The sequence below is a fragment of the Microcaecilia unicolor genome, chromosome 1 (assembly GCF_901765095.1).
Source record: "Microcaecilia unicolor chromosome 1, aMicUni1.1, whole genome shotgun sequence".
NCBI classification, from domain to species: domain Eukaryota; kingdom Metazoa; phylum Chordata; class Amphibia; order Gymnophiona; family Siphonopidae; genus Microcaecilia; species Microcaecilia unicolor.
The window spans coordinates 612,275,334-612,347,422 of record NC_044031.1 but is presented as its reverse complement, the minus strand read 5'-3'; the positions used below and the strand labels follow the sequence as shown (position 1 = coordinate 612,347,422).

Here is a 72,089-nt window from a genome sequence, read left to right as displayed (position 1 = left end):
TTCTGATGTGGGTCTCGGGTGAGTGTGACACCTTTTCTGTTAAGGGCACTGCAGAGTCACATCAGCAATGCATTGTGGTGGGTGTAGGGTATTGGGCTCCGTGATTCCACTAGCTTGTGTTAAATGCTCATGATGTTGGTAGTTGATAGGCTCTACTCCCATGGTGCTTTTCCCTCTGCTTACTGGGTCAGAGTGTGCCCGGTTTTGTTTCCAGTAGTCCATGAGGTAGTGGCCATTTGTGTAAGACACTTTTAGATCCCTTTCATGTGTTAGCCACGTTACAGCACTTAGTTCTTACCTTGAATGTTGCTGAAAGAGGGCATTGTACACCATTCTGCCAGCTCGGACCTACTGCTAATCTCAGTACCAGCGAGACTCGTTGCCAGTGGGGCACAACCTCTGATCTGCAGTTAACTGTGAGTAAACGTGCTTATTCAAATAAAGGGCGTTTTCAGCGAGATTAGTCTTCAGGTATGAACTGCTGTGCCAAGGTTATACACCAGCAACAAGTCCTGTCCCTGGAGCACTTTTAGTGGGTACTGCAGTGCACTTCAGGCAGGCAGACCCAGCCCCCCCCCCCCCCCCACCTGTAACACTTGTGGTGGTAAATGGGAGGCCTCTAAAACCCACTGTAGCCACATGTAGTTGACCCCTTCACCCCTAAGAGCTATGGTAGTGTTGTACATTTGTCCCTTCCACGACCAAAAGGCTTGGATTAGGACGTTTCTGAGCTGGGCGTTTTTAGTTTCCATTATCGCTAAAAAAAAACAAAAACGCCCATCTCAGAAAGGACCAAATCCATGGCATTTGGTCCGTCCAAACTGTATTTTTGGAACGAAAGATGGACACCCATCTTTTTCGAAAATACGGTCTGTCCCGCCTCTTCACATACCCATTTTCAGACATAGACACCCATGGAGATGGGCGTTCGCGTTCGATTATGCCCCTCCACGGGATTCTCTGTGGGTGGCTAGCAGGGACTCTAACCTTTATTTTTCAAAAGATAGTTTTAGTGACATTTTAAAAAATATGTTGAATACATAGGTGTAGGGTCTTCCTTCCTTTTCATTTACTAAAGGCAGGCAGTAGGCACCCTCAGCATAGAAGGAGCCGGTGGTGAGTCAGCTCCAACATAAAGAAAGAAAAAGGCAGAAGAAAGTAAAGAAAGACTGGTGAGACAAACCTGGGGCAGAGAAGACAGATAAATAACACATAAAAAAGGAAAAGAGAGGGACAGATAAAAAGACAGAGAGACAAAAAGGAAACAGTTTTAATTATCTGAGGTCCTGTTTCTGGAAGGGTTATTACACTTGTTGAGAAAGAAGTGAACACGAGGGGTGTGTTTTCAAAACGCTTAGACTTATAAAAAGTTCCATAGGTTACCACGGAACTTTGGAATTCTAAGTTCATTAAACATTAGCCCCAAAGTGTCGATCCTTTGTAGAGATACATTGTTGCTAACTTTAGGTAAGTAGTAATAGAAAATTAAACTTAAGGATACTTATCTAATATTTGTCTTGCACTGTTATAGTTTGTAAATTGAATCCAGTATACGTCACTTGGAAAAAATTATAAAAGCATTTGCTACATTTTTGTTTTGCTGTGTGTTATTTGAAAATTTGTTCTGATTGCAAAAATTTGATGTTTGCCTCATTTCCAGGTGTCTGGATAAGACTGGTGGTGCATCAAGCCCAGTATCCTGTTTTCTCCAATTTGTTTTAAATTTACTACTTTGTAACTTCATTGCATGCCCCCTAGTCCTAGCATTGTTAGAAAGAGTAAACAAGTGATTCACGTCTACCCGTTCCACTCCACTTATTTTATATACCTCCATCGTATTTCCCCTCATCCGCCTTTTCTCCAAGCTGAAGAGCCCTAGCCACTTTAACCTTTCCTCACAGGAAACTCGTTCCTTCCCCTTTATCATTTTTGTCACCCTTCTATGTACCTTTTATAATTCCAAACCAAACGAACACAGCGAGGGTGACGAAAGAAAGAGCATCAGTCAATGGTCAAACCAGTCTTCTTTATTTAAATATCCAAGACACAACACAAATCGTGTTTCAGCCTAAAAGGCTTTCCTCAGGAGTCTACGAACATACATGTACAAATAAAATCAATGACATATATAAATGAAATGTAATAAAACACATAAAAATATGTATGCAAAAATTGGCACAGTATTAAATATATGATATAAATGTATAAATACAGTGAAATAATGAACCATGGTCATAAAATACATTATGAACTAATAAATGTGTAAACCAACATTCTGTTTCTGCAGCATCAGGCAGCTGAATATTGACAGTCATGAGCCAGCTGTAGTCCCCTTTGGCTACTGTCTGCAGATAAGCAGAGTCCTTCTGGTAGGGAGCTGACCTGAGACCTGTTGTGCCCTATGTATCTGCTAACAAAGGATTTCTTGCTTTTTGCAGGACCTGGCTACAGGACAGGATAGACCCGAGTGGAGAGGATGCCCTGGGAATAGGTCAGTACACAATGTTCTCCACAGGTTCATGGGATCCACATCTGGTGGCTTTTCTCCAGCTTTGTGTTTCATGTCTCTCTTCAGTTTGCTCCTATTGTTTAGTGGCAGTCCTTCACATTTCCATTTGTGTGGTAAGCCCCCCCCCCCCCCCCCCCCCCCCGGTTCAACTTTGACCATGTGCCCACCCATTCCCAAGGTTGAGGGGGAACCATTTTATGTATTGATTGTTATTTCCTAAATAGTGACCTCACCCCTATAAGCCTCTGAATTCCAGCATATGTTAAATTTATCCCTCTCCTGCCTCTCATGTTCAGTAGGCCGAGAGGTATGGCCCCTCACCTTCTACAGGGTCATCTGTATATTCCACTGGGGGGGGGGGGGGGAGGGGAACTCCTCCAGTAACAGTTCCCGCTCTTCCTCCCCTGCAGGTGACTACATAATTCCCCTGCCCTCTGGTCTGATGAACACACATTAAAGTCTAGTCTCTCCTATGGGCAAGCTCACCTGCTGGTTACTACCTGACTGGTTGTTATTGTGAAAAAACAGGCATGTATATAACAGTTCCTTTCCCTCCTCAAATATATATCCCCCAAAGTTGTATATAGTTGATTTCCCTTTCCTTTCCTCCAATGTCCACCGTTACTGTAAATATGTAAATGTGTATAGGAAGCAGCTGTCTATGCATCTTCCCAAGCCCTCAGACATGTTGGTTGTGAGTAAGGAAGCATGCAAAACAGAGAGTAAACTATAGTCTAGGCACTGCCTATGCACACCTGCTGGCTCATACCAGACAGGTGGCTAGTGTGAGACAACATACCTGTACTTTGAGCAGCTCTGTGCAGTGTGTCAAAAGGGTATGGAGCTGCAAGGTGAAGGGGGATTATGGAGCTGGTCTCCTGCTGCAAGCTGTCAGCAACAGACAGGGAAGTGCTTAGAATAGACAAATTGTGGCTCACATTGGTATATGTGGCCCCCTATCTGTGGCCAGCAGTGCAACCATATACCTAGAATCTTTGGCAAGGGACATTTGATGGGACCCAGGTTCCAGCCTCCAGGATGGAGATGGACTGGGAGACCAGCATGCCAGCTGTCCACCAATGTTTATGTCACAGACCATGCAGCCCCATCAAACCCAGCTTTCCCTCAGACCAGATATCTGGCAGTAGCATTGGTATAAAAGAATAGCCAGATATTTCACCCCCAGGGGACAGATGGCTACAAAGTTTTAAAGTGATAGATGGGCAGTCTGCCCCATTCTGTGACCCACATTGCTATTTCTGTGACCTATTTGTATTCTTATTTCCAGGTAACTGTAGCTACATTAGGGGGTAATCTCCTTTACTCCTTGTACCTTCAAAATGTTTCCCTAATACCTGGAGGAACACCAGCTCAGCTCATGGCTGTAGGGTATCTGGAGGTAAAGCCCTTCCCGAGTCAAGAGGCCATATAGCCATATATTGGCTTGCCAAGTCCTGGAAGCTGGGTGAGGAGCTGGCCCAGGAATCTATCTGAGACATGTGTGTGTGCACCAGCAACACTCCCTGCACATGTCTCTCATACAGTTGTCTTGATCATTTCCTTACCGACTGAGGGTCTGCCTGCCCCCAGGACCACTCTGGAAGACCCCATTCCAAGATGCCGTACAGTCAAGACCTGGGACAAAGGAGTGGTAAGGTAGACTGCAGGCCTGTGGTTGCCCCCCCCCCCCCCCCATAGACCTGACATCTGTGTCAAGTGCTGTGGTGGGCAACCTTAGTTCAACTGGTATTGCAGGCTGTGGTAGGCCCTAAGATATTTGCCATCATCTAATTTTTAACTACTGGAGGCACAACATGATGGTTTGGGGGGGGGGGGCTGGGATAATGGGGGTGGAGGGCATGTGAGTGTCACAGGCCCTTCTGCTACAGGACCCATTAGATCCCTCTTCTTCAGCACAGCCCTATGGTAGAGCACTTGACATTCAGGGGGAGCTGCTCTGATTGTGGAAACGGAGGGCCCTTTGGACACTTCTCTCCCTGTCTGGAACCCCCCCCCCCCACCCCCACACACACAGTTCTTCAGTCTCTCTTTCCCAGGGCTTGGCTATTAGTGTTTAAACCACAACACCTGTCAGCCATGCATATCAGGATATCAACATATTCTGTAGAAAAAGGAGACATAAACCTTTATATGCAAAACTATTTCAACCTTGTATTTCAAAACATTTAAAAATTGGGGGATAAACAGTGGGGAAAGTCCATTGCCCTCATTAAGGGTCATGCCACTCCTCATGGAACTTCAGGAGCAGGGAAACAATCTGCAGCAGGATCTGCTTTATGCCCCCATCTCCTGCACCAGTAATTGTCTCTGTGTCACCTGCTCCTGCAGCAAGTCTCTGTGCATGGATGAAACTTGCTGCAGGAGCTGGAGATGGTGGAATGCTGCCCTCAGCAGCTGTGCCTTCCAGTGTGTGAGGGGAGGACTGGTCTTCCCCCTCCAATGGGGGCATGTCGTTCCACTGGTCCCTCCCCCTCTTCAGCCTCCAGCTGTGAGGGAGGGACTGGCATCTTCCAGAGCTCTGGGTCCAGGACTACTTACTCCAACAGTGCCTCCTGGGCAGGCTGCTGTGGAGCGTATTGTAGGTTGCCCTCATCTGGTCCTGGGTAATCTACTGTGGCTGCTGTGTGGCCTGGTGTGGGTGGTGTGGGTGGGACCAGGCTGGTCTTGGGCTGGGTGTTGAGCAGCTGGATGGTGCCCTGTGTGTGTAAAAGGTTTGCCAATGAGATCAACACAACCTACATGGCTTGCATAGTGGTGCAGCTGACTGTCAAGAACTGGGACAACTGTGGGCAGTTGTTCTTACCTGGGGGACATATCTAAGGTATATTAGCAATGAGATGACATAGCAGGGAACTGCAAAGGTAATGATATCAGTGTTGTTTTTCCCCTGAGAGGGCTGTCTGACTATGGGAAGTAGAATGGGTTCTGGCACTACTGGAAGGCCCTGGGAGAGCAGGCAGTGGCTGGGAGGTAGTATGGCACTGTGCTGCTGAACGGATGAAGCATTTGTTACAGTTGTTGTCATGGATGTAGGTGTGTGTGTGCGCATCCCCATTCCTATGTGTTTTACAGCTGGATAAGAGATGGCTGGAGAACCTGTGGGAGCTGCCTATACTTCTGGCCATCTCTGCAGGGACCCCCAGGATAACAGCAGTTCCTAGACGTTTAGGTGGGAAAGCTAGGTTTGGGAGCATCTATCTTATGCTAGCAATTTTAGGGCCATGACTGATGGCAGTGCATACAAATCACCATATACAGTGGTGGAAATAAGTATTTGATCCCTTGCTGAATTTGTAAGTTTGCCCACTGACAAAGACATGAGCAGCCCATAATTGAAGGGTAGGTTATTGGTAACAGTGAGAGATAGCACATCACAAATTAAATCCGGAAAATCACATTGTGGAAAGTATATGAATTTATTTGCATTCTGCAGAGGGAAATAAGTATTTGATCCCCCACCAACCAGTAAGAGATCTGGCCCCTACAGACCAGGTAGATGCTCCAAATCAACTCGTTACCTGCATGACAGACAGCTGTTGGCAATGGTCACCTGTATGAAAGACACCTGTCCACAGACTCAGTGAATCAGTCAGACTCTAACCTCTACAAAATGGCCAAGAGCAAGGAGCTGTCTAAGGATGTCAGGGACAAGATCATACACCTGCACAAGGCTGGAATGGGCTACAAAACCATCAGTAAGACGCTGGGCGAGAAGGAGACAACTGTTGGTGCCATAGTAAGAAAATGGAAGAAGTACAAAATGACTGTCAATCGACAAAGATCTGGGGCTCCACGCAAAATCTCACCTCGTGGGGTATCCTTGATCATGAGGAAGGTTAGAAATCAGCCTACAACTACAAGGGGGGAACTTGTCAATGATCTCAAGGCAGCTGGGACCACTGTCACCACGAAAACCATTGGTAACACATTACGACATAACGGATTGCAATCCTGCAGTGCCCGCAAGGTCCCCCTGCTCCGGAAGGCACATGTGACGGCCCGTCTGAAGTTTGCCAGTGAACACCTGGATGATGCCGAGAGTGATTGGGAGAAGGTGCTGTGGTCAGATGAGACAAAAATTGAGCTCTTTGGCATGAACTCAACTCGCCGTGTTTGGAGGAAGAGAAATGCTGCCTATGACCCAAAGAACACCGTCCCCACTGTCAAGCATGGAGGTGGAAATGTTATGTTTTGAGGGTGTTTCTCTGCTAAGGGCACAGGACTACTTCACCGCATCAATGGGAGAATGGATGGGGCCATGTACCGTACAATTCTGAGTGACAACCTCCTTCCCTCCGCCAGGGCCTTAAAAATGGGTCGTGGCTGGGTCTTCCAGCACGACAATGACCCAAAACATACAGCCAAGGCAACAAAGGAGTGGCTCAGGAAGAAGCACATTAGGGTCATGGAGTGGCCTAGCCAGTCACCAGACCTTAATCCCATTGAAAACTTATGGAGGGAGCTGAAGCTGCGAGTTGCCAAGCGACAGCCCAGAACTCTTAATGATTTAGAGATGATCTGCAAAGAGGAGTGGACCAAAATTCCTCCTGACATGTGTGCAAACCTCATCATCAACTACAGAAGACGTCTGACCGCTGTGCTTGCCAACAAGGGTTTTGCCACCAAGTATTAGGTCTTGTTTGCCAGAGGGATTAAATACTTATTTCCCTCTGCAGAATGCAAATAAATTCATATACTTTCCACAATGTGATTTTCCGGATTTAATTTGTGATGTGCTATCTCTCACTGTTACCAATAACCTACCCTTCAATTATGGGCTGCTCATGTCTTTGTCAGTGGGCAAACTTACAAAATCAGCAAGGGATCAAATACTTATTTCCACCACTGTAACACATAGCTATAATTTGGGTGGTACCCTGGGGGAGGAGGGGAAGTGTACATATAGGTGAGAGTTTCTATAAGGGGTGGTTAGGGGCCCGCTCTAATATGGAGATTTAACCCTTCCGATTCATATGTTTCTCAGTTCCTCACTCTTACCTCCTCCTTCAACCTCCAACTGAGCCCCACCACCCCTACTCACAAATCTGGCCACTGTCTTGATCTCGTCCTCTCTTCTACTTGCTCACCCTCCACTTTCTGCGTTTCACCTCTTCCTCTCTCCGACCACCACCTTATCACATTCACACTTCAGCACCCTCCCCCTCAATCTCGCCCAACACTAACTACTACGTCCAGAAATCTCCAGGCTGTTGACCCCTCCACCTTATCCTCTACTATCTCTGTTCTCCTCCCTTCCATCTTGTCCTCCAAATCTGTTGACAAAGCTGTCTCCACTTACAATGCCACTCTCTCCTCTGCTCTAGACACCCTTGCACCGTCCACCTCCCGGCCCACAAGGCGTACCAATCCCCAGCCCTGACTGACCCCTTGCACCCGTTACCTTCACTCCTGCGCCCGTTCGGCTGAACGCCTCTGGAGGAAATCTCGCACCCTTACTGACTTCATTCACTTCAAATTCATGCTATCCTCCTTCCAATCCTCCCTATTCCTCGCTAAGCAGGACTATTACATCCAATTGACTAATTCCCTCAGCTCTAACCCTCGTCGTCTCTTAGCCACCCTCAACTCCCTCCTCAAAGTGCCCTCTGCTCCCACCCCCCCTTCACTCTCTCCTCAATCTCTGGCCCACTACTTCCGTGACAAGGTCCAGAAGATCAACCTCGAATTCACCACTAATCCTTCTCCTCCTCTTCAGCCTATATCCCACTCTCTCATCCAACCTACCCAGGCCTTCTCCTCCTTTCCTGCTATCACCAAAGAGGAAACCGCCCATCTCCTCTCCTCCTCGAAAGCCACCACCTGTTCCTCTGACCCCATCCCCACTAACCTACTTAACACCATCACTCCTACCATCACCCCCACCATCTGTCATATCCTCAACCTCTCTCTCTCCACTACAACTGTTCCGGACACCTTCAAGCATGCTGTGGTCACTCCACTCCTCAAAAAACCATCACTTGACCCTACCTGTCCCTCCAACTACCGCCCCATTTCCCTCCTACCCTTCCTCTCCAAGATACTTGAACGCGCCATTCACAGCCGCTGCATTGATTTTCTCTCCTCTCATGCCATCCTTGATCCGCTTCAATCCGGCTTTCGCCCCCTACACTCGACAGAAACGGCACTATCTAAAGTCTGCAATGACCTATTCCTCGCCAAATCCAAAGGTCACTACTCCATCCTCATCCTCCTCGACCTCTCCGCCGCTTTTGACACTGTCAATCACAACCTACTTCTTGACACACTGGCCTCCCTTGGGTTCCAGGGCTCTGTCCTCTCCTGGTTCTCCTCTTATCTCTCCCATCGTACCTTCAGAGTACACTCTCATGGTTCGTCCTCCTCCCCTATCCCGCTCTCTGTTGGAGTTCCTCAGGGATCTGTCCTTGGGCCCCTTCTTTTTTCAATCTACACCTCTTCCTTAGGCTCCCTGATCTCTTCTCATGGTTTCCACTATCATCTTTATGCTGACGACACCCAGCTTTATCTCTCCACACCAGAAATCACTGCGGATACCCAGGCCAAAGTCTCGGCCTGCTTATCCGACATTGCTGCCTGGATGTCCAACCGCCACCTGAAACTGAATATGTCTAAGACTGAACTTATTGTTTTCCCACCCAAACCCACTTCCCCTCTCCCTTCACTCTCTATCTCAGTTGATAACACCCTCATCGTCCCCGTCTCATCTGCCCGCAACCTCGGTGTCATCTTCGACTCCTCCCTCTCCTTCTCTGCGCATATCCAGCAGATAGCCAAGACCTGTCGCTTCTTCCTCTATAACATTAGCAAAATTCGCCCCTTCCTCTCCGAGCACACCACCCGAACTCTCATCCACTCTCTCATTACCTCTCGCCTTGACTACTGCAACCTACTCCTGACCGGCCTCCCACGTAGCCATCTATCCCCCCTTCAGTCCATCCAGAACTCTGCCGCACGTCTTATCTTCCACCTTAACCGATATACTCATATCACCCCTCTCCTCAAGTCACTCCACTGGCTCCCAATCAGATACCGCATACAGTTCAAGCTTCTCTTACTCACCTACAAATGCACTCGATCTGCGGCCCCTCCTTACCTCTCTACCCTCATCTCCCCTTACGTCCCTACCCGTAACCTCCGCTCTCAAGACAGATCCCTCCTTTCAGTACCCTTCTCCACCACCTCCAACTCCAGGCTCCGCCCTTTCTGTCTCACTTCACCCCATGCCTGGAACAAACTCCCTGAGCCCATACGCCGTGCCCCCTCCCTACCCATCTTCAAATCAATGCTCAAAGCCCACCTCTTCAATGTCGCCTTCGGCACCTAATCACTACACCTCTTCTCAGGAAATCTTAACTACCCCAACTTGACATTTCGTCCTTTAGATTGTAAGCTCTTCTGAGCAGGGACCATCCTTAATTGTTAATTTGTACAGCGCTGCGTAACCCTAGTAGCGCTCTAGAAATGTTAAGTAGTAGTAGTAGTAGATTTCAGGGACCCCCAGCTTGGCCCTTGAGGGATGTCTCACAGGACAGCATACCAACCTTTGGAGCTGACAATGGTCTATATAATGAGTATGGGTTAAGGGGCATGATAGACCATCCACTGGGGGAAACAACTGATGCTGTGAGGGCCCTCTAAGGTCAGTGTATTCTCCTCACACAATTCTTTGTGATTTATGTGTTTGGTGTAGGGGTTAGGTCTGTGTGCTCTGCATGTATAGGATGTGGGTTTGATTCCTACTGTGAGTGCTTGAGGTTGCTGTTTTATTTCCCCTGCCAAAGCAGTTGAAATGTGCTAGGTAGGTGTGTGTGAAATGCTGGACATTTTTGTCTTGGCCGCTAGAGGATGCTTTCCAAAGGGCTTTCCCCCCCCCCCCCCCCCCCCCCACACACTTTGTTTCCCTGTCATGTCATAGGTTGGGGGTTAGCTGCAACATAGATTTGGGGGTTGTGGGCACAGTGTAAGAAGAGTAGCTGCATACTCAGGCCTTGATTGAGGACAGAGGGAAATGGGACTGATATACCACCTTTCTGTGGTAGTTTGCAACTACATTCAAAGCGGTTTACATATATACAGGTACTTATTTTGTACCTGGGGCAATGGAAGGTTAAGTGACTTGCCCACAGTCACAAGGAGCTGCAGTGGAAATCGAACCCAGTTCCCCAGGATTAAAGTCCGCTGCACTAACCACTAGGCAGTCTGTGGTATTTATGTCTTAAGCACTGATTTGAACTTTGTGCACTGACATTACACTCATTGTATACCATTGATAAGTCTTAAGCACTGAGATGAGTCTTATGTACTGACCTTACACTCACTGTATATTACTTTTTTTAGCATATTTATTTTACTGTGTATTGATTCTTATATATTGAATTGTTGAGCATTGATTTTATGTCATTTTTATACATACCATAATAATAAACTTTTAATTCCATTGTTCCTGGGTTTTATTCAGCCCTCCTTTGTTCCTACTTCCCTGCCAGACATGCCAGTACCAGCGCTGGAATGACTCGAGGTCCCGGTGAACTCCAAACGGTCTACAAAACACAAGTTGGTGGAGACAAGATTCAGGTGATGGGCCTGCCTGTCGTCATATTCATTATTATTCTTTACAACATATTGTGCAATGCTCCTCACATAGCCAGTGACAAATGGCAATAGGCAGATTCGGGGGAGAGGCTGAGGAGATGGGTATGCATTAAACAGGCACAGGTGCTATGTGAGCTGAGATGGCCATAGGGACAGAAGGTGGCATAGTGGCCTTTCTGTGGAGCATGTGCACTATTGCTGGGAGGTGGGGATGGGCAGAGGGGTAAAGTAGGTGTGCCTTTGGGCATCTCACTGTACTTTAATGAGCTGCTGCCAACATTCCCATGTAGGCATGGGCCAGGAGGGGGAGGGGAATCAGATATGTGCTGCAGCCTCTCATTTTAGCATTGCATGGTTAATAGAGGGGGGGCTCATAATTAGTTGTCATTGGATATTCTGTACATTGTGATTTCAGCAATTCATTTTTCCCTTTCTTTTGACAAATCAATGACATGCATTGGAACAACAAAGGGATCTGAGTGCATGTGACCCTGCTACATATGGTGCTTGCACTTGAGTGGTGCTGTGCTACTGGGGGCAATGCTGCACACTTACCTTGGCAGGGTCTTCTTATTGTTCTCCATGCCCTCATTGAAATGATGTGGAAGGGGGGGAGCAGGTGGTGGTGGTACTTTAAAATTTGTCTTCTGTGCCTCAGGCACAGAAGAACTAGGAGCTCAGTCTCTGTAATAGAGAAATTAGGCTCCCTTCTCAATGACATATCTGTTGGCACTGAGGAATGTTCCTCTATTTGCAGAGGTATGTATGCACGTTTTGCATGTGGAGGGAATGTCCTGCCGTTGCCACGGATGTTTTTGGGATGCGGGGAACATTGGACGTTTTACTTAGGGTATTTTTGATTGGTGGAAATGTTTATCTCAAAATGTCTGGGAAATTTTTGGGATGTCTTCTTTCAAAATGTTGTTTTGGGAGTATTTTCAAATATCAGAAAATGTTTAGTTTTTTTCTTCCATTATAGACTTTGTTTTTTAAATGTTTTCTGATAAACGTTTATTTCTCTCTTTGGATGTCATATCGAAAATGCCCCTCCACATACCCTTCAGGCTACATTTCAGTCCATAGGTTTTATTTTTAGTTCATGCTGCACTAAGCCTTGTGATTCCAGTTCATCATGGTTGCATAACTTGAGAGATATCTGTTGTTTTTCTAGACTCTTTTCTAGCCCTGCGTCCCTAATTTGGGACCTAAATTCCCTTTTCTACTGTTAGAATTTTGCGTTGCCTAACCTATTAATCATAACACAGTCCATTTTTTGCCCTTTGACAATATTGCTATTTCATCACCAGCGGAGCACATGACCTCAGTGAACCTGACCAGGGCTGCCGAGAAACTGGGCCGGGCCCGGGGCAAGGCCGCCCCTGCCCCCCCCCCCCCCCGAGGTTGTTGTCGTCACCGCCCCCCTCCGTCCACCACCGGGCCCGGCCCCCCTGAATTCAAATCATAGTGCCTCACCTCAACCTCGCTCCATGTGAAAGAAGCGCAGCAGCTGCAGTCTGCAGATCACCTCCCTTCAGGCCTTCCCTCCCTGTGCCCCACCCTCTCGCAAGTTACGTCAGATGAGGGCGGGACACAAGGAGGGAAGGCCCAAAGGGAGGCAATCTGCAGAATGCCACTGCTGCACTTCTTTCACACGGAGCGAGGTCGAGGTGAGACGCTATGATTTGAATTCAGGGGGGTCCGGCCCGGTGGTGGACGGAGGGGGAGGGCGGGTGGAGGAGACTGTGGCGCCGGGCCCCCCTTGGAGGCCCGGGCCCGGGGAATTTTGTCCCCCCTGCCCCCCCCCCCCCCCTCGGTGGCCCTGAACCTGATTCACTGGCAAGTAATATCTCACTCTGGCAGGCCTTTTCTAACCCGATAGCAGAATCAGCCTGTTGTAAACTCCCACTGTTCCTCTTTGTTCTGGTGGCATGAAAGCAAAGATATGCAAGAAATGTTTATTTTTCTGTGAAAATTTTGTTTGACAGCTCTAAGGAGGGAAGTTCTCAACCTGGGCTACTGTTAAGTAAAGTTATTTTACCACAAGTTGAGTTATTTTAGCAAAGGTTCTATTTGCATCAAATGATAGTATATATAAAACTAATCCAATTGGAGAAATTGCCCCCTCTCCCAATAGAAAATTTATGACTAATTCAGAATTAGTGTGTGAAATAGTAACTGAACATCTAGTTTCCTGTAGCCTGAGGAATTCAGCAGTGAGGAGAGTTTGTGTGAATTTTCAGTGTTTCTACTTTAGTCTACCAATAGAATAAAACCATCTGGCTGACCTCATTTGTGGGCAGGCAGATTGATGATTTACAGATGAGTTTTTTTTTTAATTCTTTCCAGAAAAAGCTAGAAATTACAGGAAAGTGGAAGAACAAGAGGAGTGTCCTTTATAATCAAAGGGAGGCTCTGATAGCGACAGAAACTTCCCCTGACTATAAAACAGAGACCCCCACACAGGAACAGTATCTTAAGTTTTACACCTCCAGGCTTTGACCTACCATATGGAAGAGGAGTAGCCTAATGGTTTGTGCAGCAGGCTTTGCTCCTAGTGACCTGAGTTTGATTCCCACTGCAGCTCCTTGTGACCTCGGGCAAGTCACTTAACCCTCCGTTGCCCCAGGTACAAAAACTTAGAATATGAGTTCTCTAGGGAAAAAGAAAGTACCTGTATATAATGTATACAGTGCTGCATATGTCTAGCAGTGCTATAGAAATGGTTAGTAATACATGCTAGTGAGAATTTTCAGGCTAAGCTTTTATCAATGTAGGTCTCAGAAATATTCGGCCTTTACTGTGTCACCCACACCAGTACTCAAATAGGCATAACAAGTGTGTAAGATACTGAAGTGCAAGAACTAGAACCAATAAACTTGCTAACCTGTATGATTGCATGAGGGAGTGACCCCTCTTCAGTCTTTCTAATCACAGGAGAAGAAGAAACTGAGCTACAGTTGTGGATAACAATGAGGCACCCTGGCCACGACCTTGAGTACTGTGTTCAGTTCTGGTTGCCGTATCTCAAAAAAGATATAGCTGAATTAGAAAAGGTTCAAAGAAGAGCAACCAAAATGATAAAGGGGGTAGAACTCCTCTCATACAAGAACAGGCTAAAGAGGTTAGGGCTCTTCAGCTTGGAAAAAAAGACAGCTCAGGGGAAATATGATTGAGCTCTACAAAATCCTGAGTGGTGTAGAACGAGTAGAAGTGAATCGACTTTTCACTCTTTCAAAAAGTACAAAGACCAGGAGACACTCAATGAAGTTACATGGAAATATTTTTATAACAAAAGAGGACCTATTTTTTCACTCAATGAACAGTTAAGCTCTGGAACTCATTGCCAGAGGATGTGGTAGCAGTGGTTACTATATCTTTGTTAAAAAGGTTTGGACAAGTTCCTGGACAAAAAATCCATAGTCTGCTATTGAGACAACTAGGAAGCCACTGCTTGCCCTGGGATTGATAGCATAGAATGTTGCTACTATTTGGGTTTCTGCCAGGTACTTGTGACCTGGATTGGCCACTTTTGGAAACAGGATAGGATACTGGGCTAGATGGACCTTTGGTCTGACCCAGTATAGCTATTCTTATGTTCTATATTCTTATGACTCGTGCTTCAGGAACATCTAAAGGCTGAAGGATAACGTCATCCCTTATTATCTCAGCAGGTGTTCTAAATGGTCATGGTACATCTAATAGGATCTATATCAAGGAGACGCCTTCTGAGTTCAGAGCCCCTGGGTCCCACAACTAATGCCTGGAAACAGTGAGTGGTAACAGCCTGAAAGGAACTGATAACACTTTCTGCACTTGGCAATAGAAGCAAGGACTAGGAGAACTGTGTCTGACCCTGCCGCCCTCAGTGGTAGGAAGTAGGAGAAAAAGGCATACTGTACTGATGAGAAATAAGAATGAAATTCTGGAGAGACATTATAAATACTCTTTCTACAGTTACTGTACAGTAAAGACGGCTGAGGGGGAGATATGATAGAGGTCTATAAATTAATGAGTGGAATGGAACGGGTAGACGTGAAGCGTCTGTTTACGCTTTCCAAAAACACTAGGACTAGGGGGCATGCGATGAAGCTACAAAGTAGTAAATTTAAAACAAATCAGAGAAACATTTTCTTCACTCAACATGTAATTCAACTCTGGAATTCGTTGCCAGAAAATGTGGTAAAGGAGGTTAGCTAAGCAGAGTTTTAAAAAGGTTTGGATGGCTTCCTAAAGGAAAGTCCATAGACCATTATTAAATTGGACTTAGGGAAAATCCACTATTTCTGGGATAAGCAGCATAAAATGTTTTGTACATTTTTGGGATCTTACCAGGTATTTGTGACCTAGATTGGCCACTGTTGGAAACAGGATGTTGAGCTTGATGGGCCTTGATGGGCCTTTGGTTTGATGGGCCTTTGGTTTGTCCCAGTATGGCAATACTTATGTACTTATGTTCTGTTTTGTCACATTTTGCCTTTGCCACTGTTGAACTTATAACTGACTTTAAGATACATTAATAAAACTCTTGGTTCAGAAAATTATATCTGTTTTTCGAGGTGGAGATGCATCATTAAACTATCCTTTGCCGCCACTTTTTTAGGCAGATTGGCCTAAAGAAATATGTGAATTAAAATTCTCCAAACCTTGCTCCACCTTAAGCAATCTGGCATCGTGTTCAGTCACTTTGTCCACTACTTCCTCTGAAAATTTGTTAAACTGTAAAGATTATCATTTAAGTTTTCATCCATCTTCATTATAGCATCATAAACCTCTTTTAAGGATATATCTCCAACTACACAGTTAGGTAAAGATGTATAAGTACACTCGAAAGTACCTTTCCTAGGTCAGTTCCTGCAGAAACTAGAGAAGAAGCAATGTGAGCTGACTTATTTTCAAGAGCAGGAGTCAACCACCGAGGTGGAGGAACAAGGTCCACTATGAACGTAACAGGTCAGACAGAGGGCCCAGCATTGAATATCTGGGTTAAATCCAGTAGAGGACAGCAAATGTGCTACCAGAGCTTGGTTTTGGAGGGAACTCACACCAAGAGAAGAAAACCCCATGCTCAGTTCAAAATCATTATTTTGGCTCCTTGCTTCTCTAGCTGATGATCAGCATATGAGGTGAGAGCCCTTCCAGCACAAAAGCCCTAGCCATCTAAGCCTAAGCAGTGATTGTCACGTCTGTGGCTGTGACCACCCTCAGACTTACCTTATTTCTGGGGGTGAGCTTCTAAGCTGGCTTCTGCCTATCCTTTCTGGAGTAGTTTTCCTTCTGTGTGCTGGCTCTAATTACTCCACTCTACTGCACCTGGGGGTGCTGCCTGAGTTAGCTCTACCTCTGTCTCCAGCCTGGCTCTGTTTGCTCCTCTGTGCTGCACCTAGGTATTCTAAGTCTCTCTATGTTCTGTGTGCGCTCTACCTGCTCCTTGGTTTGTGCTCCTCTCACCCCGCTGGTGGCTAGAGCCAGTGGCTGCCATATTTTGTCTTGCTGTTCCTACCTGTTCCAGACTTTAGTCCGGTCCAGTTCTTCCAGGCTGCTGGACTTGTCTCTCTTGTTTGTGCCTGGACAGCCTCCGGAGTTGCTTACTGATGGCTGCAGCTGCTCCTCAGGTGTTGAAGGGCTTTATTAATCACTTAGAGACTGCAGCCTTTGCTTCGTCTAAGGTCCCTGGTATGTTTATTAGCTTTGTGTTTAGCTTCCCTGCCTTCCCTTGTAACTCCCCTGCTTTTCTTTTTGGTGCTGTGAGAAGCACTCCTGTTAGGTCAGTGCCTAGGGGCACTCCTGTTAGTATAGGGTTTCAGAAGTCCTTTTGTTAGGTTACTCTTAGGAACACTTCTGTTGGTTTAGGGCTTGGGAGCAATTAGGTCAGTTTAGGATTTAGGAGTACTTCTGTTTCCAGTCCCGGTCCCTGTGTCATCCGGTGTCATCCAGTAAGTCCTGCTGGCCACTCAAACCTAGGGGCTCAATCCTTGGGGAGCAGTGGCTAAGTGCAGGTGAAGCTGTACGGACCAGTCTGGTGTGTTCCAATCTGGGGGATTCCAGTCCAGTGTTCCAGTCCTGTGTCCTCCAGTCCGGGGGGTTCCAGTCTTGTGTCCTCCAATCCAGGGGATTGCAGTCCGTGTGTTCCGGCTCGCTGGGCAGTGCCTGCAGTCCCTGCCGGTGCCGGTGTTATTGCCCAGTGTTGGTTGGTGGGTTTTGCCTGCTGCTGTCGCTCCTCGTCAGCAGCCCAAGGGCTCATGTTTGCTCCAGAGCCCGGCCCCGCGGGCTCTGAACCTGAGAACCTGACAATAGCTTTCTTGCTAGCTTGTATACAGCTTTACTAGTTTTCTTGTGTTTAGCTTTTTGGTTTTCCTGTGTGTGTTTTCCTTTGCTTCTGGAGCTTCAGCCCTAGTCCTGTCCGCTGCCAGTACTCCTTGCTACTGGAGCTCCAGCCATAGTCTTACTACTTGACCTGACCATTGCCTGAATCTGACTACTCTCTGCCTGAACCCCGATACTTGCTGCCTGCTGCCTGACCCGACTACTGCCTGAACCCAGATTCTTGCTGCCTGTCTGCCTTGCTTTCACCTAGGTGCCTGGGGGCACTTCTGTATCCTGATTCCTGTTGTTCCTGCTTGCTAGTTCCAGTTCCGGTTTTCCTGTAAGCCCTGCTGGCTGCCCGAACCTGAGGGCTCAACCCTCAGGGAACGGTGGCTAAGCGTAGGTGAAGCCTAGGCCCAGTGTGTTCCTGTCTAGCGGGTTCCGGTCCCGTGTGTTCCAGTCCAGTGGGCTCCACTCCAGTGTGTACCAGTCCAGTGCGCACCCGTCCGGTGCGTTCCAGTCCTGTGTATACCAGTGCAGAACTCCAGTCCGGGGTTCCAGTCCAGCCTTGCCTCGTCTCTGCTTTGAAGGTGACCTTGCCTGCCACTGCCGCTCCATGGTAGTGGTCCAAGGGCTCACAAACCCAGTGCTTCCAGGGAAGAAGCCTGACAGTGATAGAAGAGAGACACCTGGTTACCCTCATCAGGACAATCTGTACGAAATCCAGGAGGATTTGGCGCTTTAGAAATGATATATAGTAGTAGTAGTAGGATTTACAGTGATAGTAGCCGCTTAAGCTCAGTGCTGTGATGGAGAACCTGCTGCACCCACTCCTGGGACCAAGGAGTAAAGAAGAATTTGGGAATAGTTTATTTCAGCAGTGTAACCAGGACCAAAAATCATTTGATCTAGATCCTGGAACAGCTCCAGAGACAGAAGAATGCACAAATGACTTATAGCAACAAGTATGCTTGGAACCACTGTGAAATGCTGGACCACTTAGCTATGTCCTCACTACACAAATCCCATCAGGACCAAGTCACCTAAGCAGTGCACAAGAGCCTCAGAATCCCTGAGGGGGTCTTTTGCTAAAGCTTAATTTGAGTTATCTACAGCAGAGCCCATAGGAATAAAGTGAAATGTTCAGGGGTAAAACGAAGTGGTGTAAATGCACAAGCCTAAATGTGACATCCTGCATGTACAACTGACGGTATTCTGTAAGTTGCATGTGTTGCCCACCCATGTCCCTCTCACTTGAATGTTCCTTGCAGTTACATGCTAGAACACTTAGGCACCAAGTTACAGAATAGCTCCTGAGTTAATTTACGTGTGCACCTGCTGTTTCACGCACCCCCATTTTGGCATCTAACTGCCTTTGTAGTATGAAAGTTATACACCGAATTTGCACACTATATAGAATGAGCGGTAAGTGAAAATCTTCTTTGAAACATTCTTATACTTTCTGCTACACTGTTATTAAGGAGAACTACAGAGAGGATATTCACATTGAAAAGCATTTTTGAAAGGACATCCGACTCAGAATAAGGTAGTGGCATACCTAGCTTGCTTACCACCTGGGGCAAGTTGCTGCTGTGCCCCCCCCCCCAGGTGCATCACCCCCGAGGCACGACACCCCCCCCCCACCCCACCAAGGTGCATCACCCAAACCACCCTTCCTCCTAGCAAGGGGGTGCATGGAGTAGTCATACAGCTCTCGGCTCCGCTGGTCCCCTGCCCCAGAACAGGAAATAATGTCAGAGGGGGGCAGGGGACCGGAAAAGCCGATAGCCACAAGGCTGCTCCGTGGCACCCCCTTGCTGCCTGGACTGCCCACACTGCCCTGCCCTTGGTACGTACTGGTTGGTCCATCGCTGATGGTACTAGTATTTTAGAACAGGATCCACCAACCTACAGCCTTTTGGATGTCCATGTGCTGGTGATGTCCAGCATGAAGGTCCATTTGACAAACTGAAATGTTCAGGGGTAAAACAAAGGACATGGATGTCATTGTGACAGTATGGAATATCCATGTTTTAAAATGAACTTCACCAAAATGGCAAAAATATTCCGTGGAAATAATTAACTATCACAGAAATCAAAACTCTCCACAGACTATATGTAAATCTGTTGGTCTCAGCAGTGTTACTTGCAAGCATCTATTGATTTTATACTGCAAGATTTACAAGACCCACCTTCTCACTGACAGACGAGTATTTAATTTAAATTTTTTTTTAAATCTAACATATTTAATATGAAACATTTATTGAACATTAAAAAATAAAGAGGATTTTGAAATTGATTTGATAAGTGAATTTATCTGCTGGTCAATGAGGAGGTGTAAATCTTGCAGTATAAAATCAATAAATGCATGTAACACCGCTGAGAGCAACAGATTTACATGTTATAAAACATCCATGTGGAGTGAAGGAGTAGCCTAATGGTTAGAGAAGTGGTCTGAAAACCTGTGAACCCAGTTTAAATCCCACTGTAATGCTTTGTGATTTATTTTTTAATTGTGAGCCCTCCAGGGACAGAAAAATACCTACTGCATTTGAATGTACACCATTTTGATAGCCTTTGTTAGTGAGGGTCTCAGAGATAAACATAGATACATTTATTGAAACATCAACTGTAGAAAACTCAAAATTCTGTTACATTATCCAAGGCCTCATAACAATACCCAAAGACTCAACATGAGTCGTGTTTCTCCATAAGCACTCCTGCTTCAGAAGTCATATGATCTACATAAAATCAAATGACATATAAAAAATAATAATAAATTAAATGGCCAATCCAAGATGGCGCTGTAGAGGAAAGGCAAACCTTCAGATGCTCTGTGCTTGCCGGCTTCCTTGACCTTTTCTGAGGGGAAGTCCATAGTCTGCTATTGAGACAGTCTTGAGAAGCAACTGCTTGCCCTGGGATTTGTAGTATGGATTGTTGCCACGATTTGGGTTTCTGCCAGGTACTTGTGACCTGGCTTGGCCACTTTTGGAAAACAGGATACTGGGCTAGATGGACCACTGGTCTGATCCAGTATGGCTACCCATATGTTCTTATGGTTCTCAGCCTATGGCAGTCATGGGCAAGAGGAGAGGGAAGGTGAAGGAGTTTCAACTGACCTCTATCTCTGTTCCCCCGATGAGGCAAATAATGCTGCTTCAGTTCAGAGTTTCTACTAGAACACTGCTAACCTCCTCCCCTTCTCTGGATGTCGCCGTGTCAAACCCAGATCACACCCTCTTGCCATAACTACATACTGCAGTTTTTGATATCTGTATTCCAGCTTCATAAAATTAGGATTTGGACTTCCATGCAATATGAATGTCTACATGCTGGTTTTCAGACTTCCAAAACCTGAACAGCGCTTCTAAAATAAGCACCATAATATCAAAAGGAAGAAAAGTTGCAAGAGTGATGAGGAGACTTTGAGACCTTTTTACAAAGGTGCGCTGAAACATGGCCTGCGGTAGTGTAGACACATGTTTTGGGCGAGTGCAGAATCATTTTTCAGTGCACCTGTAAAAAATGCCTTTCTAAAATTTTTGCCAAAAATGGACGTGTGGCAAAATGAAAATTGCCACGCATCCATTTTGGGTCTGAGACCTTACTGCCAGCCATTGACCTAGCGGTAAAGCCTCATGTGGTAACCGGGTGGCAATGACCTACATGCGTCAAATGCCACTTGGCGCGCACCCAATGTGCGCGTCTGAAAATAAAAATAATTTTTCAGATGTGTGCCAAAAATGAAATTACCACAAGAGCCACATGGTAGGGCGGTAACTCAATTTTGGCACATGTTGAGCACGCATACACACTTACATGGCTTAGTAAAAGGGCCCCTTTGTAAATATTGTTTGCTTATTGTTGTGCCAATTATTTGCCTAAAGAGTCTTCAAATAAATTCATTGGTTCAGAACCTCAATACCCGAGTGGTCTGATTTATTGACTGTGTAGAGAGTGCAGCAGTGCTCAAAATCTTGCCATTTTAAGGATGATTCTGAGACTTTAATCTAGATAAATAAGAACTGTTGGATGTCACATGGGATTTCAATTGTAATTAGGAACAGTTCCTCCCTCACAATACAAGTGACCGCTGATGTTGGTAGCACACCAGAAATTCTGGTTTCTGGTTTATTAGGTTTGATACACCACCCTTCCTTAAGACAATAACAGAGCAATTCACAATTGAAAACAAGGAAAGGAACATCAATTTCAAACGGGAAAATAGAGAGAAGAAAAAAAAAGCACAGATGCATTAGCAGAGACGAAAATCACCATGGCTGCAGAGCTACCGAGCTGTAGATTAAAAGCTTTCTCAAGCTGATGGGTTTACTTGCTGCCATGTGACTCAAGAACAAATTAAATACATTATCTAAATAACAAGCTTCATAACTCCTATCCTCCTATACACCGAGACTCTCCAAAGTCACATGTGTAACATACATGCCTGCTCAACTGTGCAACATTCATCCCCATTGTATTCAGGGAGTTGCAGTTTGCAAAGGGAAAGCAATGGGGTAATCCAAACTGCAATTCTATGCGTGCAGTGGGGCAAACTAAGGCTGTTTCAGCTCATCTGATTGACTTGGCAAAGCTGGCGATCTTTGATCTGTCTGTCTCTCATTAGCTCTCTCTCCCAACTCCCCCCCCCCCCCCAACAACCCCCAACAACACAAGGAGGGTGAGTTTGAGACAGCCAACTTATGCAGGAGAAATGATTTTTATCAATGAAAATTGCTCTGAAATGTTCTCCCTCCCCCAAGTATAACAACACCGACTTTGCAAGTCACTTAACCCTCCATTGTCCCATGTAAGCCGCATTGAGCCTGCCATGAGTGGGAAAGCGCGGGGTACAAATGTAACAAACAAAATATGCATATTTTATTTATTTATTGGGATTTGTATTTATTTCATGTCTTTTCAGTAGTAGCTCAAGGCGAGTTACATTTAGGTACAGTAGGTATTTCCCTGTCCTGGAGAGCTTACAGTCTAAGCCTGTATCTGAGGCAGTGGAGAGTTTATTTATTTATTTGCTACATTTGTACCCCACATTTTCCCACCTATTTGCAGGCTCAATGTGGCTTACATTATATTACAAAAGATATAGTTATGAACAGAGTAAGAGGTTTGTTCTAAATTAACATATTACTATGTAAGAAATAAGGAAGATATGTCTGTAGAATAATTTACATAACACATAATAAAAAACAATAATATATAATGACCAATAATGATAAGTGACTTGCCTAAGGTCACAAGGAACAGTACTGGGATTTCTACCCTAGCTTCCATGTTTCTCAGCTCACTGCTCTAACCACTAGACATTTGTATTGATACCATGAAATCTTTGTCCTAAAGGTCTTCTCCATCTTTCTGTCTATGGAAGAATGATTAACAGATATGTAGTACTTGCACAGATGCAGTATTCTTTGACAAATTTATGATTGCTCATCCTCAGACATGTACTTTGCCTACAAGGATATTGTTCTGCAGTAATTTACACTTGAAATGAGATAATTCTACAATTACACTGAGGTTGGTAACGGAAGGTTTTACTGTAATTTAGTGATCTAAGGCTTCAATCAACAGCTTTGGCTTACTCATGGATCCCAAGGGATGCTTTCTGATCAGGATGTGCATCATAATGGGACACAAATGTTAGAGCTCTTTAAAAAAGATTAGCAGAGAGGATTTCAGTTACTGCAGAATAGCTCTGCATTGAGGCAGCATGCCCACAGAGCTGAAATGTGATTCTAGATGCAGTACAGCTCTGGCAAGGGCTCCAAAAATTTCCAACGGGCTATGATGTAAGAGACGAATAAATCAACCACATGATTTGAAATGTACACACCAGCCCTACAAAACATGCTGAAGGAAATGCCTTTTTTAACTCTGAAGCCTACTAGCTTTCACCGTAGGGATAGAATGAGGAAACATCTAGTCTTGAGATTGCCCATAGGAGGAAAGAGTGTAGTGAGGGATGTACTGGCCCATCTCCCTCAGGGTGCATCCTCTGCCATAAATCTGCACAGGTGGCTACAAGAGGACACCAGGAGGTGTCATTAATGAGGAAGCATGAGAGAAACATCAAGGCGCTGTGGCTCTCTAAGCTCCAGGAGAACGCATGGAAGGGCAGATTGCTCTTCTGCTGGGAGATGGTGTCATCCTCTCTAAAACCAGTTGGAATGAGGTTCAGGAGAAATTCTGAGAGCACTAACTAAGAGAGTTGATATTCCTAGGTCTCGTGGACAAAGGAACCCATCTTGGACTCAGGCATTTCTATTCTTGCTCAGTAGGAGAAGAGGACCTTTTAAATTCTAAGAGGGTTTGTATGGGAGAAAGAAATCCATTGAGAATAAGAAAAGGCCCAGATTCTTGCTCTATGCAAGAGACCCTGCACTATGAATTTTCTGTACTGGTTCAGACTTTATAAACTCTTTCTTGTTTTTGTACTACTGTATCTTCTGTAAATATTAGTTTGCTTTGGAACAGCATTGTTTATGTGTGGGCTTTTACCGAGGGACTCAGAGTGTGATCCATTTGGTGTTGCAGCTTATTCTGGCCCCAGGATACCTCCCCTCCCCCCATAGAAGAATGCTAAATCCAGGACTGCAGTGAGTTGATCGCTGTTCTGCATCACTTGAAGGTACCCCTTTTATTGTATGGGTAATCCTACACCTAAAATATATTCCTGAAAACTATTCACAAGAGCTCGTTTTCCTTTCAGGCTGTTAAGATATTAGACTTATACCATCATATTCTACTTTTTAGAAAGGTCTTTAAAACATTTTTATTTGAGTTATAATATATCTGAGAAATGTTTGAAATGATTTAGGGGCCCTTTTACTAAGCTGCATAGGCGCTTAGGCACGTCCTATGTGCATCAATTTTGAACTACTGCCCGGCTTCTGCATGGCTTATGTAGTAAAAAGGAGGAGTCGATGATTATAAAGATACACAGAAGCTAAGACTCACCGAGACGTGATGTGAAATCAGCTGTGTAGGTGTATGAGACTCCTCCTCCATTAGCAGTGTCCACACGATCGCACATTGTAGCAGCGGGCATTATTCTTAATAATGGGTTATGGACTTTTTCTTTAGGAAGCTATCCAAACTTTTTTTTAACTCTGCTAAGCTAACCGCCTTTACCATATTTTCTGGCAACGAATTCCAGAGTTGAATTACACGTTGAGTGAAGAAAAAGTTTCTCTAATTTGTTTTAAATTTACTACTTTGTAGCTTCATCGCATACCCCCTAGTCCTGGTATTTTTGGAAATCGTAAACAGACGCTTCACTGGGTAGACCTCTATCATATCTCCCCTCAGCCGTCTTTTCTCCAAGCTGAAGAGCTCCAGCCGCTTTAGCCTTTCCTCATAGGGAAGTCATCCCATCCCCTTTATCATTTTCATCACCATTCTCTGCACCTTTTCTAATTCCACTATATCTTTTTTGAGATAAGGCGACCAGAATTGAACACAATATTTGAGGCGCGGTCGCATCATGGAGCAATACAAAGGCATTATCTCACTCGCAAATGCGCAGTAGAGACTTCCCTCTCTGTCCCGCCCCCGCGTCAATACATGATGATGGGTGGCTGGGACAGAGAGGGAACCTGCACGAAGGGGAGGGAACTGCCGAGGTCGCCACCGCTCCCCCTCCCCCTGAGGTCGCCGCCACTGGTACCCCTCCCCCCCAGAGTCGCCGCTGCCACCACCCCTCCACCCGGCCCGTCTCTTCGCTATTCAACTTACATCTCTGCAGCAGGCAGATCAGCTGAGCTGCCGTTGGCCTTCCTTCCCTGCCTGTGTCCCGCCCTCACCAGCGGCGACCCACTAGCCCATTTTAACGGGCTCAATGGCTAGTAAGAACATAAGCACCGCCTGTAGAGATATGGTGCAGCCAAGGGCCACTACTGGAATGATGGGAGCCCAAGCCTGAAGGACCAGGCCTGATTAGAAACTTTGGCCAAGCTGAAAATCAAATGGCTTGTCTGTATCAGAGAAATTAGAAGCTTTTGACAGGCACACTGACAGTTTGATAAGTTGTACATAAGTACATAAGTAATGCCACACTGGGAAAAGACCAAGGGTCCATCGAGCCCAGCATCCTGTCCACGACAGTGGCAATCCAGGCCAAGGGCACCTGGCAAGCTTCCCAAACGTACAAACATTCTATATATATTATTCCTGGAATTGTGGATTTTTCCCAAGTCCATTTAATAGCGGTTTATGGACTTGTCCTTTAGGAAACCGTCTAACCCCTTTTTAAACTCTGCCAAGCTAACCGCCTTCACCACATTCTCCGGCAACGAATTCCAGAGTTTAATTACGCGTTGGGTGAAGAAACATTTCCTCCGATTTGTTTTAAATTTACTACACTGTAGTTTCATCGCATGCCCCCTGGTCCTAGTATTTTTGGAAAGCGTGAACAGACGCTTCACATCCACCTGTTCCACTCCACTCATTATTTTATATACCGCTATCATGTCTCCCCTCAGCCATCTCTTCTCCAAGCTGAAAAGCCCTAGCCTCCTTAGTCTTTCTTCATAGGGAAGTTGTCCCATCCCCGCTATCATTTTAGTTGCCCTTCGCTGCACCTTTTCCAATTCCACTATATCTTTCTTGAGATGCGGCGACCAGAATTGAACACAATACTCAAGGTGCGGTCACATCATGGAGCAATACAACGGCATTATAACATCCTCACACCTGTTTTCCATACCTTTCCTAATAATACCCAACATTCTATTTGCTTTCCGAGCCACAGCAGCACACTGAGCAGAAGGTTTCAGTGTATCAATGACGACACCCAGATCCCTTTCTTGGTCCTTAACTCCTAATGCGGAACCTTGCATGATGTAGCTATAATTCGGGTTCTTTTTTCCCACATGCATCACCTTGCACTTGCTCACATTAAATGTCATCTGCCATTTAGCCGCCCAGTCTCGTAAGGTCACAATCCTGTCGCGAGTTAATGACTTTGAATAACTTTGTGTCATCAGCAAATTTAATTACCTCGCTAGTTACTCCCATCTCTAAATCATTTATAAATATATTAAAAAGCAGTGGTCCTACCACAGACCCCTGAGGAACCCCACTAACTACCCTTCTCCATTGTGAATACTGCCCATTTAACCCCACTCTCTGTTTCCTATCCTTCAACCAGTTTTTAATCCACAATAGGACTTTTCCTCCTATCCCATGACCCTCCAATTTCGTCTGTAGCCTTTCATAAGGTACCTTGTCAAACGCCTTTTGAAAATCCAGATACACAATATCAACCGGCTCCCCTTTGTCCACATGTTTGTTTACTCCTTCAAAGAATTGAAGTAAATTGGTCAGGCAAGATTTCCCCACACAAAAGCTGTGCTGACTCGGTCTCAGTAATCCATGTCCTTGGATGTGATCTGTAATTTTGTTTTTAATAATAGCCTCTACCATTTTCCCCGGCACCGACATCAGACTCACCGGTCTATAATTTCCCGGATCTCCCCTGGAACCTTTTTTAAAAATGGGCGTTACATTGGCCACCCTCCAATCTTCCGGTACCACGCTCGATTTTAAGGATAAATTGCATATTACTAGCAGTAGCTCTGCAAGCTCATTTTTCAGTTCTATCAGTACTCTAAGATGAATACCATCTGGTCCAGGAGATTTGCTGCTCTTCAGTTTGCTGAACTGCCCCATTACGTCCTCCAGGTTTACCGTGAAGTCAGTAAGTTTCTCTGACTCGTCCGCTTGAAATATCATTTCCGACACTGGTATCCCACCCAAGTCTTCCTCGGTGAAGACCGAAGCAAAGAATTCATTCAATCTCTCCGCTATGTCTTTGTCTTCCTTGATCGCCCCTTTTACCCCTTGGTCACCCAGCGGTCCAACCGATTCTTTTGCAGGCTTCCTGCTTTTAATATACCGAAAAAAAGTTTTACTATGTTTTTTTGCCTCTAATGCTATCTTTTTTTTGTAATCCCTCTTGGCTTTCTTTATCTGCGCCTTGCATTTGCTTTGACACTCCTTATGCTGCTTCTTGTTATTTTCAGACGGTTCCTTCTTTCAGACGCCCATTTTCTTTTAGCCCTAATAGCTTCCTTCACCTCACTTTTCAACCAGGCCAGCTGTCTTTTGGAGTTCCCTAACTTAAGATAAAGAATTGGAAAGTACCCAAGATCACCAGGTGGTGAGGACAGAACAAGGAAGTCCAGAAATAAGTTATAGAACAGGGAAATTTGGAAAGGTTGCGGTTGGAGACAGTTTGGACCATCTGTCTGAAAGGGAGGGAGATCTTCCTGAGGAGCATCTGCGGTTAGGTGTGAAAAGGGGGGTCATCTGCGTAAACAAGGTTATCATAGGAGTGTATGGGAGCCTATTGATTTGAATGCAAGCAGAAGGGTATAAAAACTGACAGCAAATGTAAGCAAGGTGGAGAACTCCAAAGGCGTGTCATGCTGCCCATCGGACCTCCGCACCTGCTCGTGTATCTAATCATCTTGTATTATCTTGGTAAGCTGGCAAATAAAACTATATATCTTTACAACTAATCTTCCCTTTCTCCTTTATTGTATTCTATGTAACTATCCTTTTGGTAATTGAAATCAAACTTATAATGATAATCCTACAATTGTATGTCAGGTATTTGAAGGCGTGTCCAGCAAGTTTCAATGAAAAGTTAGTGGAGAAAAAAACACTTCAGTAAACCGGAGACACCTTTCTGAATAAAGAGAACATAAGAATATAAGCACCGCCTTACTGGGAAAAGACCAAGGGTCCATCAAGCCCAGCATCCTGTCTCCGACAGTGGCCAATCCAGGCTTCAAGAACCCGGCAAAACCCATTACATTTTTTTTAAAAAATAATGTTCAATGGAGTTTTCCCTCAGGAATCTGTCCAAACCCCCTTTAAACTCCGTAAGGCCAGCTGCTGTCACTACATTTTCTGGCAACGAGTTCCAGAGCCTTGTAGCGCTATAAAAATGCTAAATAGTAGTAGTAGTAGTAACTACACACTGAGTAAAGAAAACTTTCTCCTGTTTGTTTTAAATCTGCCATATTCTAGCTTCATCTTGTGTCCCCTGGTTCTATTGTTGTTTGAAAGTGTAAACAAATGCTTCACATCTGTCCACTCTATTCCGCTCATTATCTTGTAGACTTCTATCATATCACCCCTCAGCCGCCTTTTCTCCAAGCTAAAGAGCATTGTTTTCTGGATAAAATGGAGGACGTGGTGGACGGACCATACATTCCTTTTATTTTTTAAATTTATTTTCAACACTTGATATACCGCAAGTGATCCCTGAGGTGACTATGTGGTTTACAATTTCTATTATCCCTAAGGGGTTCACAATCTAAGTTATATATCATATCTGGAACAACAGAGGGCTAAGGGGTCCTTTTAGTAAGACGCATAGGTGCCTACGCGCATACAACATGCATCAAATTAGAACTACCGCCTGGCTACCGCATGCCCTGGGTGGCAATTCTAAATGGAATGCGCAGCAGAAAATAATTTCTATTTTCTACGGTGTGGCACTAACCGGGCGGTAATCGGCAGTGTACACACACTGACAATTACCATCCGGCTAACGTGTGAGACCTTACCGCTTAATCAATGGGTGGCAGTAAGATCTGAAGCCCAAAATGGATGCGCGCTGATTTTTATTTTGCCGCATGTCCATTTTTGTCAAAAAAGGCCTTTTTTGCAGGCACACTGAAAAATGAACCTGTGCATGTCCAAGACATGCACCTACAACAATGTAGGCCATTTGTTTGGCATGCCTTAATAAAAGGGCTCCTAAGTGACTTGCCCAGGATCACACGGAGCAGAAGAGGCAATTGAACCCGGTTCCCCAGGATCTCAACCCACTGCTGACCTGTGTAAAGCCGCTCTGGTTGCAAAGCAATGCATTTTACTACAGTGGATTAAAGTTACTCCACCAACTGTCATGCAATGGAGGAATCAGATGCATGAACTTTTGACTATGGAGAGATTAGCTGAGGGCACTAAGATATGGTGAAAAAACGATTTCTTAAGTTATGGACCCCTATCTAGATACTCTTCAAATGCAAGTTTGCTCCAGTCTTTTAAATAACCTGATCTTGTGTCGGTTTTATTGCTTATATTGCTAAGTATTGTTCGCTCCTATTCTGATGTATTTGTTTAGGGGCTTGAGAAGAAAGGGGGGAGGAACTATGTTATTGGGGGGATGGGGGAACCAGGGGATGGGAGAGGCTAGGGTGGGGAGTATCTGGGGGGGGGGGGGGAAGTAATTCTAGTTGGGTTTGAGGAAGAGGGGATGCTGTAAGCGCAATTTGCTTGTTTTTCATTGTTCTAGAAAAAAACATTATGTTTTTTGCATGTATTGCAAGACTTGTTTACCTGCTTTATGTCTATTTAATAAACTTATTTAAACATAATTCTGATGCTGTCAATCCACATTTTTTTTTATCTTGCCAAGTGCAGCAAGTCACAAGGGCAAGGAATCACACTGACAGCATTACTTGAATTGCAAATGGAAAATGCCTGAGCTGCTGTTCCTTCTTTGCAAAGGATATATAAACCTTTTCATCTGAATTGCTTGAGGGTAAATAGAAAGATTCCCAGGCTGGAAATACCCTCAGTGCTTGGTGTGCAGGATACACCAGAAGGAAGGCCAACAATAGCAACTTATCCCTTGGAAAGGCTATATCAAAATATTTCTCATTAAAACAAAAACTGTTTGTAATTTTCCCTCCTTTGTATTATTTACCTGGCTGTATTGCATATGACAAGTGTACTCTCGTTAAAAGTTTAAAATCAATAAATAAATAGATCATAAAACAAAAACCGTGATGATCTTTCCTTATCATTTTGGTGTTGCTGGCCATATAAACTATGGGCCTGATATTCAGACCATGGGAGTTAGCCAGGCTACCTATCGTGGTCGGTGCTGAGTCCAGATATTCAATGCCAGGCTGTTCCAGTGACTGACATTGAATATCCGGTTTATTTTTGGCCAGTTTAAACATAACCAGCCAATATTCAGTTAAATTTAAATCGGCCAAAAGATATACCTGCTATTTCAGTGGCCTAATTTGGCTACCAAACTTAGCCAGCGATGCACTGAATATTAGTGGATAGCCGGTTATATTGCACGATATAACCAGTTATCAGCTAACATAGTAACTATGTATGTTACTATCAAGCTCATTTTCAAAGCACTTAGCCTCCCAAAGTTCCATAGAAACCTATGGAACTTAGCCTCCCAAAGTGCTTTGAAAATATGCCTCTATGTTAGACAGAAAGAACAAAGGTGGATATTTACATTACAATCAGTAATTCCTAATGGACTAAATGTTTCCATAGAAAGCCTTTCTTTGAAAATTTACATAATTGGCACGGTTGTGCGTCATTAACATTGGGCGTCACATGCTGAGTATAAAACTGGTGCATTTGAAAAGAAGCGGATCGCCATTTTGTAAAAGTGCCAAGCAGAGACCGGTGTGGTGAAGAATATATCTTGGATGTATTTAATTGTAAATGAACTTCCCCTGAAGCAGCCTGTTGTAGGCGAAACAGGGTTCCCCCGTTGGGAGATTGGATCATTATTACTGTAAAAAAGACATCAGATAATGCATATATTTCATCATCCAAGATAAGTAACATTTGGTTATATACTCTTTCTATAAAAATCAAAGCATAAAAAATGAAGGAAGTATTTTCTCACAGAGAGAGTGGTGGATGCTTGGAATGCCCTCCCACGGGAGGTGGTGGAGAGGAAAACGGTAACGGAATTCAAACATGCGTAGGATAAACATAAAGGAATCATGTTCCAAGGAAATGGATCCTCAGAAGCTTAGCTGAGATTGGGTGGCATAGCCGGTGGTGGGAGGCGGGGCTGGTGGTTGGGAGGCAGGGATAGTGCTGGCCAGACTTATACGGTCTGTGCCCTGAAAATGACAGATACAAATCAAGGTAAGGTATACACGAAAAGTAGCACATATGAGTTTATCTTGTTGGGCAGACTGGATGGACCATGCAGGTCTTTTTCTGCCGTCATCTACTAGTTAAAGTGCTGTACTGTGTTCACGTGTGCTAATGTGTGTCAGTGAATAGTATTTACCGTATCCTATTTTATGTAAAGGAAGCTAATTACTGATAACATATTAATACTATTAGGATATGCTTACAGGGTAGTGCACATTGGTAAATCTAGCCTCTGATGTGGCAGCTCTAAAAAAAAATCCAATTTTCTGTAGCGTGTCAAGGTTAAAAAAGGGGCATCTTACGATATTCAAGACTTGTAAGGTATTCTACAAAAGGCTCACTGAACACTGAGCTTTTTGTAAAGACCACAGTAAATATATATGCATTTGGCGGCATGAATGGCACCAACATTTCAAAATGATTGAAGGTACCAAACACAATACAAACACAATACAAATTACCCCTCCCTGGACACAATGAAGGAATTTGCGCAATATTGTGGGTGCTCAGCACCTACTACTGACACTCAGAAAGCTGGATCCTATGGTGGTATGCATAGGCAACCCTAGGAAGTAACATCATTCTGACAAATAATCATTACCATAAAAATACCTCAGTTCATCAAAGTGCATGCAGATACAATCAAAAGAAATGAGTTTTTATTAGCTTATGAAAACAAAGATGATTTCGTGTTAACCTTAATTCTAAAGGCAATTCTAAATTGCTGAGGGATCCTCTAACTAAGGTGTGCTAATGATTACTGTGTGCTAAATGATAAGACACTCTTAGGAATATAATGGGCATCTTATCAATTTGTGTGTGCTAATCATTAGCGCGCCTTAGTAAAAGGACCCCTGAACATGATGCCAGCATATCAAAACAATGAAGATATATTTTTTGAACTGAAATGAGCCAGCACCATGGGAAATTTCTCTCATTATGCTCACTTTCACATTCACATTAATTACCAAGGGGAGCATGCAATTTCCCTCTCCCCCTTCCCTAGGCCTGACACACATTCTCTACGAGAGGTATTCATGGCTGCCAAGGGGGCCGATCCACTGAGCAGGAAATTTAGGATCTGCGCCCCACCCTGCCCATTGCTCCACCCAACTCCACCCACAACTCTGCCCATTTCTCCGCCCCCAGCGGCTACAGCAGTGGTCTCCCCGTCCAGCTGCACAGGACACTCCTTTTATCTCCTGCTGCTGTGGGATCAGCGGTAGCAGGAGATGGTGCTTTTTAATGGCACTTCCTGCTGTCGCTGGACGGGAGGCTACTCAGCAGGAGATCCCGATTTCTTAGCAGGAAATGACCTGCAAAAGTGGGAGACTTGGCAGGTCTGGGTATTACATCCTATTAAAATACCTCTTGTAATTTTTTCATTTTTAATTATAAAACCCTCAATGCAATTTTACCATTGTTTTTAACCCATTTATGTTTGCTTACTATCTCTCCAGAGCCACAGGCTGCAAACGATGTACTCTGCGGGCTCTTTTACAAACACATGCTAAAAGGTGGCCTACCCTACTTATAGTGTGTGATTTTCCTGCATGCTCAGGTCACCTCTTAGCACGTCTGCCAAAAAGTTGTGTTTCTATATATGGCAATAGTAGCCAGACGCTAAGTTCAAAATTAGTGCCTGGTCATTTACCGCATGAGCCTTTTCCGCCTCCTATTTACTTGGTGGTAAGGGATCACACGCTAACCCCACAGTAGTCGGGCAGCGTGCAACAATGTGACTGTGCTGCTGATTACCACCAGAAACGCCCCCCGTGGTTGAAAATAGAAAATGATTTTCTACCGCAGGAAATGGCATGTGCCAACTTCAGAACTACCTCCAGGTTCTTGCACTACCCCGGCAGTAGGGCCGATTTGGCATGCCCTACCATGCCTTTGTAAAAGGGCCCCACTATGGGCAGATACTCAGCCAGCAGCAATGAGGTTTGTTTGTTTTTTTTTAGCCTGCAGCAGCCTTATACCCCGATATTCAATGCCAGGCCATGTCCGGGCACTGGTATTGAATTTCCAGGCTTATGTGGCCAGAAATCTCTTAAGAAGTTAAAGGGTCCTTTTAACACAACAGTAAAAAGGCTGCAAAAATACGTGGCCATGCGGTAAGATTGCTCTTACTGCGAGGCCATGCTGGGGAGAGCACTTACCACCACCCATTCAGGTGGCGGTAAGGGCTCCTGTACTAACCAGGTGGTAACAAAGTAGCTTGTGACGCTGCCATGCACAAAAATTGGGCCCTATTTTCCCCAGCACGGGAAATGGCACGTGCTGGGGGCTGGAACTACTACCAGTGCCCACATTGGGCCAGCAATAGTTCCAAATTGGAGCAACGGAAGCCCACATTGGGCTTTCCGCCAAAGTGTTATGTTCAGGAAGTAACCGCCTAAGTGACACCGCATAAAGGGGACCTTTTACCAAGCCATGCAGAAAGTGGCCTGTGCTGTTGTCACTTCTAGTGCGGCAGTAAAATATCCACATTGCCATATTTTTCTATCATGGCCACATGCTGATTTCACAATTAGCACATGGCCATTACTGCAGGAGCCTTTACCAACACACAGGAGATTTAAGTAGCTGGGAGCCATTTCTGGCCAATTAAATCCCTTTAAATATCGACCCCCTCTATGTTTTAATGTGTGTTGTGGTGACATTCTAAGCAGCATGCTATATTGTAATTCACACAGTTTGAATGTTTTTTTTAGTGCCGTAATTGTTTATTACCTATGTTCAGTTTATTCTTGCTGCATACTGTCTTGGGGGAATTTCTCCAAAAAGGCAGTAAATAAATCCCAATAAATAAATTGTGACTCCAGTGTACTAGCTGTATTTACTGCATCTTTATTTCTAACCTAGAAACAAGTGCGGTAAAAACAACTTGTGGGAAGGGGACAGAGCTGCCCCTGTGGCATACATATAAAAATTGTGTGCTCTCTGGTACAGCAGTACCTTAATAACATAAGAACATAAGTATTGTCATACTGGGTCAGACCAAAGGTCCATCAAGCCCAGTATCCTGATTCCAAAAGTGACTAATCCAGGTCACAAGTACCTGTCAAGATCCTAAAATAGTAACATGGGTTTTATTTTACTTATCCTAGAAACATACAGTGGATTTTCCCAAGTTCATCTTAATAATGGCTTATAGACTCTTCTTTAGATAATTATCCAAACTTTTTTTAAAACCCTGCTAAGCTAACTTCTTTTACCACATTCTCTGGCAACCAATTCCAGAGTTAAATTGCATGTTGGAGCAATATAAAGGCATTATAACATTCTCATTTTTGTTTTCCATTAATTTCCTAATAATTCCTAACATTCTATGTGTTTTCTTAGCCGCTGCTGCACACTGAGCAGAGGGTTTCAATGTATCTTCGATAACACCTAGATCTTTTTCCTGGTTGATGATTCCTAATGTGGAATCTTGTGTCACATAGGTTCCTCTTTCCCACATGCATCTCTTTGCACTTGCTCACATTATTTATTTATTAAATGTCATTTGCCATTTGGATGCCCAGTCTCCCAATCTCGTACGGTCCTCTTGCAATTTTTCACAATCCTTTTGTGATTTAACAACTTTGAATAACTTTGTGTCATTAGCAGATTTAATTACCTCACTTGTTATTCCAATCTGTAGATCATTTATAAATATGTTAAAAAGCAGCGGTCCCAGCACAGACCCCCGGGGAACCCCACTGTCTACCCTTCTCCATTGAGAATACTGACCATTTAATCCTTCTCTCTGTTTTCTACCTTTTAACCAGTTTTTAATCCACAATACGATACTACCTCATATCCCATGACTTTCCAATTTCCTCTGGAGTCTTTCATGAGGTACTTTGTCAAATGCCTTTTGAAAATACAGATACACAGTACCAACTGGCTCACCTTTATCCATGTGCTTATTTACCCTTCAAAGAAATGTAGCAGATTGGTGAGGGAAGATTTCCCATCACTAAATCAATGTTGGCTTTGTTTCTTTAATCCATGCTTATGTATATGCTCTGTAATTTTGTTCTTCATAATAGTCTCTACCATTTTGCCTGGCACTGACGTCAGGCTCACCGGTCTATAATTTCCCAGATCACCTCTGGAACCCTTTTTAGAAATTGGAACAAAAATTTGTCTTCCCTGTTTCTAGTCCCCCTCCAAACACCATGAATTATGGTTAAACAAAATCCTTGCAGACATTAATAAACCATGTCATATGTCCACATGTACCTGTAGTTGTAAGACTCAAATGTGCCAAAGTGTTCAAATAGTTATCAGCTATGTAGGTGTGCCAGGAATTTCTTCCAATAAAGATGCTGAATTTAGTAAATTTGACTTGTATAGATAGATTGTGGCAGTGATGTGCTGGAGCAGGCTCTCACAGGCTCGCAAGAGCTGGTTGTTAAGTTTTTAAGAATTTTGGGAGCCGGTTGTTAAAGTAGGGCCCTCCATGGCTACTTTAACAACTGGCTCCCAAAATGTGGGCTTGGGCCCCCTGCTGAATTCTCTTTTACTTTGCTGGTGGGGATGCTGAGCCCTGCCAGCCAAGTAAATAGATTGCTGCTGCTCCCTGCTCCTTGTTTCCAGCTCTGAGCAGCAGGCTGGGACTTCTCCAGCATGTGAGAGAAGTTCCAGCATGCTGCTCAGAGCAAGACCTGGGAGCGGTGGCAGTCTATTTATTGGCTGCCAGCAAAGGTATGCCTAGCTGTGCCCGCACTAAGGGAGGGAGGAGAGAGAGGCAAGTGGTGCTCCCCAGCCACCCCTGGCCCTTCCAACTGCAGAGCTGGCTACCTCCAGAGAAAGAGCCTGTTGTTAATACCAGCACACCCCTGGATTGTGGGTTTCTCCACCTTGACAACAGAACCAATCCCTTTTGTGTCATGTGACACCCAGGGTGTGGCCTTTTCCTACTCCTTGAAAAGGTCCTTTAAAGGTACTCTAAGGAGAAACTGGTGTGTGTCTAACAGAAGAAGCCAAAACTACTAGAGATAGATTAAAAGCCTTAGCTGACATGAAACTGTTTCTGCTCTGCCTGCTGGCTGCAGCCCTTTCTGTGAAGACAGGTAAGTAAAGCAATGTTATTTTTCATTTTTATAATGCCAAAATATAACCTTAATAGGGCATTTCAGAGTGATGCCTTTGAGCAGCTATTGGTAATTCACCCACTGACTGTTGGTGCAACAAAATAGCTACTAAAAATGATCATTTTATTTTACTACAATTTGCACCTTACCATGGGGACCGACGGTGGAAAGGTTATAATTTCTGTTCTTAGAGATTCAAGCCAAGATCCTAATAAAACAGAGCTCTTTGTGCTCATTCTTTTAAGTAGATTGTGGCAGGGAGTCCACACCCTGCTCTGAAGGGATCTAAAAGTGAACAAGGTTTTCACGTCACACAATTTGTTTTTAAAACAAAGTGGAAGAAAGTGCAGGCTGGTTTGTAAACTGGTTTGTGGAAGTTTGAGGGATAGATCAGCCCCCCCCCCCCCCCCCCCCCCCATGACTAGGGCTTCTAAAACCAAGGAGGGTGATTAGTGCAGTGGGCTGAGATCCTGGGTAACTGGGTTCAATTCCCAATGCAGCTCCTTGTGACCTTGGGCAAATCACTTAACCCTCCATTGCCCTGGTACAAAAAATGCCTTAGTGAACCCACTAAGGACAGAGAAAGTACCTGCATATAGGGCCAAATTCTATAAGTGGTGCTGAAATAATAACATGCTAAGCACATCTGGCTATTGTAAACCACCTAGTTGTCTGTCAAGGATCTAATTTGCAGTATATCAAATGTACCCTTGGTGCTTGCCTTTGTTTGAACATACAAATAACAAAATAGAGCAAGCAAACTATCTCTGTTGTCCAGATAACCTTTTAATAGGTAGAGGAAAAGACTTCAGAAACTCTACAACATAGAGTTTCTACAACATAGCATAGCCACAGCTAAGTATTCTTTCTACTTATACACTGCACAGCATGTAGAAAAAATGTAAAAATGTAAAAATATATTACTGCTAGTGCTAGTGAGTTAGAGGATTTAGATTGATGAGGATTCTCGCCAGCGTGAGTTGAATAATTGGCCACGCAGAGCAGAGCAATTAGCGGTCCTGTTATAAGTTGGACCAGCTGTTGTAGAGTTTCTGAAGTCTTTTCCTCTACCTATTAAAAGGTTATCTGGACAACAGAGATAGTTTGCTTGCTCTATTTTGTTATTAGTATATCAAATGTACAAATAAATAAAATATTCTATAAATAGTGCTAGAAATTAGGCACCATTTATAGAACATGCTTACCCCCAGGATTCTACATATCATGCCGAAATTTCCATGCATTAACGTGTATTCCATAATATTGCACAGAATTTAACAAGCTAATCAACACTGTTAATTGGATGTTAACAAGCAATTATCAGCACTAATTGGCAATAATGAGAATTCACATATACTACCCACTAAGTGTATTCTAATACGTGCAGCCAAAAAGGGGATGTGGCTATAGGCATGGAATGGGTGGGTCAAGGTGATTATTATTATTTATTACATTTGTACCCCGCGCTTTCCCACACAATGCAGGCTCAATGCGGCTTACATAATAATTTGAAATTCAAAGTTAAGAATAGAATTTTCAATAAAACAGTAGTAACACAACGTAAAGTCGGGCTTAGTAGTGTATGAAAAGTTGAGCTAGATAATATATGACTAGGATAAAAGAGGGTAGACAGGATAGAACAGTGTAATTTGGGAGAAAAGGGTACGGAGGGATAAAATTAAGGAGAGATAGAAAGAGAAGGATGGGAGGTTGGTATTTAAGTCAGAACAGAATTGGGAGTGGAGGTTGGCGAGATTAGGTTGGGGCTGATCTGGAAAACTATGTGCAGGGTTATAAAAATTTAGGCTTATTGTATAAAGTATGCCAAAATGAAGGTGTACTTTATAGATTGTGCTTAGGCGAATTTCATTTCAGTGCCAAATTTTCAGGTGTGATATATAGAATCTAGCCCTTAGTGCCTAACTTTAGATATGAGGATTTATACCAAGTAAACTCTAGTGTAAATCCTTATGTCAAAATTATGCGTGGATCCCCCTAATTCCCCTCATTCTATACCGTGCATAAATTCTAGGAACACCCATTACCCACCCATAGCCACACCCCCTTTTTGGAACCACATGTAAAATTTATGTATGACTAAAAATGCACACGTAATTTTCAATTAAGGCCAATTATTATTATTATTATTATTATTTATAGCATTTGTATCCCACATTTTCCCACCAATTTGCAGGCTCAATGTGGCTTACATTTGCCGTAATGGCGATTGCCATTTCCGGTTAACAGAATTACAAATGGTATTGCATTAAGGTGCGTACATAAATGGTAAAGTAGAATACGTTATGGTATTCATATAAGTTCCTGAGTAATAGATTGGATTGTAACATATGTTGAGTCATCAATTATAGAAAAAAACATTTTAGACATTAGGATTAAAGTGGTTGTGCTTGTTCATTAATAGCGGTGAGGTTAGTCAGTCAAATGATAAGAGTTCTGTCCTGTCTAGTTCGCAATCAGTCTTATTATTTAGAAATTAGGATGGTTGTTTATGGTATGCCTTCTTGAACAGGTCAGTTTTCAGTAGCCTTCGGAAGATAGCTAGGTCTTGCGTTGTTTTTATGGCTTTTGGTAGTGTGTTCCATAGTTGTGTGCAGATGTAGGAGAAACTGGTTGCGTATGTGGACTTGTATTTTAGTCCTTTACAGTTGGGGTAGTGGAGATTAAGGAATGTGCGTGCTGATCTTTTTGCGTTCCTGGTAGGTAGGTCTATAAGGTCTGACATATAGGTCGAGGCTTCCCCATGTATAATTTTGTGGACCAGGGTGCAAACTTTGAATGTAATTCGTTCTTTTAATGGAAGCCAATGTAGTTTTTCTCTTAAGGGTTTGGCACTTTCGTATTTCGCTTTCCCAAATATGAGTCTGGCTGCTGTGTTTTGAGCAGTTTGGAGCTTCTTAATGATTTGTTCTTTGCATCCAGCATAAATGGCATTACAGTAGTCTAGGTGGCTTAGCACCATCGATTGTACCAGGCTGCGGAATATTTCCCTTGGGAAGAAAGGTTTCTTTGTTGTATTTTTCGCATGGTCTTCGAGTGTGAGATTTCGATCAATTGTGACTCCCAGAATTTTCAGACTGTCAGAGACTGGAAGGGTGTAATCTGGGGTGTTTATGGTATTGTGTTAATTTGTGTTATATTGTGAAGATAAGATGAGACACTGTGTCTTTTCTGCATTTAGCTTTAGTTGGAATGCGTCCGCCCATGAATTCATTATTTGGAGGCTGTTTTTGATTTCATTTGTGATTTCGGTTAGATCTTGTTTGAACGGGATGTATATTGTGACATCGTCTGCATAGATGTACGGGTTGAGTGCTGATAAATGATTTAGCACCAATTATCAGCAGTAATTTGCTCATTAATCAATTAAATTGTGCATGCAATGGGCCAGATTCTATATATGGCACCTGAAAAATCCACAAGGAACAAATTTCCGCATAAGCATATTCTATAAGCAGCTCCTAGATTTAAGCACAGTATATAGAACACACTTAGTTGATATCCCAGTGCCTAGAATTATCGTATCCATTTACACCAAGGAAAACATGGCGTAAATACCAGCGCATAGATTTATTTTTATTTTTTTTGTTACATTTGTACCCCGCGCTTTCCCACTCATGGCAAGCTCAATGCGGCAGGCAATGGAGGGTTAAGTGACTTGCTCAGAGTCACAAGGAGCTGCCTGTGCCGGGAATCAAACTCAGTTCCTCAGATCCCCAGGACCAAAGTCCACCACCCTAACCACTAGGTCACTCCTCCACTTTTTTTAGGAACAGAGGGCCATATTCTATAACAGTGCGTGTAAATTTTGGAACTCCCATGACATACCAATTTCTTCACCTATAGCCACGTCCCTTTTTGGCTGCATACATTAGAATTTCCGAATACACTTAGCAAGTTGTGCACATACATTCTAATTATTGCCAATTAGTGCTCATTATTGCTTCTTAAGTGCTGTTATCAACACCAATTATGTTGCACACATTGTTATAGAATACGCTTGGATTTTGCCATGGAACACTAGGTGCGATATATATATTCCGGCGGAATGTGTACAGAGCTGTGTATGTCTAGTAGTGCTATAGACATGATGAGTAGAGGAAGGGAAGGGAAATGGGACTTGATATACCGCCTTTCTGTGGTTTTTGCAACTACATTCAAAGCGGTTTACATAGTATATTCAGGTATTTATTTTGTACCAGGGGCAATGGAGAGTTAAGTGACTTGTCCAGAGTCACAAGGAACTGCAGTGGGAATTGAACTCAGTTCCCCAGGATCTCCATTGCACTAACCACCAGTGGCATAGCCACAGGTGGGCCTGGGTGGGCCAGGGCCCACCCACTTAGGGTTCAGGCCCACCCAACAGTAGCACACGTTTAGTGGTAGCTGGTGGGGATCCCCAGCTCCACCAGCTGAAGACCTCCCCCTGATGGTAATGAAAACGCTACTCTCTTTGATACTGGCACCTGCACATGCTTACTCTTCAGCGCATGCCTGCTGCAGACTGCCAAGGTGGAAAGAAGCATTTTCCTGCCAGATTTTTTTTCTTTTTTCTTTTGGTGGTGGTGCGGGAGGGGGGGAGGGGGAGAACACTTGGTGCCCACCCACTTCTTGCCTAGGCCCACCTAAAATCTGTTGTCTGGCTACGCCCCTGCTAACCACTAGGCTACTCCTCCAGGAGCAGGGCTGCTGAATTTGCAGAGTGATAAGACACAGCAGAAATGATCATGAGTTGAAATCTAGTTTTCTCTTTCCCTGCTTTCCCTCTCCTTATGGATAGCTCAGGGCTGCTCTCCCCTTCTCTACAGTGTTTGACTCCTTTCCGGCGTGCCCTTCCCTCTGGTACTTTTGAAATTCTTTCATTTTTCCACTAAGCTTTTTCCCCTGGACACAAACTTGAAGAAAACCTTAGTGCCCCTCATCCCTTTTTAAGTTATCTTGGTAATTCTGAGATGTTTAGAGTTGATTACTCGCCTTTTCCAAATGTGAGATGAAGGTGAGGTACAATCAGATACCAAAGTTGTTATTTTATTTATTTATTTACAATATTTATATCCTGCATGATCCTAATGTACTCAGCAGCTCACAAACATTCACAATCAAAAATATACAATTTAAAAGCACAGATAAAATAAAATATTTATAAATAGTGCTCCAAAATAAAATAAAATGAAATCTCCTGTCCTGGAGGAGTAGCTTAATGGTTACAGCAGGGAGCTGTGAACCATGGAAGCCTGGGTTCAAATCTCTCTACAAATTCTGGAATAAATGGTGCCAACCCAAACAGCACAAACACAAAACTAGTTCTATCAAATCTTCCTACCTTTGACAAAACCACCATATGTCAGCAGCCAAACGTTCATGTCAGGTTCTCAGGTTCAGAGCCCGCGGGGCAAGCACACCGACACCAGCAGGGACTGCAGGCACCGCCCAGCGAGCCAGAACACACAGACTGGAACACTGGACTGGAATTCCCCGGACTGGAGGACACAGGACTGGAACCCCCCGGACTGGAGGACACAGGACTGGACTGGAGCACACCGGACTGGTCCACACAACTTCACCTGCACTTAGCTACTAAGCCCCCCAGGAGTTGAGCTCAGTACTCATCATGGACTCATCACTCGGTGTAGACTCAGCATCCCGGCTGGGACTGCAACTCGATCCAGACTCAGCATCTTGACTGGAACTACCACTCGCTCCAGACTCAGCATCTTGATTGGAACTGCAACTCGATCCAGACTCAGCATCTTGACTGGAACTACAACTCGATCCAGACTCAGCATCTTGACTGGAACTGCAACTCGATCCAGACTCAGTCTCTTGACTGGAACTACAACTTGATCCAGACTCAGCATCTTGACTGGAACTGCAACTTGATCCAGACTCAGCATCTTGACTGGAACTACAACTCGATCCAGACTCAGCATCTTGACTGGAATTGCAACTCGATCCAGACTCAGCATCTTGATTGGAACTGCAGCTCGATCCAGACTCAGCATTCATCATGGACTCATCACTCGGTGTAGACTCAGCATCCCGGCTGGGACTGCAACTCGATCCATACTCAGCATCTTGACTGAAACTGCAACTCAATCCAGACTCAGCATCTTGGCTGCCACTGCTGCAACTCGCTCTGGACTCAGCATCTGGGCTGGAACTCAAAACAGACTCAGGCACTGGGCTGGAACTCAGTGTGGATTCAGAAGCTTGGCAGACAAAGCCCTTCAGGCTGGACTCAGAAGTTTGTCGGGAAAAATCAGGAAGCCACCTTCTTTCAGCTTGGGCTTCAGGAGTATCCCGCAGGGTTGGCTCCGAGAGGAGTTGGAAGCGGTAAAAGAACAGCTTGGTAGAGGGATCAATAGCAGAAACTGGGTTTTCTTCAAACCTAAGCCAGGAGACACGCCTTCTTTCCGCTGCAGCTTCAGGAGTATTCTTCAGGGCTGGATCAGACAAAAGTGCAACCCGGTAATCCTGGAGTGTCAGAAACGGATCCAGATCAAAAATGGGGTTGGAACTGGGATCCAAACTGGTACTAGGAGGCTTGGTTTGAAGCGCCCTCTGGACTGGACTCGGAGGCTCGGTCAGCAGCGTCCCACGGACTGGACTCCGAAGCTTGAGTGGAAGCGCCACTTCAACTGGCATCGGAGGCTCGGTCAGAAGTGTCCCTCGGACTGGACTCGGAGACTTGAGTGGAGGCGCCACCTGAACTGGGATAGGCGGCTCAGTTCGAAGTGTCCCTTGGAGCGGACTCCAAGGCCTGAGTGGACGCGCCACTTGAAATGAACTGGACCCCTGCTGGGCCCAGAGCGTGGAATTCCCAAGACGTCTCCTCTCAGCGACAGCTTCAGGAGTATCCCACAAAGCTGGATTCAAGACAAGGCTGCGGCGATAGTCAGTGAGCGTGATAAAAGGGTCCATATCTGAAACTGGGTTTTCAGCAATTCCAAGCCACCGGACACATTTTCTCTCAGCTGCCGCTTCAGGGGTCTTCTTCAAAATAGGATGAGACAAAAGTTTCCCACGATACTGACGAAGAGTCATAGAAGGATCAAGCACAATGACGGAGCTGGACCCCAGCTGGATCAGCTGGGCGGGGGTTCTTGCCGAGCTCATGGCCTTCGCAATCTGTCAGGTTCTCAGGTTCAGAGCCCGCGGGGCCGGGCTCTGGAGCAAACGTGAGCCCTTGGGCTGCTGACGAGGAGCGACAGCAGCAGGCAAAACCCACCAATCAACACTGGGCAAGCACACCGACACCGACAGGGACTGCTGCCACCGCCCAGCGAGCCGGAACACACAGACTGGAACACTGGACTGGAATTCCCCGGACTGGAGGACACAGGACTTGAACCCCCCGGACTGGAGGACACAGGACTGGACTGGAGCACACCGGACTGGTCCACACAGCTTCACCTGCACTTAGCTACTAAGCCCCCCAGGAGTTGAGCTCCTGGGTTCGAGTAGCCGGCAGGACTTACTGGACAACACAGGGACCAGGACTAGAACATGCTGTAACTGAAGTGCACCTAACTCCTAAAGTGATCAAAAGTGTTCCTAAGCCCAGCACCAACAGAAAAGCTCCTAAGCCCTCCACTAACAGCAGTGCTCCTAACAGAAACTAACAGGGGTGCCCCTACGCCCTACACTAACAGATGTGCAGGGAAGCCACAAGGGAAAAGGAAGGGAAGACAAATGCCAGACCTAACACTGGTGCTTCCTAAGCACCAAGCTGCAGCAGCTAAACATGGGTTCTCACCCCGGTGCTTCCTAAGCACCCAGCTACAGCAGCTAAACACAGGTCACGAGGAAAAGCGGGAAAAGCACAAGGAAACAAGCAGGAAAGCCAAATACCCAAACAACAAAAGGTGCTTCCTAAACACTTACTAACAAGGGTGCTCCCAGCACCAAGTTCCAGCACTGCACTAACAGCAGTGCTACACAACGTAGCAAAAGGAAAAGACAGGGAAGTCAAACACACAAGTCACAAGTGGACACTGCACTAAACTAACCTGGACCTAAAGCAAGTAGCCAGAAGCAAACGCCACTGTTGCAAAAGGCCCTGAAGGAAACAACACCACTTCCTTATCAAGGCCCTCCCTGATGATGTCACACTCCCTAGCCCCATGCAACAGCACACTGAACCAGAGAGGCCCAACCCACACCAATGCAAAACTGTGAAGCACTTGAAGCCAGTACACCCAAAGAGAAGTAGAGCTAACTCAGTCCACCCACACAGCTGTGGTAAAGTGAAACAATTAGAGTCATGCTGCTGGAAGCTGCCAGCACAGGGAGACAGAGCCAGCTCAGACAGGACAGACAAAAGAAACAGAAGCCAGCTAAGCTGACCACCAGGAAAAAGTTTGAGAGGGGTTCTGACCCCAATCATAACAGTTCAGAGAAAAGGGTCATGTAAGTTGGTGCCACATGCATGTCTCTCCCATGCTCTGCCCATGTGTATGCCTCCTTATAGATTAGCTCTTAGTTACTTGCATAAATGCTAATTAAGGTGCCACTTATGCATGTACTCAATTATAGAATTGACCTTCACATCAGCACCTAGCACCACAAACTTAAATACTGGCCCCTTCTTAAAGTTTTCTAATTACTATATATGGCATCCAAGCCAGCCATAATAGCACTTTTCGCTAGCCAGAGAAAAGTTAGCCCGGGATATCTGAAACCTCCTTGATTCCTAAGTTCCTCTGGAACAGTTGGCTACAATGTCTGCTTCTAAGGTGAATATTTTTCTCATTACAGTTCATTCATTGACATGCTTCACATGTGATAATCAATCGAGCAACTGGAAATGCCTGCAACCAACCAAATGTGATGACTCTGCCTCGTACTGCATGACCACAACAACATCTGGAGGAATTGGTGAGTATCCACAACAACAAAAGATAACGATGCAGAGCTTATAAAGACAGGGAGGGATGAATATGCCAAGGTAGGACTATGCCACACATTTAGGAGGAGATTCTATATATATGGCGCCTAAAACAATCAGAGCTGAAATCAATGCCGACTAAGCGTATTCTATAATCCGTGCCTAGATTTAGGCACCGATTAAAGAATAGGCTAAGTTCATATTTCAGCGCCTAAATCTATGTGCCTCCATTTACACCAATGAAAATGTGGCATAAATCCCAAGCATGTAGATTTAGATGCACTGGGTCATATTCTATAACTAGGTGCAGAAATTTTGGAATGCCCATGAAACGCCCATTTCCCTACCCATAACCACACCCCTTTTGCCTGCACATTGTTACAGAATATGCTTAGCAAGTTGTGCGCCTAAATTGTAATCAATGCCAAGTAGTGCTCATTATTGCTTGTTACGTGCTGTTATCAGCGCTGATTAGCTTGTTAAGCTTGTTAAATTATGCGCATTGTTATAGAATCCGCACCAATTTTGGCGCCGATCTTTAGGCACACTCTATAGAATCTGGGGGTTTGTGTACCAAAAGGAGAGGTTTTTCACGAGGTAGGTCCTGGATTTAAACCTAGAAAGGCTTAAATGTAGTATCATTTTGCAACACAAAATGATATTTAACTTTCTTTGGTGCCTCTTAATGGATATTGACAAAGTGGAGGTGTTATTGTATTTCCCAGTCTCCTTTTTAGGAATTATAGCCTGTAGCAAAATTCACATTTTCTGAAAAGAGTGATCCTGGCATGGGCCACCAATGGTCCCAATTTATTTTTGTCACTCAAATTTCAGCGAAACCACCTCTTCCATACAGTGAAACAGAATTCTTTAACCATGGGCTGTTTTGCCTACCCATGAAGGGAAAGGGAAAAGGAATGGGACTTGATATACCAACTTTCTGTGGTTTTTGCAACTACATTCAAAGCGGTTTATATAGTATATACAAGTAATTATTTGTACCTGGGACAATGGAGGGTTAAGTGACTTACCCAGAGTCACAAGAGCTGCAGTGGGAATCAAATACAGTTCCCCAGGATCAAAGTCTGCTGCACTAACCACTAGGCTACTCCTCCACTTAAGGTACTTTGAAACCCTTCTGAGAATATTGTTAGTATCTGATATGCATCCTTCCTCTCTGAGGCTCCCAGTTTGGCATTTTTTTTCCTCAGCTGTAAGCCTAGCATGCCCCATGAATGACCCAACAAACCCAGTGCCATCTGTCTGAAAGCACTGACTCAGTCCTAACCCCACATCAGGGGCATAGCCACAGGTGGGCCTGGACGGGCCCAGGCCCACCCATTTTCCCTCCAGGCCCGCCCATCCTTCATACGCTGTCGCTGCCCTTTTGTCCCGCGGAGGCAGCATTCAGCGTTTCCTTCCTGCCCTGTCTTCTCCCCAGGCTCCGCTGCATCGTCCCTGCAAGTGGAATCGTTTTCCTTTTCGGCCATCGCGCTGCGCTGCCATACACACAGGCAGCTTCGCTCCTCCCCACCGCGTTCATCCGGCCCTAACAGGAAGTGCATCAGAGAGGGCCAGAATGGACGCGGCGGGGGAGGAGCGAAGCTGCCTGTGTGTATGGCAACGCAGCGAGACGGCCGAAAAGGAAACGATTCCACTTGCAGGGAGCCTGGGGAGAAGACAGGGCAGCAGGAAGGAAACGCTGAATGCTGCCTCGGCGGGACAAAAGGGCAGCGACAGTGCGGGAAGGATGTGGATTCGCGGGCCTGGGGGGAAAGTGGCTGAGCTGCTGGGACATAGGAGGGAGAGGAGGAAGGGACTTGAGGGAAGGAAGAGAGAACTACTGGGACATGGGAGGGAGAGGAAGAAGGGACTGGAGGGAAGGGAGAAGCTGCTGGGACATGGGAGGGAGAGGAAGAAGGGACTGGAGGAAAGGGAGAGAGCGTCTGGGACATGGGAGGGAGAGGAAGAAGGGACTGACGGGAAGGGAGAGCTGCTGGAACATGGGAGGGACTGGCGGGAAAGGAGAGAGCTACTGGACATGGGAGGGAGAGGAGGAAGGGACTGGAGAGCTGCTGGACAAGGGAGGAAGAGGAAGAAGGGACTAGAGGGAAGGGAGAGAGCTGCTGGACATGGGATGGAGAGGAGGAAGGGGCTGGAGAGCTGCTGGACAAGGAAGGAAGAGGAAGAAGGGACTAGAGGGAAGAGAGCTGCTGGACATGGGAGGATAGGGAGAGAAAGAGGGGAGATGGATGAAAGGATGCAGAGAGAAAGGGGAGAAACTAGAAGGATGTGGAAAGAGGGAGGAGACTGAACAGAAAAGGGTAGAGAGATAGACACTGGATAGAAGGAGAGGGGAGATAGAGACACTAGATGGAAGGATCAGGAGAGAGGGTAGATGAGTGGAAGGATAAGGAGAGAAAGAGGGAAGACACTGGATGGAAGGGTAGGGAGAAAAAGGAGACGCTGGATGCAAAAGAAAGAGGGGAGACACTGTAAGGATGGGGAGAGAAAGAGGGGAGCTGCTGGATGGAAAGAGGGAGAGGACAGAGTAGGGAAAGACTGGAGAATAAGAGGAAGGGGCATGTGGCGAACAAGGGTGAGGAAAAGATGAAAAGCCATAGGTGATGAATGGACAGGAAACCCTGGCAAGAGAAAGACGAAGGAAAGCAGAATCTAGAGACTGGGAGCAACACAATGAGAAAAAGTAAATGGCCATACAACAAAGGTAAAGAAAATAATTTTATTTTTAATTTAGGATAAAGTAATATGGTACCTGTGTTAATAAAGTTTCAGAGACCAATAATTCCTTCCTTAGGTCAGGAGAGGATACCGTAACAGCATTATACTGACCTGAGGCAGGAGGTTTTGGCCTCTGAAAGCTCACTGAAAAGTGTGACTAAATTTTGCTGGGGGAGGGGGGGTAGAGAGAAAATGTTGTGCCCACCCACTTTGGGTTCAGGCCCACCCAAAATTGGCAGTCTGGCTACGCCACTGCCCCACATACACCGTATTCATCATCTGAATTAGTGACAGATGTAAGAACTGTGTGCCCAAAGTCATAAACTTGTTCCCTGCCATCTAGTCTCAAAAGTGCTCACCACAGTTGAGCCAAACCCAACTTTCATAATCTTTAGTGTTGAATATCGCACTTAGTGAAAAACAAACTCCTCTTCACTTCAAATAATATGAAATAGTTCAAAACACACAAGTGAATAATGCTGTCAACTCACATTTTTATGCAAAAATGGAGGAGGAAAAAGACCTCATAATACTGTGACAGCTTTCCAAAAGGAACCCCCGCTTTAACGGCTGTATTATGCACACAGTAAAAAATTATTAATCTTGAGTATTAAAAAACTCCTTTACTCAAAACACATCATCCATTTAATGGTCCTCATAAACAAACACTTATCTTAAATAATACTGATTCATGTTATCTTAAGTGTCGTGTCTATGTATTCAGCAGTTCAATCTTGGGAGGAAAACAAACAGCAGTGCGGTCCCGATGGACCTATTTTGCATCTGCTTCCTCTGGAGACCACACTGCAGCTGGGGAGCGTTCTTTTGTCAGTTAACTTGGAATGCAAGCGTAGTGTCGTCTACACAGGAAGCAGATGCGAAACGGGTCCATAGCACACTGCAGCTGGGGAGCGTTCTTTTGTCAGTTAACATGGAATGCAAGCGTAGTGTCGTCTACACAGGAAGCAGATGTGAAACGGGTCCATAGCATTCTGCAGCTGGGGAGCGTTCTTTTGTCAGTTAACATGGAATGCAAGCGTAGTGTCGTCTACACAGGAAGCAGATGTGAAACGGGTCCATAGCACTCTGCAGCTGGGGAGCGTTCTTTTGTCAGTTAACATGGAATGCAAGCGTAGTGTCGTCTCCACAGGAAGCAGATGCGAAACGGGTCCATAGGGACTGCACTGCTGTTTGTTTTGCGGCCGAGATTGAACCGCTGAATACATAGACATAGCACTTCAAAGATAAGTTTCATGAGTATTATTTAAGATAAGTGCTTGTTTATGAGGACCATTAAATGGATGATGTGTTTTGTGTAAAGGAGTTTTTTAAGACCCAAGATTAATAATTTTTACTGTGTGCATAATACAGCCGCTAAAGCGGGGGTTCCTTATGGAAAATTGTCATAGTATTATAAGGTCTTTTTCCTTCTCCATTTTTGCATAAAAACGTGAGCGCTGACAGCATTATTCACTTGTATGTTTTGAATATCGCATTTAACCAGCTGAGAGTAATAGACCCTGGCCCCTGGGAGGTGTTCCTCATCCCATGACAGGGCCACACCCAGCAGGGGGATGACCAGTAGGAGGAACCCTGGAGGGACAGGCCCCTACTGGAGGGGGAAGAGCCCCCACCCAGGCAGCAATACAGCATGTGACTGCAGCAAGCCCTCCCACCCGAAAGCACGCCTATCAGTGAGCCCATCCCTACAGCCACCCTAGGCCAGCTCCTGATGCAAGTCACAGGCCTGTGCAGGGACATGCAACAGGAGATGGGAGCCCTATGCAAAATTCAGGGGCAAATCCTCATAGAGCTGAGGATGTTCCGTGAGGAGCAATGTCAGCCAGAATGATGGCCGTAGACCTAATTTTTGATACATAGTTTGCTGCTTTATTTTGTCACAAATACAATGTTTGCATACAAAGGTCTGTGCCTAGGGTAACCATGTGTCCTGGTTTTCCTGGACATGTCCTCCTTTCTGGCAACTGCTGGGGTGTCCAGGTGATTTTTGTTTGTGACAGTTTTCGTCCGGGTTTTACTTCCGAGAGTCTTCCCCTGCACAGCGCACTCACTCCTTTCACTTCCCATGTGCTCCAGAAGTGAAAGCAGAGAGGCACAGCTGATGCCGCCCCCCCCCCCCCCCCCCCCCAGGGTCACCCTTGTGTGCTCCTGGTACCACCGTGACTTCCCACCTCCCCTTGTGCTGCTGGTGCTTATGACCCCTCCCCCCCCACTCAGATCTAGTACCAGGACTCAGGAGTGCCTGCTTGATGCTACTGACAGTGCTGGCTATCATGACAGGTGATGGTAAGTCCCCAGAGTAAGAGTCTGACTCCAGTGCAGGCACAGAAAAGCTACACTGTTCACTCTCTCTCCCTGTTCCCTGCTGAAATTGCACTGTAACTACTACTACTACTATTACTTATCATTTCTATAGCGCTGTACACTTGAACATGAAGAGACAGTCCCTGCTCGACAGAGCTTACAATCTAATCAAGACAAACAGGACGAATAAGAGATAAGGGAATTATTAAGGTAGGAATGATAAAATATGGGTACTGAACTAGTGAGTAAGCGTCAGGAGTTAAAAGCAGCATCAAAAAGGTGGTCTTTTAGTCTAGACTTGAAGACGGCCAGAGATGGAGCATGACGTACCAGTTCAGGAAGGCTCAATCTGTTCAAAATTCTGCTGCACGATTAATATTTTGCCAAAGTCGCTATGCCCATATCAGCCCTCTTCTGAAGTCACGTCACTGGCTCCCTATCCGTTTCCGTATACAATTCAAGCTCCTCTTATTGACCTATAAGTGTATTCACTCTGCAGCCCCTCACTACCTCTCCACCCTCATCTCTCCCTACACTCCTTCCCAGGAACTCCATTCACTAGGCAAATCTCTTCTAATTGCACCCTTCTCCTCCATCGCTAACTCCAGACTCCGACCCTTTTATCTTGCTGCACCTTATGCCTGGAACAGACTTCCTGAGCCATTACGTCAAGCTCCATCCCTAGCCGCCTTCAAATCCGGGCTAAAGGCCTACCTGTTTGATGCTGCTTTTGATTCCTAACTTGTCACTTGCTCGTAACCTTTATCTTGTCTTCCTCTCTTCAATAATCCCCTTTCCCTATGTGTCCTGTCTGTCCTACCTTTATCACTTATTTGTTCTGTCTGTCTGTCCTGATTTAGATTGTAAGCTCTTTTGGGCAGGGACTGTCTTTTCTTCATGTTCAATTGTGAAGCACTGCATACGACTGGTAGCGCTGTAGAAATGATTTGTAGTAGTAGTAGTAGGAAGGCATATGGTGCAGCAAGATAAGAGGAGAAGAGAGTGAACAGCTGCATATCGGGCTGCTTCCTCCTCTTGTGTCTGCCTAGAATCAATTGCTTGTAAACTGCAAGGGTCTCTGCACAGCCTCATGCAGCTCGCATGAGCAATCAGCTCTCTAGGCAGGCACAAGGGGAGGAAGCAGCCCAATATGCACCCCCCCCCCCCCCCCGGGTGCATTCTTAGCTGCTGGGAGCAGCCGTGCGGCTCCCTACTCCCTCTGCCCCGAAGCAGGAAGTAACCTAGGAAGAGGAAGCAGGGAACCAGCGGAGCCAACAGGTGCACGACTGCTCTCTGCAGCTCTCTAGCAGCGTGCACCCGGGGCGGAGCGCCCCCACCGCCCCACCCTCAGTACGCCACTGACTGGGTTCAATTCCCACTGCAGCCCCTTGTGACTCTGGGTAAGTCACTGAACCCTCCATTGCCCAAAGTACAAATAAGCACCTGTATATACTATGTATACTGCTTAAAAAAAAACCATAGGAAGGCGGTATATATCAAGTCCCATTTCCCTACTAAGCAAGCCCTGGGAAAGGGAGACTGTAGAATAAGGTGGGGGAAGGGAGAGGTGTCCAAAGGGCCCTCAGTGGACACATTCAGAGCAACTCCTCCTTAATGTCTAGTGCTCACCTTTAAGCCACCCAAAACCAAAACAGTTAAGACATTACTGACAAAACATGCACGTGCAAACTGTGTTTCTGGTTTTACTTCAACTAGGGCAACTGTGTTCTTTATAAGCTCAAGGGGACTGGAACCTCCTTTCAGTGAGGCTTTCACATTCAAAATTAAAAATAAGAAACCAAAAAGTCCTGCTTGCATAGGTCTTCACACCTAAACCTGAGTTAACTCCATTTCTAAAAATTGCATTAGCAAAGCTCATAATCAGTTAAACAGAACCCACCTAAAGTGGTTTTCATTGTATGAAGTGAATTTCAAACACAGGTCTAAATATGTCTAACATAGAGATACTGAAATAACTCCAAGATAATGTTATTCAAAGGTACACATTGGGGGACAGCTATAAGAAAACTTCAACGTGTTTGAATTAGCCTTCATGTTTAATAGCTGTTAATGCTGTGATTTAACATGTTATTCATCAGTCACAATTAAAACAGACAATTGTGGCTAATAAAATTAATTACACTGCAGGGTGTCCTGTCTTCTCCAAACATCTTTCCCTCCCTCTTCCACTCTCACCATCCAACCTTAATACAATCTAGCATTTCTCCATGTGCCCACAATTCAATAACTCCCCCTCTCTCAACCTCCTTAAAACTGATTTCTATTGGTCCCCAGCAGTAGCAGCAATACATATATGCTGCCTGTAGTTGGCTCCAAAGCTTTCCCTCTGACCTGTCGGGGGGGGGGGGGGGGGGGGGGGGCAAGACAAGGCAGAGGCGAAATGGGTCAGAGGGAAAACTTTGGAGCAGGCTGCATTGTGCATCACTGCTGCTGCTACCAAGGACCAATAGAAGACCAGTTTGAAGTAAACCATGGTGAGAGGGGATTGAGAGGCGGGGGAGATACTGAATCCTGGGTGGGGGGGAAGGGAGTGGAGGAAAGGAAGCCACACACTGGGAGGGGGAGAGAGGGAGAGGGAGATTTGCTGAACAATGGGAAGGATGGAGGAGGAGCAATGATGGACCTGGACTGGAGGTGGAGGGGAGAGCGACTGGACAATGGAAGGGAGGGAGGGGAGAGATGTTGGACTGGGGGAGGGCAGAGGAGAAGGATGGAGGGGAAGAAAGAGAGATAATGGGCATGGGGTGGAGGGAAGAGGAGGGAGGGAGAGATGCTGGACAACAGGAGAGAGGAAGAGAGAAGGAGAGATGTTGGACATGAGGGCGAAAGATAGGGAGATATCAGTCCTTTAATCATGAGTTTAATTGTGGTTAAAATATTTAATCAAAATGCAACCCTAGTTTGAACATCTATCATTACAAAGTGAAAACAGTTTGGCACAAGATACTGGCTTGAACAGGTCATCAGGCTGTCCTTCCAAATTCAGTAGCTGTAGATTAAGGAAATTGCTAAGGAATATCACTATGAGGCCTAAGATAACCCTCCATTGCCTCAGGTATAAAATAAGTACCTGTGTTTAATGTATAAACCAGTTTGACAAGGCAGTCTATCAAATTCCATCCCCCTTTCCCCTTATATGATTGCCCCTGAATGCTGATATGGAAGCACAGGAGTCTGTCTGAGTATCTATCAGAGCTATAGGTGCTTAAATTGAGGTGCAGATGTATAGGTGTCTATCTGAATACAAAAGCAGAAGTATAGACTCTGTACTATAAAACAAATTACAAAAATAAAGGCTCTTCCCTATGGGCAAGTTCAATTTATTTAAAGTGATCAAACTGGGTCTTAAAAAGTACAGTCCAGAGGTAGGTTGCTTTCATGTTTACTCTGGACTGATTGTAAGCTCTGTCGAGCAGGGACTGTCTCTTCATATTCAAGTGTACAGTGCTGCGTAATCTAGTAGCGCTATAGAAATGATAAGTAGTAGTAGTATCTTCTACCAGTGCCAAAGGTCTGTACATGAACAGACTGTGAGTTAGTGCTTACATAAAAACATTCTAACTGCACACCTGGGCCTTAGATATAATTATGACCCCAATGGAAAACACACACATGGGGTAAGAGTCTGTTATGGACATACAGGAGAGGCTCACTTCAATATTGAGTGGGATCATGAAGACCTTACCAAGTTGGTTACATTAGGTAAAATACAGAATTATAGGCTGTTGATTTTGGCAGCCATATTTGAACATCTGGATCTGACACCAAGTCCCACATCTTACAAGTTTTGCAGGGTTTCTGTGCCAACTAGCTTTTGCATCTGTACCTTCTGCAGAACTAGAATTTACCAGCTTTGAAAAGTCACTCTATGCTATTTGTGTTGTGTCTGTGACCTCAGAAGAAACTATGTTAAGACCATCTTAACCTACACTGGATGACCCATTGTATACCTTTTGCTGATTATCACAAATTTGTTTAAATATGGTACTGGTACATTAGATGAACCATACTGGCCTTTTCTACCATCACATATTATGTGACTATGATATGTATTCAATGATTTGATATTCTGTATGTGTTGATGTGGGATATTTTCCCCATAGATTGTAACACGTTGTGGGTATTGGATGGTCAGTAGAATAGCATTGCATTGTATTATCTTATTCATCACACCAGTCTCCAGTTCTCTCTCTTCTAGATTGGCTGTGGGGTTGAATCCTGATTTCTTGCAACTTTCCCCAGTTTCACTAACAAGATTCCTGTCCTCAAGTGAACCACATCAACTTACCTTTCTTTATAGCCCCACTCACAATTTTACACAGCGTCTTAAGAGACTTTGGGGTCCTTTTACTAAGGTGCGCTGAAAAATGGCTTGCGGTAGTGTAGGCGTGGGTTTTGGGCGCGCACCGATCCATTTTTTAGCATGCCTGTAAAAAAGGCCTTTTTTTTTTTTTTTTGCTGAAAATGAACGTGCGGTAAAATCAAAATTGCCGCGCGTCCATTTTGTACCGCCAGCCCTTGACCTAGCGGTAAAGAATCCAGGTGGTAATGACCTACACGCATCAAATGCTACTTGGCGCGCATTCATTTCACGCGCCCGAAAATAAAAAATATTTTTCAGATGAGTGTATCGGACGTGCGCCAAAAATGAAACTACTGCAAGAGCCACACAGTAGTTGGGCGGTAGCTCCATTCTGGCGTGCATTGGGCCGCGCGTAGACACTTACGTGGCTTAGTAAAGGGCCCCTTCATTTCTTGCAGTTTCACACACTTTCAGTTGCCCTGACCTTGATTAATCCCACCTATAATTCACCTGGTTTAGCTCTTCCAGCCACTTTCCCTGTTTTACCTCTAAGTCCCTTCTGTGCTCTCTGTTTCTATTTCTTGTCTGTCTTGACTAGATTATAAGGTTCGACAATGATGAAATCTTGAATATGTCTGTAATGTGTTCATACATCAGCTGGTCCAATAGAAATCATGTTAATAATAATAATATCTGAGCAAGAATGTGAAGAAATGGAAATCCCTCTTAATAACCCGATTCCTCTCTGCCATTTTCTTTTCTCTTTGCTGAACCAGGTTCTTACACCAGCTTCTCCATGTCCAAATCCTGCGCCAGAATTTGCGTTCCAACCAATATTGATGTGGGGGTGGCTGGCACATCTGTTAACTGTTGCCAAAGTGACCTGTGCAATTACAGCAGTGCGACAAACGTGAAAAAAAGCTACTTGACCTTGAGTGTCTCAGCAATTTTCCTCGTTCTCCTATTATGGACTGGACTTTGATATGGAAGGGATGGGGAATTGATGTTTCGGCATCCACGTTGCATTCTAAAAACTTGCTCTGGCATTTTTCTTCCGCTTTAACAATTTGACTAATAATTTGGGGGTGGGGAAGGATTTTTTTTAAATCTCGCTTTCAGTATGTTTTAATTTGTAGTTACACAAAAACTAAAAGGTAATTCTATAAGAGGGAGCTCATATCTACGTAACGCTTATGACAGTTTTGTAAGTGTTCATTTATGTGCATAAGCAGTAGCAGAACGCCTAAGCATGCATAAATGCAAGGGGACTTTCACATGGGTACAGCATGGAAGGGGCATGGGCAGAACTCCCCCTTATGTGGACAACTTACAGAAAATAAATTAGCATGCGCCTTTGCTGCATATGGGCACCCACATTTATACCAGATCTATGACTGCACTGATGCTGCTTACGCTAGTATTCTGTTACGGTATCTGGGTGCCCAGGCTCTCACCACATGGTATCAAGGCACCAAAATGGAGGTGGCTATATTTACAGAATTGCCTCCTATGTGGGTCATTTGCTAATGCTGTTACTAAATGACCCTTTAACTGATCATCTTGAACTCAGGCAAAGAACAGTTCTGGAAGCAGCTGACACACTCGGATTGCCTTGCGCTATGGGTTCCCTCCCTCTCCGTAGGAAAGGTTAGTCTAGACTTGATTACCACATTGCATGCTGGGATTTGTAGTGCTGCTTATCAGCCTATACTGAGAAAAGGAGTCACTGGATAATTTTAATTACAAGTTTTCTTTCACAAGAGAGGGAAATATTTTGTAAGGGAGATGGAACCAAGGGATATGCATTGCCATCCAGTGGTGTAGCCCACCTACTTTGAGCTCAGGCTCACCCAGTAACAGCACAGCTGGTTCGTGGCTGGCAGGGATCCCCAAGTCCCACCAGTTGAAGTCTCCCAGCACTCAAGAGTCTCTTAACTTCATTCTCCCAATCCCTCCAGTACCTTTTAAATCCTTCACTGCTGTGCTGGAAGTCCAGCAACTCATCCCAGCTGCTCGTGCCGGCCCTGAGCCTCCCCTGTAATGCAATTTCCTGTTCATGGACCTGGAAGTTGCATCAGAGGGAAGACTCAGGCCAGAGCAAGCAGCCGGCATAACTCGCTGCTTGCTGAGGGCCCAGCACTGATAGATTTAAAAAGTGTTGGAATGTAATTGTATTTTACATGCATTGCCTGTCACCTATTATTTCTCTGTGATTACTCTGTGACCTCTGATGTGAATTACTTAGAGAGGTCACACAGCTATGTAACTTCCTGTGGGGGTTTAGACACAGCACATGCAGCACATGGAGCACATGGAGCTCATGTTCTCTCCTAACCTGAGAGGATCTATGGTGGTGTGAGCATCCATTACCATCTAAGCACATGGAAGGAGCTGATAATACAAATGTATAGTAATATGTATATATAAGCCTGTCTGATTATAATCTAACTACAAACTGTGAGTAAACAGATGTTTTGTTACTTCAACTTTAAAGTGACTCAGCAGTGAATTATTCAGGGGTGTATGAGAGAGAGATGAAGAAAGAAATTAACATTTCTAAAGCTGAAGCTGTGTGTACTAAAATCTGCTAATTATTTACTACAAATAATCCAACAAAAGGGTTATGGGCCCAGGGTCCAGGAATTGAAAAAGAAGAGAAATATTACCAGGCAGAAAAAAAAAGGCCACATTTTTCTCTTAAGTTTTAAAGGAAAGATTCAGTCTGTCTCTCTCTCCCCCCACACAGCAGACAGAAGGCTAAGAAAATGGCTGAGGGAAGAAATTCACCATTGTTCTACTCTCTCAAGGTGCCTAGATTAACTGAGTTTAATTATCAGCAGTGGGAATTAAGATTCATATGTCTCCTTCGAGCAAAAAGATTAAATATATGCTTAGACCAAGACAGAACAGCTGAAAATATGGCTGAATGGGACAATGCAAACTATTATGTGAAGTGCATGCTTTTGGAAGCTCTCTCAGAGAAACAAGCCATATTAGTGGAGGGAAAAGATACACCAAAGGACATTTTATGTAAGCTGAGAACTATGTATGCAACTACATATGCAAAGCAGCAACCAATTTGGTTGGCAGAGTTGAATGAAACCAAATTAAGGGATAAAAGTAAATGTAATGATCACATTATGCATCTTATGTCTTCATTTCAAAAGCTAGAACTTTCTGGAATTCCCATGTGTGATGCATTGAAAAGAGCATTTCTTTTTACCTCACTATCAAAGAAGTTTGATGTTTTTAGGTCTGTAAATGAGGCCATTGAAGGGCAATCTTTTGAACAGACAACATCAAAACTAAGGCAGGAATGCATAATAAATGATTCTGAGGAGATGTGTTCTCAAAGCAAGTCAGAGAGAAATGAAACAAATTTCTTGGCAAAGAACAGAGGAAGGCGGAGCTATGGGAAAACTCCACCCAAGGGCAAGCTGATTTGCTACTCATGTGGAAAGGAGGGACATGTATCTAAATGGTGTAAGGAAACACAAAACACTCCCTCTAGCTCACCTAAGCCAATGGAACTAAAGAATTTTCAAACCAGGAAATGTATGAAGGACAAAGATAAACACAAGGGCTTTCTAATGGCAGAAAAATCTTTGACTATGGTAAATAATAATTCAAATGAAAGTACTTGGATTTTGGATTCAGGGAGTACATGCCATTTAACCAATTGTAAAGATTTCTTTCAGGAAATGTGTCCAGAGGAAGGTATTCTTAAAACTGCAAACGCAGGGACTGCTAAGATCCAAGCAAAAGGGATTGGATTCTTAAAATGCAAAGTGTCTAATGAAGTTAAAGAAATTCCTGTAAGTGATGTCTTGTATATTCCCCAAGCAGTTTGCAATATGCTTAGTGTATCTACATTAGATAAGAAGGGATTTGTGATTCATTTTGAAAATAGTAAGTGCACAATCTCTAAAAATGATGAAGTGTATGCTGAAGCTTTTATGCATAATGATGTTTATAAGCTGAACATTTCAGGTGAAGCCTCACATATGGCGCAAGTAAGGAAGAATGATGGTAAATGTAGTCTGGAAATCTGGCATCGCCGCCTGGGACATCGTGATTCTAAGGTGATCCAGGATCTTTACAGTAAGCAACTGGCCACCGGCATTCAGATAAGTGCAGATGCTGGTAATATGGAGAAATGCATAGACTGTGTTACTCAAAAAGGTGTGAGACCCTCATTTCCTGCATACACAGGAAATAGGAGTAATAAAGTGCTGGACTTAATACACAGTGACTTATGTGGACCGTTTAATATCCCATCATTGGGAAATAACAGATTTGTGCTGATATTCTTGGATGATTTCTCTAGATATTGTGTGGCCTATTTGCTGAAAGAGAAAAGTCAAGTCACAGACATGCTGAAGAAATATGTAGCCATGGTGAGCAATAAATTTGAAAGAAAACCAAAGGTTCTTCAGACCGACAATGGTGGTGAGTTCACTTCACAAAGCATGCGCACATTTCTAGAACAAGAAGGCATTCAGCATATCACAACAGTAGCTTATACACCAGAGCAAAATTCTGTTGCAGAGAGAAAATTTAGGTCAATTGTGGAAATGACCAGATGTATGCTGTCAGATAGCAATCTCCCTAAAAGATTATGGGGGGAAGCCATTCTCACAGCAGTGTACCTACAAAACAGAATGCCAACTAAAGGCGCTGAGCGCACACCACATGAGACATGGCATGGTAGGAAGCCAAACCTGTCACACATAAGAACATTTGGAAGTACAGCATATGCTCATGTACCAAAGCAAAGAAGGCATAAGCTGGATTCCACAACAGAAAGGGGCATTTTAGTTGGCTATGCTCCAGGACACAAAGGATATAGAATTTTGAATCTGAAAACTGGCATTGTTGGCATAAGACATGTTACATATTTTGATGAAAACAAAAGGGTTGATAAAGGCTGGATTATCCCAGATGAGCCTTATCATCCAGAATATGAAACTAGAACAATAATAGACATGCCAGTGTATATAAATGCCATACCAAGGCAGATGTCTGAAAGCAACTCACCTGTATCTAACGAGGAACAGGCAGAGGAAGCAGACACAGAAAGGATCATTGAAGAAGACAGTACAGTTGGAGAAGGGGAATCAATTGGAGAAGAACTCTCAGATATAGAGGATGCAGAAAGGTCAGACCAACCTGTTGTCAGACGCTCATCCAGGGAAAACAAAGGTGTTCCACCCCCAAGACTGTCTTACCTAACAAAGTCAGCAGAAGCTCAAGAGCCCTTAACATGGGATGAGATTGAGAAAATGTCAGCAGAAGAAGCTGCTGAATGGCGTAAAGCTGCACAAGAAGAAATTGATGCATTGGATAAAAATAATACTTGGATTCTTACAAAATTACCTCCTGGCAAGAAAGCTATAGGATGCAAATGGGTATTCAAGTTAAAAAGGAATGCACAAGGAAAAGTGGAAAGGTATAAAGCCAGATTAGTCGCAAAGGGATATCTTCAAAAATATGGAGAAGATTTTGATGAAGTGTTTGCACCTGTAGTGAAACACACGACAATAAGAACACTTCTGAGCATTGCAGTCTCAAAAGGCATGCAAGTCAAACACATTGATGTGAAAACAGCGTTTCTTCACGGAGATATAACTGAAGACTTGTACATGGAACAGCCAACAGGTTTCATAAATACAAAACAAAGACAGCTAGTGTGTAAATTAAACAAAGGTCTTTATGGATTAAAGCAAAGTGCAAAATGTTGGAATGAAAAATTGCATGAAATATTGACAAATTTAGGATTTAAGCAAGGTGAAGCAGATAAATGTTTGTACACTAGGTGCACAAATGGACAATATGCATACATTTTAGCTTTTGTTGATGATCTGCTCATTGCAAGCAAAAGTGAGCAAGAGTACAAGGACATTGTAAAATGTTTAAACCTCAATGTTGAGATAAAAGAACTTGGTAATGTGTCATACTATCTTGGTATAGAAATTGAGAAACAAAATGATGGTTCTTATCTTCTAAGCCAGAAGCAGAAAATAAATGAGCTTATTGAAAGTTTAGGTATGCAAGATGCCCAAGTTGTAAGCACTCCCATGATCACTGATTTTCTGAAGGATGAAACAGTAAGAGAACCTTTACCAGATAACATCCAATATAGATCAGCCATAGGTAAGCTTTTATATCTAGCTACCACATACAGGGCTGATATAGCAAATGCAGTAGGAATTTTGAGCAGAAGGGTCAGCTCACCTACCAAATCAGATTGGACTGCAGTTAAAAGGATGGTAAGGTATTTAAAGGGTACCATTGATTGTAAATTAAAGATTTCAGCCAATAGTAATCCAAAACTAATATGTTACTGTGATTCAGATTGGGCAGGGGATCATTCTGATTATAAATCCACAAGTGGATATGTGTTTATGTATGGAAATGTACAAATTTCATGGGCCAGTCATAAACAAAGTATTGTGAGTCTGTCTTCTACAGAAGCTGAATATGTGGCCGTATCGGAAGCGTGCAGAGAACTGATGTGGATTGAAAAACTTATGCTGGATTTTGGTATAGCTGAAAAAAGACCAATCCAGATAATGGAAGATAATCAGAGCTGCATCCGACTGTCACAGAATGACAAGGTTCAGTCACGCACCAAGCACATCGCAACGAAATACCACAACGTGCGAGAGTTGGCAAAAGAAGGGGTCATCAGTCTACACTATTGTCACACCAGTGAGATGACAGCTGACATCATGACCAAACCGTTACCCAGAGAACATTTTGTGAATCTGCGTATAAAGCTTGGACTTTGTATGAATAAATAATTGCATGACAGTTATGCATGAGAAGGGGTTTGTTGGAATGTAATTGTATTTTACATGCATTGCCTGTCACCTATTATTTCTCTGTGATTACTCTGTGACCTCTGATGTGAATTACTTAGAGAGGTCACACAGCTATGTAACTTCCTGTGGGGGTTTAGACACAGCACATGCAGCACATGGAGCACATGGAGCTCATGTTCTCTCCTAACCTGAGAGGATCTATGGTGGTGTGAGCATCCATTACCATCTAAGCACATGGAAGGAGCTGATAATACAAATGTATAGTAATATGTATATATAAGCCTGTCTGATTATAATCTAACTACAAACTGTGAGTAAACAGATGTTTTGTTACTTCAACTTTAAAGTGACTCAGCAGTGAATTATTCAGGGGTGTATGAGAGAGAGATGAAGAAAGAAATTAACATTTCTAAAGCTGAAGCTGTGTGTACTAAAATCTGCTAATTATTTACTACAAATAATCCAACAAAAAGTACTGGGGTAGGGGTTCAGGGGAGTGAAGTTAAGAGATGCTGGATTGCCTTGGGGGTAGAGGAGCTGCCAGAACAGGGGAGAGGGTTTCTGTGCCCACCCACTTGGGGCTCAAGCCCGTCCAAAATTGGGTGTCTGGCTACACCCTTGCTGCCATCCCTGACAATTTCTGATAGCTGCAGTGGTGTACTGAGAGCAGGGTGGTGGGGGGAGTCTGGCCCGGGTGCATGCTGTAGGGGGGGTGCAGGGAGCAGCCACACTGCTATCGGCTTCGCAGTTCCCTGCTCCCTCTGATGATACTTCCTGTTCCGGGGCAGAGAGAGCAGGGAACCGGTGGAGCCAACAACAGCGCGGCTGCTCCCAGCACTCCAGGAGGTAACAGCAGTGCACCCGAAGGAGGGGGGTTTGTAGGTGATGTACTGGGGGAGGGGGGGGGTGACGCAGCGGTGATCCGCCCCAGGTGGCAGATAGCCAAGGAACACCACTGGATAGCTGGAAAGGAAGGAAAAAGGGGTCAGGACAAATTAAGATATGAAACATAATAAAAGGTTATTTTTTTCTGTTACATCTGCACTTTCCTGTTTTCTCTTCTCAGCTCCAATTGTTTATGTGATGTTTTTACCATTAAAGTTCATTCTTTCATTTCATTATCAAGTTTACATCTCTCTGTGAGTCTGAAAACTGAAATCAAAGTAAGGGCAGGGCACTTCTGCAAAAACAAAACTTTCCGTTTCTAGAGAGTGTAACTGGTTGACGTCAAGGCAGGAGCTTGTGAGCTTCTAGTTTCTGGAAGTTTACTGTTTTTTTTTTTCCTGGGAGGAGTTACAGTGTATTTTTAAAGTGAGTGCAGACTAACACCTTTTCTTCTTTATAGTCGATTAAATGTCAGCCCCTTTCTAGAGGGCGTGGAGGGGCATTTTCGAATGGGGACACCCATCTCCAAGGCCGGTCATCCCCGGGACCGGCTCCGCAAATGGGCGGAGCCAACCGTATTTTCAAAAAAGATGGCCGGCCATCTTTTTTTTCGATAATACGGTTGGGGCCGGCCAAATCTCAACATAAATGTTGAGATCGCCGGGTTTGAGATAGCTGGCATCGTTTTTTGCCCATAATGGAAACCGAGACCAGTCATCTCAAAACTGGCCAAATCCAAGGCATTTGGTCGTGGTAGGAGCCAGCATTTGTAGTGCACTGGTCCCACTAAATGAATGTAAAAAGCCCTTCCCTTACCGATCTGGAAAGGAATGGGCATGCATGAAGGAAATTGCATGCAAATGAGCTGCTTGCCATTAGCTCATTTGCACGCGATTTCCTTCCTAGGGAGGGGAAGTGACGGCAGTTGAGGATGTCCAAAATATTTCTGTGAGGACAGCCATGTCTTTGCTATGCTTCTGACACCCTTTTTTAACAATTTATTTATTTGGATTTTGGATCACAAGTAGCAGCAGTGGGATTTGAACCAGCCACCTCTAGATTGTATATAAAGAAATCTTACACATGTAAACAACAATTATATTCAGAATACAACCGTGGAAACATTAATGGCAGGAACTCATTACATTGCTAGCGCCCGTTTCATTGCGTTAAGAAATGGGCCTTTTTTACTAGTGTATCCATAAAATATTTTTTTATGTTTTTGCTTGTTCCATTTATTCATGTGATATTTTTATACATCTAATATAATAATTGGCTCCTTCAACGTTCGAATTTGTCTCACTGGGATCGTAACCATCTCCTGATGTCACTGGCCCGCACTAGAACCCTGCTTGCCTGACGTTAGGAGATATTACTACAGAGACGCTGTCGAGGAGCCGCTTCAGATGTTTAACGCCAGTGACAGGGTCTCTCCCTCCCTCCCTCCCTCCCACTTCCAGGGTCCGTCCTCCCTCCCAATTCCACGGTCGTCATCCCTCCCTTCCTCCCTTCCAGTTCCAGGTCCCTGCCCTCCGATTTTTAAAACTCATCTTCACTCACCACGTCGGCGTTACGGCAGCAGCGGTACAACGCACAGAGGCTCAGCCCATCTCTCTGTCTTAGCTCTGGTCCCGCCCTCATTTCCTAATAGGGCAAGGAAGCCCTATTTAGCATGCATTTGCATGCTACTTGCGCTGAGAGCCCTCGAGTGCGCTGTTTCAGGCGCTCGAGGGCTCTGATCATGGGTCGGCTGCAAACTCTGGCACTAGTATGGCGTTAACAGCCTCTAGCGCCACAGTTTGCTTTTGATCATGAGGGCCTCAGTAAAGCCAGACAGTTGTTATAGGACTGACAGTTTCCCTGTAATTTATTGTAAAGAGTATTATTGTTCAACAAGAGCAACTATAGAAAGAACACTATCATCATCATCTACTATGTTACTGAGTTACAAACTGATGGGCCAATGATCAAAACCCCCGCTCTGTTCCAAACAATGCTCTAAAAATCGCGCTGGAACAGCGCGGGGTTTTACCACCCCTGTGATCAGAGATAATTACATGCAAATTTAAGAACGCAATTCTCTCTGATCATAGGGTAGAAGTGTGGAAGGATTGTGCCTGAGCATGCACTCAGTCACAATCCTCCCACACTTGACAATCCTCCTACACTGCTTTTACAGGTTTGGGCTGTCAAAAGCCCAGACCTGTCAAACACAGGGGCTAGAGGTCCATGGGACCACCAGACCCCAAATACCCCCACCCCAAGCCAAGCGAAACAGGATCCAGGGTTCTTCAGCCCCCTAACCTCCCCAACATAAGTTTGGGGAGCTGGAGACCTGGGGGGGTCTCCAGCACCCTTAACCCCCCCCCCAGCATCCCCTCAGATGTCCTTGGTGGCCCAGTGGGCTGCAGGTCAATCCCTCCCACCTGGTGGTCTAGCGGCCCTTCCCCACTCCCGTCCCTTCAGTTGGAGGAGGGATGCGCTGGGCGGGGCTTCACACCATATAAGGGAGATGGCGCCAATGGAAGAGGAGGGAGGCCACTGCCCTCCTCCAACTGAAGTAGGGGGTAGGGAAGGGCTGCTAGAACACCAGGTGGTGGGGGATTGACCCATGGCCCACTGGACCACCAGGGACATCTGAGGGATGCTGGGGGTTGTTAGGGGGGCTGGAGACCCACCGGATCTCCAGGCCCCCTTGAACCTGTGTTGGGGGGGGGGTTGGGGATGGGTCAGATCATGATTCCTGCGGGGGGGGGGGGGGCTGCTGCATTAGGGGGAATGGGGGCCTGCTAGCATGCAAATGTATGCTGGACAGGGCTCACCATTCCTCCCCAACGGTCTGCAAACCCTAACGTCAGCTCTGAGCTGGCGTAGGGTTTGCAACGGCCAGCAAGCCAATATTTGGCGCACTGGTCATTGATCATTGGGGATGACTAAGTTTAGCATGCATTTGCATGCTACTTGTGCTAAGAGCCCTGTTTTGCATGCATTTGCATGTTAGTTGTATTCAGAGCCCACAAGCACGTTGTTTCACGCGCTCGGGGGTTCTGATCATGGAGCGGAAGCAAACGCAGCACTAAAAGCGTATAGCGCTTCTGTTTGCTTCTGATCATCGGCCCATGAAAGCCTCAGTAACATAATAACAGACGGCAGATAAAGACCAGCAAGATTCATCTAATTTACCCAGAAAGGTGGCTAGAGTTTTACCTGCCACTCTGTGCAGAGAGTGTGCAGGTTACCCCCTCTATAACCTGTGCCTTTGTTTACATAATAACACTTCGTAAGTAGGGTTGCCAACTGGATCCAGATTTGCCCAGCAGGGTTGATCCAGTCTTGGGTTCACCCCACTGCATGCAGGAAATTATAGTTCTGATTTCCCATTTCATTCCCTAAAAAAAAAAAAAAAAAAAGAGCAAGACTACAAGTCCATGCGTACAATGGGGTAAACCTAGGACTGGATCAACCCTGTCAGTCGAATCTGGAGCCAGTTGGCATCCTTATTTTATACAAAACAGGAGAACATAAGCTTTCCACAGGAAAACGTAACCAGAACACTGGCAAAACACCATCAATTGTGTCATGTATTGAAAAGGTTGAGAACTGGGCTTGTTCTAACAAGTTAAAGTTGAATGCTACCTCGAGATTATTGTTTTTCCCAGAGTTCCGGGTATGACTCCTAAAGTTTTCCTCAGAAATATTTCCTCAATTATTACTTTGAAAGGAGTGAAGCCTGTGAAAACTGGGATTACTTTAATCAGTGGGATCTCAATTAGAGATTTAAGTATATGTATTGTTAAATAACTTCTGTTTTTTAACAGAGAAAGAATGTAATCAGATATATTATTTCTAACTAATATTGGATAATAAGTATGTTTTCATTGAAATTTGATTATACACCATACTGGGCTTGAAGAAGCCAACCAGATGATCAATGTGGAATAATGAATTAGATGAGTAATATCTGGGGATAAACAAGTTAATACCACGGGGGGGGGGGGGGGGGGGGGTTCTGTTTACTGTTTACTGTTTAATTGATCTCCTTGTCTTGTTTCACTCTCCCTATTTTGTGGTCTAAGGAAGAGAATAGAATTACCTGATTGAAATAATTCCTATATATTACCTTCTCTGTATTTCTGGCAAGTTGTTTTATCGCTTGTAAAAATTTAAATGGTTATAAATAAAAATTAAAAAAAAAAAAGTTGAATGCTACCAAAACAAAAATTATTTGGTTGGAAAATAACCCATCTATTTTTCCTCTATTCTTTTAAATGGGAAAAATAATTTAGATATAGTTAATTCATCAAGGGCCCGGTTTGCTAAGCTGCGCTGGAGGCACAGTAGCGTTTATAGCATGCGCTGAGCATTAGCATGCGCTAACCATGTAGATGCCCATAATATTCCTAAGGGCATCCGCATGGTTAGCGCACGCTAATTTTTAGCACATGCTAAAAACACTAGCGCTTCTTAGTAAACAGGGCCCGAAAAGTGCTAGATTTTATAGTTGCTTCATCCTTATCTTGTAAAGCTTGAGTGAGTCACTTACATAAAAAGTGCTTTTTTTTTTTTTTAAATTGAAACGATTGAGACTTGTTCGCCCCTGTTTTTATGATTCGCAGTTTGTGGTACTGGAGCAAAGGAGAAGGGAAGAGAGGGAGAGAGATGCTGGACCTGGAGGTGGAGGAGCTGAGGAAAGGGTGAGAAAGAGACCTGGGTTATAAGGGGAGGGGGGAAGAGAGGGGGCAGATGCTGAACTGGAAGGAGCAGAGGGAAGAGAGAGAGAGAGAGACAGTGACTAGACTAAGGGAGAGATGCTGACCCAATGGAGGGAAGGAGAGAGAGAGAAAGAAAGAAAGATGCCAGACTACAGAAAGTGGGTGGGTGATCAGGAGGACACAGGAGACAGGGGGAGAGGAGAGAAGACAGCCAAGAGGAGGAACAGGGACACAAAAGAAATACTGGCTCTGGAAGGACAGGGACATAGAGGGAGAACACTGGACAGGACAGATGGAGACACATAAGAAAGGTGGATGGTGAATACGGAGAAGAAATGTGAACAGCACAGGAGACCCCGGAGAGAGTTAAAACAAACAAAAAAACAGAAACGCAGATGAGATACACTAGGACCAAAGCAACACAGACAACAGTGGAGTGGAGTGGAGTGGAGGAGTGGTCTAGTGGTTAGAGCACCAGTCTCACAATCCAGAGGTGGCTGATTTAAATCCCACTGCTGTTCCTTGTGATCTTCAGCAAGTCACTTAACCCTCCATTGTCTCAGGTACAAACAGGTTGTGAGCCCTCCTGGGACAGAGAAATATCCACCATACCTGAATGTAACTCACCTTGAGCTACTACTGAAAAAGGTGTGAGCAAAATTTAAATAAATAAACAAAGGTAGAAAAAAAAGTATTTTTTTCTGAATTTCTTAATTGCAATGTTCCAGCTTTGGAAAATGTGCATCCCCCCCCCCCCCCCCCCTACAAACACACATCCCCACTACCTTGGGAGCAATGGTGTTATAGGGGAGCCCATTTCAGTTTTTATGCCTGGGGCCAATTCAGTCCTAGGTACGCCACTGCTTCTAGTATATACATTTTCAGGTCTTCAAATCAATTTGTTTTCTGATGCTGACTTCATCCCATTTTCTCAGATTATTTTTCGTCTTCCATTTGTGAAGTTTTCTTCTCATGTAAAATTTTGTAAATTTATACCTCAGACACATTCCCCAAGATTCTATATATTGTGCTGAGATTTCCGCACGGATATCGAAGTGAACTATAACAATGCACATACATAATTGATCAACAAGCCAATCAGTACCACTAATTGGAAGAGATCAAGCAATTAATGAGATTTATTGGGATTAATTGAAATTTATGTACAGTTCCTGCCAATTATATTCTATTCTATAGTCAATGTAAACTGGACCATGCATATCTGAAAGGGGGCATTCTGAACAATTGGAAATGGACATGAAATGGGCATTCCTAAATTCCATGCATGTGGTTACAGAATTAGCTGCTTCACGTGGAAATGTGGAAGAAGGCATTTACACCTAGTTCTCCTTAGCATAAATGGCCGTGTCTCCCAGAACGGCACACATCCAGCCTTTAAGCATATTCTGTTCATAGTGCTTTGAACTTAGACTTTTTGCGCAGGGAATAAAATAGCCTTTCCTATGGACTTATCTGTTTTGGTAGTTTGGACGTCTGCCAAATATTTTTATTTTATTTTTATCAATTCACAAATTAAACCAAGAATATTCTTGATACAGAAAAGATAGGTAATATTGAAACTTCATATTACGTAAATATATAATAGGCAATATATATTCTTATCCAATCTCTAGTCCACACTTAAAGGGAAAGAACATGGTACAATTCCATGAAATATTTATATCACTACTTCAAGTTAAACTTAGAAAGAGAACTACTCATACAAAATTATATTAAATTACAGAGTAGATGAAGATATTACTATTGGCTGCAAAATTGGAGTTCCGACAGTCTTCGAGTCCAAAAAGGAAATTAAGTGCATAGGATCATAAAAAACATATTTCACTGAGTTTACTTTCAATATACATTTACAGGGGAAATTCAACCAAAACAAACCTCCCAATTGTACAACCCGCAGGAGAAGTTTGAGAAAAAGTTGGTGCCTCTTTTGGGTTACTCTAGCGATATCTGGGAATACTCTAATCTTACAGTTCATAAAGAGTTCTTCTCTATGACGAAAAAATTGTCTCAATATCCAGTCTCGATTAGGTTGAAATAAAAAAGTCATAATGAAAGTTGCAGGTTTAGAGCCCAAATTATCATCTTCAAGCATTTGTGTAAGATTTAAAGTATCAAAAGAAACATTGCTGAAGGAGCTGATAAGTTGATTAATATTCTTCTTTTTCTATGGTAATAGATAATATATTTTAGAGACCAGAGGGTAAGCTTGCTCAGGAATTTTCAATATCTCCGATAAGTATTTTTAAAAAGTTTTAAGAGGAGCAATAGAGGGTATTTTAGGAAAATTTATCAACCACAATGTTTTAGCCCTCTGTTGGTTTTCCAAATTTTCAATCTTATATTGTAACATCGTATTTTTTTAAATCAAATTTACTTGAGTTTGTTGAAGAGAATGAATATGTTTGACAACGGTAACGGAATTCAAACATGCGTGGGATATGCATAAAGGAATCCTGTGCAGTAGGAATGGATCCTCAGAAGCTTAGCCGAAATTGGGTGGCAGAGCAGGTGGGGGAAGAGGGGGTTGGGAGGCGAGGATAGTGGAGGGCAGACTAATAAGGTATGTGCCAGAGCCGGTGATGGGAGGCGGGACCAGTGGTTGGGAAGCGGGAAATACTGCTGGGCAGACTTGTACGGTCTGTGCCCGGAAAAAGGCAGGTACAAATCAAGGTAAGGTATACACATATGAGTTTATCTTGTTGGGCAGACTGGATGGACCATGCAGGTGTTTTTCTGCCGTCATCTACTATGTTACTATGTTACTATTACTAACCGAGTCAATTTTTTTCTCCATTGTTAAAGTTTTTGTTTCCAGCATAAAGATTTTTTCTGAGGAAATTTGAGTATACTGAATTGCAGATATTAATTTTTGAGAAAACGAAGTTTCCAAACCCAATAGAGCTTCCCATATAGTGTCTAAGGTAATAATTGGTGGTTTTACATGCAAAAGACTTACTAAGAGAAATAATTTAAGTCGAAATTTCACTCGAAGGCTGTTTTTCCTTTGCAGCTTTAGAGTCAGCAAGAACGCCGACTCTTTCCTGTGCCTCGCTCTTCTGAGTGGAAATACCGGATGGTTTGATGCTGTGTTCTGACCCCACTGCAGGAAGCACTCCTTAGACATCCAAGCAAGGGGGTTTCCTGGTCGCGTCACAGCTCTACCGCCGGCATGAGCGGAGGCCTCTGATTGTCGGGGCTGAGAGAGGTTTCAGCCTCTAGTTGGAGGAGCAGGTCACCTCCCACCGCTCCCTCCAACAGCGAGCAGTCCAGTCCCAAAGAGCGTCCAAGTGCAGTAAAGCAGTCCATATGTTCCACCAGGGCCGCAAAAAGGAGGGGGCAGGGGGGATAAAATTCCCCGGGCCGGGCCTCTAAGGGGGGCCCGGCGCCAGGGTCAGGTTGCCGGCGTTGCAGTCCCCGGTCTCACCTGCCTGGCCTTGGCTCCGTTGACAGCCCCCCTCCGTTTGCCACCGTGCCCCCTGCATTTAAATCGGCAGCGCCTCACCTCCTTGTGGAAGTGGCAGATTGCCTCTCTTCGGACCCTCCCTGTGTCCCGCCCTCACGGAAACCAGAAGTTACATCAGACGAGGGCAGGGCATGGTGAGAGAAGGCCCAAAGGGAGGCAATTTGCCACTTTCACACGGAGGTGAGGCGCTGCCGATTTGAATGAAGGGACCCGGTGGCGGATAGAGGGGGGCTGTCGACGGGGCTTGGGGTGGAGGCTTGGGACTGCGGCACCAGCGACCTGAAAGCGGGGGGGGGGGGGGGGCGGCCTTGCCCCAGGTCCGGCTTAGTCTCTTGGCGGCCCTGTGTCCCACCATGGGTATCGCAGGTGTAGCGGGCCTAACACGCTGCTTACCCCTCCTTTTAGGCATAAGGGAGCAGGAAATTATGTCTCGGTGTTATGATTCTACCGGTCTGGCAGGGGAGGGGTGTGGACTTCATTCCTGATTGGCTGTCAGGGTTTGAGCTGACGTCAGTGAGTAGTACTTAAGCCTACATGTTCCGGCTTCCCCTGCTTTGGCGTTACATTCCTTTGTGGCTAAAGCCTCTGCAGCTCTCTGTAGTTTCCTGTCAGAACGTTGTTCTGCGCTCTGGCTTTGTATCTGTGTTCCCCTGTTCGGGGTTTTCAGTTATTTTCCCTTTGTCTGGGATATTTATTTATTTATTGCATTTGTATCCCACATTTTCCCACCTCTTTGCAGGCTCAATGTGGCTTTCAATACATCATGAATAGTGGAAATATAAAAGAAAGTAGACATTTAGTATTACAGAAGAATTTTGGGTAACATGATAATGAAAAAGCATGATGGTAGTATAACAGCAAATATTATAAGACAATTCTGGATATGTGTGGAGGAGTTCATATTTGTTGATCTTTGTGGTATGCCGTGTTAAAGAGATGGGTCTTCAGTAGTTTGCGGAAGTCAGTTAGTTCATAGATCATTTTTAAGTTGTGCGGCAGCGCATTCCAGAATTGTGTGCTCAAGTAGGAAAAGGTTGATGCATGCGTTAGTTTACATTTTAGACCTTTGCAGTTGGGAAAATGAAGATTAAGGAATGTACAGGATGATTTTTTAGCATTCCTGGGTGGTAGGTCTATCAGGTCTGACATGTAGGCTGGGGCGTCTCCGTGAATGATTTTGTGAACTAGGGTACATATTTTGAATGTGACGCATTCTTTAAGAGGGAGCCAGTGTAGCTTTTCTTGTAGGGGTTTAGCACTCTCATATTTTGTTTTGCCGAATATGAGTCTAGCTGCAGTGTTCTGGGCTGTCTGAAGTTTCTTGATTATTTGCTCTTTGCAGCCAGCATAGAGTGCGTTGCAGTAGTCTAAATGGCTGAGTACCATTGATTGTACCAGGTTGCGGAAGACGGTT

General features: G+C 44.5%; 1 protein-coding gene across 1 annotated transcript; it reads left to right on the top strand.

Annotated features, from left to right (window-relative positions):
• The first annotated feature begins 36,266 nt into the window (after nt 1-36,266).
• Nucleotides 36,267-55,917, top strand: LOC115480815 (lymphocyte antigen 6E-like). Its single transcript, XM_030219739.1, has 3 exons — nt 36,267-36,453; nt 45,250-45,369; nt 55,547-55,917. The coding sequence occupies exons 1-3, from the start codon at nt 36,402-36,404 to the stop codon at nt 55,750-55,752; spliced, it is 378 nt and encodes a 125-aa protein (XP_030075599.1). The 5' UTR covers nt 36,267-36,401; the 3' UTR covers nt 55,753-55,917.
• Nucleotides 55,918-72,089: the final 16,172 nt, after the last annotated feature.

What these genes read in the sequence shown, in the direction of transcription:
- LOC115480815 (XM_030219739.1), top strand. Translation starts at nt 36,402, where the DNA reads ATGAAACTGTTTCTGCTCTGCCTGCTGGCTGCAGCCCTTTCTGTGAAG. An exon ending in AGCCCTTTCTGTGAAGACAG is followed by an intron (nt 36,454 to 45,249) that starts GTAAGTAAAGCA and finishes TTCTCATTACAG; the next exon opens with TTCATTCATTGACATGCTTC. An exon ending in AACAACATCTGGAGGAATTG is followed by an intron (nt 45,370 to 55,546) that starts GTGAGTATCCAC and finishes TTGCTGAACCAG; the next exon opens with GTTCTTACACCAGCTTCTCC.